Genomic DNA, 72,089 nt, shown 5'->3' with positions numbered 1-72,089 from the left:
TGTTTTTGGTCACTGACCGTTTGATTATAACTATTCATGATTGCATAAATAATTTTCCTCAGTGTGCATTGTGTATGTTGTGCTTGGTTTAAATGGTCCCTAAAGTGCACATAGACTCATGGAGGAGGACTCAAGCTCAACTGCTTTGGCTACCATACAGACATGAACTCCAGCCAAGTTCTTTAAAACATTGTCAACAAGATTCTTCAAAGCAAATCTAATGGAACAACTTCCACCCATATAATTTGAGTAAATTACTTCCAAACAATTACACAAATTGTCCCATTTCAATACAAATACATGGTTTGCAAGGTCTAAAGAACTGATTCATCTCAAACAAGCCCTTAATCGTCTTCTCTTATCATTCCACATCCACCTCGCATAACATCCAGCAATACCTAAATGACATAGTAGCTTAATACCATTTTGTAAATTATTGAGAATGCATGTATATTTTGTTTTTTTTCCTCTTTGTAAACATTTATGAAATAAGTGAGAGAAAAACACTTTAATATTGTAACCTTAAACATACTGTACATATACAATTTATACTCTTTCTATCTTAGTCTAGTCTAGAAAGTGGCTTGAACTTCAGAGCTCATGACCTCCCCTTTAAGAAAACAAGAATCTCTTTTTATTGTGTAAGTAGCTCTATTCCGGGGAAGGAATATGCCACAATAAAACTGAAATTGTTTTTGCCTGGGGAAGGATTGCTTTTCTTGTTGCATCAAATAATACTTTCCTGTTTGTTACAATTCACAAATAAATGTTTGTTGAAAAATGTCTCCGTTTCGATGACAGTTTTTTAAATGAATTTGTTTATTTGACCTTATCTTTTATTACTAGCTTAAATATAGATAGTATATAGTGGGGATAGTTTAAAATTAATTTAAAAATTGTATTAATATTTTATTTATTGCCGGTAATATTCATTATTTAAAAAAAGAGTATTATAAAAGAAGCCAAAGCAAGCACTTCACCACTGGATTGTTAGTTTTATTTCTCAAAATCTTGCAAGCTTGACCTTGAAGCCTATTTTCATAATGGTGTACATTTAGCACCCTTATTTCTCAGTCTCACTTCCAGGCCCAGATGTTGTTCTAGTGGCTGATTTGAGCAGCTGCAAGCAGATATGATGAAATAGCGTGCAACACATGGTGACAGAGGGTGACGGAACTAGGGAAAAGAGGAAGGTAGGATTCATTAAAAAGAAATAAGCAGCCTAGAGCAGCAAGAAGCATGTCTAGAGGTAGTCTCTGTCTTTGGTGCAAGAGGACACAGTATCCAGTGTGGTGTTTCAGTCTGATATCAAGTTACATTTCTCTGTCAATCAAATTGATCACTCGCCAGTATGCTCACGATGAAGCATCAAATTTGTACAGAATAATTAAACCATCATGTATAAGATGGGTCTATGTCACTGTAACACTGGCAATGTGTGTGTGTGTGTGTGTGTGTGTGTGTGTGTGTGTGTGTGTGTGTGTGTGTGTGTGTGTGTGTGTGTGAGAGAGAGAGAGAGAGAGAGATCATGCCAAGTGAGGAGGAGCATGTGCGAGTGTTGGGTTCACTTCCTGGGAACATCCGCGATTCTTCCATGAGACATTTTTTCCTCTGACTCATTTATCCCTTTTTTTCCTCAAATATGAACAAGTTTATATTTAAATCTCAGCATGTGCATCACAGGATGTGACCTAACACTGATTACATTCAAAATGAACTCCACCATAGGACCGGAAAAAGGTGGTTTTCAGCTCTGTATCAGAGAGAAGTTGGGGAAGAAGAGATAAAGAGGAAAAAGAAATTTAATACACATAAAGTCATAAAATCACACTCAACTAAATGAATATACACCAGATAAATGATCAGAAATCTGTGTGTGTGTTTGTGTAATAGTAGCAACCACTTATATACTTCCACTAACCACTTCCGCTTGACTACATGTCCAGTGTCAGCCAAATAAGGATGGGTTCCCTTCTGAGTCTGGTTCCTCTTAAGGTTTCTTCCACATATAATCTCAGGAAGTTTTTCCTTGCCATTGTGGCCTCAGGCTTGCTCATAAGGGATAGATGTTAGAGATGAATAGTAACTAAATTTAAAAAATGTAACTGAACAATTCAATAGAATATTATACTCTGTACACAACAATGGGCTCCAAAGAGATTCTTAATATCCTAATATTTCAAACCTAGGGTCCTAAAAAAAGTCTTTGTATCATTATCCATATACATCCAGTATGTGCATAAATCTAACACTAGGCCAAAAGGACTAATATAAGGGGCAAATATACACAAATGATAACAACAGAATAAACATTAACATAAATCTAATTATAAAGTGAAAAGTCAAGCAAAAGACTTGAAAATGATTCAAGCAGCTCTGATGGTTAGAAGCATTACACTCACTCACTCTCCCTCTCTCACTCATTTTCTACCGCTTATCCGAACTACCTCGGGTCACGGGGAGTCTGTGCCTATCTCAGGCGTCATCGGGCATCAAGGCAGGATACACCCTGGACAGAGTGCCAACCCTACCATGCATGTCTTTGGACCGGGGGAGGAAACCCCCGAGGCACGGGGAGAACATGCAAACTCCGCACACACAAGGCGGAGGAGGGAATTGACCCCCGACCCCGGAGGTGTGAGGTGAACGTGCTACCCACTAAGCTACCGTGCCCCCCAAGAAGCATTACAATAAAATCTAAATTATTTACAGAAATTAAGTTATTCTGTAAAGAAATTGACTCAACAGATTGGTGAAGATGTGTGTGCGAAGGTTGGAATCTGCACATGTGACAGCTATAGATACACTATATGGCTAAAAATTGGTGGACACCTGGCTATCACACCAATATTTGTGACTTCTGCCAAAATGTTGGAAGCATGCAATTGTATGAATTGTATATTTCATTGAAACTAAGGAGCTCAAACAGGTTTCAGCATGATAATGTTCCTGAAGACATTTGAAGAACAAGAGGCCTCTTTGACTGACATCAGTGTCTGACAATGTCCTCTGTTAAGTGCTTTACAAATAAAAAAAATAATACTCTTGTGGCAAAATGGATCATTCCAATATCTAGTGGAAGCCTTATAGAAAAGATATACAATATACTGTATAGTATGTATGTAGTCTAATCATGCAAGCTTGTTGTGTGTGTGTGTGTGTGTGTGTGTGTGTGTGTGTGTGTGTGTGTGTGTGTGTGTGTGTGTGTGTGTGTGTGTGTGTTGTGGGAGTTACAACACTTTTTAATTAATATTTTTAAATTTATTTCAAACTTTTTGTATATATTCATTTTTATCCTTATTTTTTCTTTCTTCTTCTTCTTCTTCTTCTTCTTCTTCTTCTTCTTCTTCTTCTTCTTCTTCTTCTTATTTATTTATTTATTTATTTATTTATTTTTCTCCCTCTCTTCTGTTTCCATACTTCTGTAAAGCTGCTTTAGGACAATGGGAATTGTTAAAAGCACTATACAAATAAATTGAATTTGAATTTAAAATTTAATTACTCTGGCATGCTACATTGTGCTAAAAATCACAACACCAGCATGTGGATGTGCTACAAATGGAGGAAACGGCCTAGCTAGCCAGCAGCAGCAGCAGCACAAATTAAGAATGAAACAGCCTGCATACAGCAAGGCTATATAATTATAATTTCACTTTCAATCTTGTTTCAATTATGCTGCCAAGTTTTAAATGAAAGGAAGGGTGTGCATTTCCTGTGAGTCCCGGTAAAAGCTGAATACCATGGCACAGATAACCAAAGCCTGATTCAAATCCAATCAGACGTCTATCCAAGAGACTTTTTTAAAGTTTAAAGGTCAATAGTTAACATATAGCCTTTTTTGTGAAAGATGAAAAAGAGGTAAGGAGGACAATGGAAAGCACTAGCACTGTACCTTACACACATACGCACACATGGTGCAGGGTGTAGAACATGTGTACATGGTTCAGTAAATTACTGTGTCATTCAGAGGCTCTCTAAGGCCTTATTGATTTAACTACAGCGGTCAGTGACTCTAAAACTGCTGAAACAAATAAAACACATGCACAGATACAGCAAGGCATTTAGCACTGTGTGCACAAATTCCCTACACACAGCCATCACATATACAGTACACCCACTGACCCACCCTGAAGAAGAACCATGATTCATCTAAAGACAGTCAGGTTATAAGAGATAGTAAAATAACCGTAGAATTAACCGTAGATTAAAAAAATAACCCGTAGATTGTTTAGAATCTGAGCTTTAATAGAAACAATCTGACAATGTGATAAAATACATTGTATATTCAATTGTATTATACCACATGAGATGATCATTTGCTTTTAGAGTGTTTCTATATCACCACAGTGTCTACAATGTCCTTTACAATATAGTACAAACGTCCACATGGTTTACTTATATTTTTGCATATAAGCTCATTTTTGCAATTGGCATGAAAACTTTTGGTTTTTTTTCTGCTAATTTGTAAAGTGAAGGCCTCACGTAGTTTATATTTCAACACTGCCGCCCATGGATGGGCCTCTCGAATAACTGAACCAAAGCTCCATCCCTCTAGTCTCCTTTTCCATCCCTCTCTCTGTTTCCATGGAAACTGTTGTCAACGTGGAGAGAGCAACGTGGCCGGATGTGGTAATTGATATTTCCCAGCATACAGTGCTGCTGATGGAGAGACTCCCACTGGGTGGTCCAGCATAACAATGAGTTCAATGAGTTGAGACTCATAATAATTGTCACTGGTTACCACTACAGATGGCTTTATTTATAAACGATTGAGATCATACATTATTTCCTGCTATAATTTTACATTAGTGTACGCTTGACTCTGGATCTACATGGCAGCCATGCAAATAAAATAATATATTCATCCTACATACTATTATTCATAATAGTGAATGCTCATATTATTCATAATATATGAATACTATGAATTTTCAAAAGCTAAACAACCAACTACTAAAATCTAGTATATGATTTTAAAACATTACTCTTACTGTTAATCCTTGCTATTTAACCTAGATCAAAATAAACATCTAAAATCAAATTTTGTTTAAAATTTTACCAACTTTGTTTTTGAACAGTGTATTAAAGAGATACAAAACCTATTAAAGAAGTGTAAGAACTTTTAGAACTTCCTTTACTCTAGAGATTTGACTTAATATATCTTTACATTATATATTTATACGGGGTCTCAAAGAAGCTGTAATGAAAAATTTAGTTGACAAAATCAAGCCCAAATTTATCCAATGTCTTTAAGCAGATTTTCAGATACATGCATATAATGTTGCATATAATGAACAATCTTTTATTGTCCAGCAGAATATTGTTTTTTCACATGGCATTATTCAATACAAATTGTGTATAGTAATTCCATACAAAAAATATGAGAAAACCACTGAATCCTGAATGTTTCTCTTTAATAGCTGTTTTCATTTGCTGTTCTCTGTGATATTGTTGTTTATCTATTGTACTTCTGTGTTTGGGGTTGCACTATTATTTTGAAAGCTGTGTGTTATTTTGTCAGTGTTCAATGCTTCTGTGTTTGATATTATGTCCTGTCTTCTGTTTTGCCTGACTTCCAGGTATGTTAACTGCATAGGTACAATTGTTGGTGGCAGTTGCACAAACCACAAGCTGATCAACACTTACTAAGTGCAGATGGATAGACTGGTGTCTGAAGGACCATACCCCAATCCATCAAGTCTTGGTTCAAGAATTGAGTGCCAGGGAGTTTACATTTACATTTATGGCATTTAGCAGACACCCTTATCCAGAGTGACTTGCAACTGAGCAACTGAGGGTTAAGGGCCTTGCTCAGGGGCCCAGCAGTGGCAGCTTGGTGGACCTGGAGTTTAGTAGCACTAAGGAAGTTGCCGCTAGGCACCTAGCCATGATCAAGACATCAGCGAGGGAAAAGAGTAGCTCAATTGTCCTGGTCCCAAAACAGGATGGGTACCTTAAGACTGTTCATGGATTACAGAAACTTGCCTACCTGATGCCACAAGGATGAGCCCAGCAAATTAGCATACAAGACCTCTTTTAGGGCTACTGGTAGGTATCATCCAGCGCCAATAATCTGAGACTATTATGGCTGTTCTGAAGATGATTTTATTATCCACAGTGGCACATGGAATGGGCACTTTCAGTACCAGTGCTCTACGTAGGGTCTATGAGGCAAGACTTGCCTCATAGACCCTACTTAGAGCACTGGTACTGAAAGCTATAATACTCAAATATGTTGAAATGTAAGTAGGTAAAGCAAGAGACCTTTTTAATGCTGATATAAGAAGGGGAATGGTAAAGTTTGCAACAGCCCAAACTTTTCACAAAAAAAAAGATGCACAGTTTGACTTGAGCAGAATCAAATCTGAGCTCAAAGTCATATAACATGTCAAACTCTCACATATAGTCAGCATAGTAACAGCATAGTCACTTTTCTTAGCAGAACAGGCCTTTCAGACAGTATGACAGAACTTTATGCACTTACATGCCGGATGCTAACAATCCCACTGTCTAGCAGCTTTTTTTGGCTCGTTTTCGGCTACCAACCGTCTTCTTTGGCATCTCTATACATTTGGAAAGAATTGCTCTATAAACAGAAGCAAAAAAGGACAAATGAATGAGGATGTTATGGGCAGTGTAATTGGTGTGCTAAATCATCCTGACTGATTTATCCCTGGTAGACACTGTGTGTACAGTATCAGGTGTATGCTTAATATAGTGCACTACCATAGGGTGGTTCAAGATGAACACATCTTTGTAAGACCAAATTAGAGGGTGGGCTGGCATTCTTGGTTTATGTCTTCATTACTTGATATTTGGTAGTGAATTAATTCAATGTGGTTGGACAACTCTGCTGATCACCCCAAATTAACTACAGCTAGAGTCAGGTGTATTAGTTATACCAAATAGGTGCTAAGGATCTTAAATTTTTATATGTAGGTTGAAACACGGCCATTAACTGAAACAGAAACAGCTGTGTAAAAGGCTTAAAACTTGGAGAACAGGCAAAGTCTGCTACTAAGATGAGGAAATTGTGGAAGACAGTTTCGTGTCACATGTCGTACACCATGGTAAGACTGAGCAAAACAGCATGACAAGTTAGTTATACTGCATCAGCATGGTCTCTCACATGCAAAGATTTCAAATCAGAATGGGGTCTCAAACTATTTTTTAAAAAAACACTACAATACAGGCAATGTTGAGGACCGTAGACATAGTGGTCAGCCATGGAATTAATGCAGTAGGTGAAAGACTGCCTATTGACATCGAAAGATGTCCAGTAGTACCATCAGCAAAGAACTAGTGGAAACCTGTGGGACTCCTATACACTGTAGGAAGAGGTCTGGCCAGAATTGGTGTTCATGGAAGAATTCTGTTCAAAAATCCATACCTCTGACATGAAGACAAGACTAACTGACTCAACTATACATTAAAAAATAGGAACTGCGGTGCAGAAAAATGGCAGCAGGTGCTCTGGTCTAAGGAGTCAAAATTTGAAGTATTTGTCTGTAGCAGAAGGCAGGTTGTTTGCTGATGTGATGGAGAGCAATACAATAATGAGTGTCTGCAGGAAACAGTGAAAATTGTGGAGGTGGAGGTTCGGGGCTGCATTTCTGCAAATTGAGCTGGAAATTTGGCCAAGATTATTGGTGTCCTCAATGCTGGAAAATCTAAGGAAATACTTATCCATCATGCATTACCATCAGGGGGGCTTCTGATTCGCCCAAAATTTATTCTGCAGCAGGATAATGACTGCAAACATACAGCATTAAAAATGTCATCAATGTCTCATGAGGACCTGGAAGTGATTTGATCTCCACAAAGCCCTGATTTCAATATCATCAAGCCTGTCTGAGGTTCTCCAGTTCTCCAACAACTTGGAACAACCTACCTGAGAATAGTTGCATGTAAGTGACGCTAAAAGAATTGATGCTGATTTCATCTAAGTGTGGTCTCACCAAATATTGATTTGATTAGGATTTCTCTTCTGTTTTAGTGATAAAAATAAATAATTAACACTTCTATTTTTGAAAGTATTCTTACTTTACAGCATTTTTCACACCTGCGTGAAAAAGTGCTCTCTCTCTCTCTCTCTCTCTCTCTCTCTCTCTCTCTCTCTCTCTCTCTCTCTCTCTCTCACACACACAACAGTTATATATATATATATATATATATATATATATATATATATATATATATATATATATATATATATATATATATAAATATATAGTATAAATGCTTGTCAAATTCCAAAAGAGTAATTATAGAAGTAGTGGCACCATGCAGGAGAAATAGAAAAGACTGTTGGAAAAAGTAATCACGAAGAATGAAGTCATTAGCCATTAGGACTTTGAGTACCCATACAATGTATGAATGGTGTGTAGGCTGTGCTGCAATTGTCTGTGGTTTGACAGCCTTGGCAATTTGAGCATCCCACACAGGTGCTTTATGCATGATCACAGGGACTGAAGTATGTTTTAATGAACTTTAAGATGCATAGCCTGGGTTTTGATGTTAACATAAATGAAGATTCAGGAAAGCAGCAGGGAAGTATCACTTAATTCCATGTTCAGAAGTAGTATAACTTTGGTATCAGTATACCCATTTTTGTATTGTCGCAATGTTTAACCCCACTTATAGTAAAAAAAAAAAAAAGCTTGATATACACAGTTCCGTATCCTTAAACACCTTCAGCTTCAATATATTAATTAAAAACACATATCCCATTTTCTTTGCAAATAATCTAGAAGCACACAATTGTGTATGAGTGAGTGAGTGAGTGAGTGAGTGAGTGAGTGAGTGAGTGAGTGAGTGAGTGAGTGAGTGAGTGAGTGAGTGACAAAGCATGGCCGTAGTTTACAGGGGATGGAGCACTGTAAACTACGGCCATTCTTTACCTCTGCGTGCATTTACCTCTAAACAGTGTGATTCAATGTGAACTTTCTCAAATCAATGCTTGGCGACTCAAATCCACATGTTTCAGTTTTCTTATTTTACACTTAGTTTCCCCCTTTCCCTCACCATTTACTGTATTATATGCTTGCAAAAAATGTTTTTAGATGTTCCCTTGACTGCACTATAGTGGCATGTTAAAATCTGACAATGAATGGTGTGTATATGTATTATTCATTTACAGCATTTATTTGAACTGCTGTTGTGCTCTGTGTAATTTGTTGTAATGAAACAATCATTTGATCAAAAATGCTTGATAGATAGATAGATAGATAGATAGATAGATAGATAGATAGATAGATAGATAGATAGATAGATAGATAGATAGATGGATAGATAAATAGATAGAAAAATAAAACGGGCTACACTTCATTTCTAGTTTGTCAACACAAAGGTGTGTTCAGCTAAATAAGATGCAAAAAATGATGATGGTTTCAGGCAAGGACAATTTATATAAACAGGACAGACAGTAGAATGAGAGATGACCTTAAAAGGCAACAAAATGCGAAACATCTCCCTTCTATAACTGGAGAGAAAGTAAACAGCATAGTAGCTGGGGTATCTGAACACGTGTGGTCAGTATGTGCAACAGAGTATAGTGTAATAGAATATAAATCTATGTATTAATTATGCAGATTGATGTTTTAAGAAAGAAAAACAGGTGTTTATATTTTTACCCCCATTTGTAGCCTAAATACTTGGAGTTAAAAAAATATCATTCCAAGCACTGACTTTTACTTTTGTCTTAGATATTAATAACTAGCATGGTTCAGAATGACCAGCTTTCCTCAGAGTCTTGCAGCCAGTCTTCAATACATCCAATTTATGTAATCAACATATTGTCATGGGCTATTCAACTGCATGAAGTACTGACGGATCAGTCTTTTAATATATTCAATACAGCATATTCAGTATTTAAATAGGCTGCCAATGTCTATATAGTTATATATATACAAGTCTACTGTAAGTGCTCACTGTAGTTTGGTTCCTGCAAACATTATATTTAGTGAACATGCTAGTAAATTATTAATATAAGTATGTAAGTATGTAAGAAAATAATGTAATTATTAATGTAATGACCAGGACCAGGAAGATTGTAAAGGACCTCAGCCATCCCAACAATAGACTTTTTTCATTGTTGCGTTCAGGGAAACGCTTCCGAGCAAACACAGAGAGAATGAGGAGAACCTTTTCCAGCAGGGCATTCGAAGTTTGAACCAGGAAACACCCAAGATCTAGTACTGGACCTCTCCCACCTTCTTTTTTTTTGCTCTATGACACTTCATCTCTTTACTGTCACTTTAACTCTGGACTTGCACAGCACAGTGCCACTTTATACACTCTGTACACACCATACTACACATGGACACTTTAAGGACAATCACGAAATCATTTTAATTTGTGCTGCGAATATCTACCATACGCATATATGTATAAACATATATTTTCATATATTTTATATAGTTTATACTTTTAATTTATCTACCTCCTTTTGTTTTTTAATTTTATCCTTAATACCATTCCTTTTTTATGCTTGAATACCGGACAGACATAATTTTTATATTGTAAACATTCACTGATCATCCACAACATTAAAACCGCCTGCTTAATATAATATAGGTCCCCACTTTGCCTCCAAAACAACAGTAATCTGTTAAGGCTAGACTCCACAAGGTCTTTTTTTGTAGTGTGGCAGGGTGCATTATCTTGCTGAAAGAGGCTGGTATGTGTCAGCGTAACATGCACATGAAAAGCAGGGCCAAAAGTTTATCAGCAGAACATTACCCAAAGCATCACACTGCCTCTGTCTTCCTCTATCCTCCCAGAGTGTATCCTCCCAGAGTGTATCCTCCCAGAGTGTATCCAGATAAACAGTGCACATACACGTCTGTCCACATGGCATAAAACATTGTTAATCAGATCAGGCACCTTCTTTCAATTTCTCCATGGCCATTGTAGTTATTTTTGTGGAGACCAATTGCAAGCATAAGCTTTTTCAGCAGTTTGTGCTAAAGTAACTCTTGTGGACAAGAAGGGCTCCCAATGGGCAACAGTAAGTCTTGGGTGACCCTGTTTTTAGTCCATATTTGGTAGGGACTTAAACTCCACCTGGTGGCCTTTTTCTGAAAGAAACACGCCACCTGGTGGCCTTTTTCTGAAAGAAACACTCATCTGCCGAATGGGATTACAACAGTAGTTGTAATAGCTACCTTTAGTAAATACTGGTTTGGAAGGATGGGCACCTTTGTTTGGTTTGCAAACACACTTGTCACAAGACAACCAAGCGACTGAGCTCTCACCAGACATAGTGGCCACTATTCTTTGCACGCTTCTAATTCATATGTCAATGTCATATCAGCCAGGTTCAAACCCCATAGGTCTGTCACATAAATACAGCAACATGAATTCAAGATCATCCTACCACCATCATGTTTTGTAAATGCTACTCACATGCAAATGCAACTGAATTCAATTTAAGTATATTTGTATAGCGCTTTTTACAATTGCCATTGTCACAAAGCAGCTTTACAGAACAAAAACATTGAACAAAAGGTTTTTCTAAAGAATAATGTAAAGATTAATATAATACACAATTCAAGATTAATATTAGATATATTTAAATGTGTTTGTATTTATCCCCAATGAGCAAGTCTGAGGTGACTCAGGCAGCAGTGGCAAGGAAAAACTCCCTTGAATGGAAGGAAGAAACCTTGATAGGAACCAGACTTAAAGGGGAACCCATCCTCATATGGGTGACACTGGGGTGTGATTATAAATATACAATTAAATTTATGTAAAATACAACTGTCATGAGATAAACTTATATGTAGAGATAAACTTATAATAACTCTTTTCAAAGCTCTGGTGTCCTAAAATGATCAAGCTGATATGCAATATTTCATTTCATTATGTTCAAATGCTGACATGCATTGGTACTTAGGCACTTCATGCAACTTCATGAAAATGCTTGGAGCCAAGGTCAATCAATACTCAGGCTTTTATACAGAAGACTGCTTATGTAACTGTAATCTTTAATGAATGTAATAATGCATCTGTGTCATTAGTCATATTTGAAAGAGAAATTCAGTTTCTTGTCTGTTTTAAAGTAAGATTGTTATGCAATTCTGTAGTTCTACAGAACATGCTATATACTGTTTTACTTAGGATTATATAAAAGATATTGTATTAAGAGGATTATATGTGAATGTTTTTTATGCATTGTGTGTATATGTAAGCAGTTTCCAAGTAGTATGAAAATCTCTTCCCTAACTCTCTATTAAGCTGCTTGATTCAGAGAGAAAGATTTAGAGATTCACATCAGCTATGTGTAGATATTTTTTATAGCTCTCGCAATAACATAGTATTTAAGTGCCATTTAGGGGCATGCGGCAGTGTAGAACTTTCACCTTGTACGCCATAACGCACTCTAACACATAACACAAGTCTACAGAAATACTCACAATTTATATAATACAGATAAGCAAAATAGGCCTGTGTAAATGTATTCATGTTTCACCATGCTTGTTTCTTGTTGCAAAAAACAGAAGGTGGTTCATAAGAAAGACTTAAATGTAAAAGCTCTCTTAAAAAGAACTCTTATATCATGCTATGAGAAGAGCTACATAGGTATACCATTGTCTATCCTTCTTTTTATCATTCAGTCTTAACTATTAACTATACATTTTTAATCATTCTCCAGAAATCTTGCAACATTTTACGGAAAGCGAGGCTTATGTTTAATTCATAAATCTGCATAAATAGATTGGTGTTTTATGAAGTAATCATTTGTGAAATATTATTTCTCCCTCCATTGTTCAATCAACACAAAACTAGTGACAGTGGCAGAAAAATGTCTGTAGCCAATTCTGCAAGATTAATGATACTTATATAAAAAATGGATTACTTCACACATGAAGGGAATAAATCACCTACAACTACTGTATCTCACCAAAAACCAATTTTATTCTCATGAGACTAAATTTCATCAAATCTGTACCAAATATGTCCTCCTTTATATTTTCTTTCTGAATAACCTATTGGCTGCTGAAGAACTATGCAATACGGGTATGTTAACCAAGCACTCTATTTCTTTAGGATTTATATGATCTATAAGAAATATAGTGTATGTCTATATATAGACACATGTATAGAATCTGTAGAAAAGGCATGTATTTCTGCAGTGTTTGTGAATACCTGACCTATCTGTTTGTGAAAATGCTATTCCAAAATCATAGCTATTATTTTGTAGTTGTCACCTCTTTGCTGCTATAACAGCCTGCACTCTTTTGGGAAAACTTTCCATTGGCATAGGGCCAGAGTAGAACATTGTGTAGTCAGAGTGGAGCCAACAAGTCAATTGGGAAATCCAAAGTGCTATCTAAAGTTCAGGCAAAGGTCAATGAACAAAGAGGCAAAAATAATTCACAAAGAATACTTAAGGTATTAACTTTAATCTACAGGCGATGAACACAAATGAAAGTCTTGTTCAAGGAACAGACAGATGATAAGGAATTAAAAATAGATTGATTAACAACAATTGTGGCTGATTGGTTGGAAGAAGCTGGAAAACATAAGCTAAGTGGCTAATAAATAAAGTCAGGTGCAGTAATGAGACAAATGAAGATGAGAACCACATGGTCAACATAATCAAACGAGCATGTCAGAGGAGTATGTGGATTATCTGATAATAAAATATAAGCATTTAAAGCTTTCAATAAGTGAAATGTGAAATTGTTTTATAGCGAGAAAAGGAATGTAATGGGACTAAGCAAGTGAGGAAAGAAAATGCAGGGGTTTTTTTTGCCTATGCTATTCAGAATCATGGTATATCCTAAGCTTATGATTTTAGGGAAAAAATGCTTTTTACTTCTTCATTTTCATCTATTTATTGTTCAAAATATAAATATGCAATTATTAGTGCATCAGTTAACTAGAAAATTGATGGTGTGCATCAGTATATATTTCTGTAATGTGCCATACATTGCTGTTATTGTAATTCTGTGGTTCAGCTAGTTCCAAATGTACATAACTGCTATAAATACAATGAATGCACTCGAAAAAGGATACTGGATAGGAGTTGGAATATCAACTCACTGATCTCCCTGGTCATTAGGCTGAATAACCACATGTGGTAACAAAGAAAATTTGTTATTGTGAGAAATAAAATCAGAATCTTCAGATTTTAACTCGTAATTGCAAGAAAAATGTCAGAAATTAGAGATGTAAAGTGACAGTTGTGAGAAGTCAGAATTAGCAAATGTGATATGTATTTATTCAATTATTTATTTACTTTCTTGAGTCTTGACTTGACATCTGTTGATATTAGCTTGTAGTTCTCATTTAGATACAATCTGAGAAGGTGTAACTGATCTTTTATTGTATATAGTATACTCTTAACAGTATTTGATGCTGGGAGAAACACGCCACTTTCATAAAAACTATTACTCTACTTATCAACATTAGTTTATTTATTGTTTTTTAAGTTTGTGTCTTATAAATTGATTGCTTTACACTCAGTTACATCTGCATCTTTGCATATGAAATACACAGAAATGTAGGCTAATTATTTTACTGATTTATTTAACTGTATTATTGAATGGTCATGATAAAAAAAAAAAAAGTTAGAGGCACAGAGGAGGATAAAGCCATTTGGGGATTTTCATGACAGCTCGAAAGGTGCTCACACTGGTGATCACAATTTTTTTTGTGATAAAATATGATATTTGTAATTAAAATACATATAATCAAGGTATGGGTGGAATAAATAATGTTTATGTCTTGAATAAGCAAATATAAATGTACAGTAAACAGTTTATTAATGTATGCAATAAATCTAAATCCTTTTTGTTCTAGTACATTGTCTTTGCTTTACCCTAAAAGAGCTCAGATACACTTGTCCTCCCATAATAAACATGTTTGTACCAAGGTACACAACAAAGTCAAAATCTTCATGCCTTAACTCATTCCTATACTATACACACCTTCAGTTTTTATCACTTTGAATCTGCTGCCACTCAGAGGCCAATAATTACATGGCCAAAGAAATGGCTCCAGCAATAAATAAAACAAGGTTTCCATCACTGAAGTTTCAGGGCTATGCTATATATATCTTCTTCTTCTACTTTTGGCTTTTCCTATTGGGGTTATCACAGCAAATCATCAGTTCATCAGTATATATATACTGTATATGTGTGTGTGTGTGTATATGTGTGTGTGTGTGTGTGTGTGTGTGTGTGAGAGAGAGAGAGAGAAAGAGAGAGAAATAATATATAATACTTTAAACACATTACGGAGGTTAAAATTTTTTATTTGCAGTTTCACAAACTAAAAAGAGAATAAAACTATGTTGAATATATATAGAAACAGACTGGTGCTTGAAATGTTGCAACCTTAACAGTTTCTGTAATATCACACACTACAGTGTGTAAACGGTTAGCAGGAAAGGTTTGGTGTGATGTTGAAACCAAGTGAAGTTGGGAGAAGTAAAATATTTCTTTAATTTTGACCATGTTTACGTGATTTCACATATAATGTTCACATATAATGGTACCTCATACATAAAATATGCATGTATAGGTGAATGAAGTTTCTAGACGTTTTTACATGTTCTATACACAGGAGCCAAGGCCAATGATTCTCATGTTGAAAAAACACTTACTTGCATAATTTTTTCTTTTACGAAACAATAATAATGGGTCCCAGAATTCTGTTCACCACAAAAGGGTTGGAAATTTTATAGTGTTCATTGTAACCCCACAAGAGAGAATGATACAGTACACTGATGTGAGATTGTACATGATCGAGCTTAGCAATATGAACGTACTCATATTATTGATCGATTATGTGGACTGTTATCTAGCATTTTATGTCTGCAATCTCTTAAATTTTTTTGATAATGATTAATAATAATGAAGATTTTGTGTATTGTCACAGGGACAGAAGGTGGGAATTGTGATGGATTTATTTTTACTAAGAAGCTGTTTGTGAAGTTCTTATATAGTCTATCTCTTGGAAAAGACCTACACAGTATTAGGCAAGACAGTTTATTGTAATTGATTGTGTATATTACAGCAATACTAAACAAGTACGAGTACACAAAAATGTATTATATATGACTAATGACAGGCATGATGATGTTCAGTACAAGCACATGACTGCAATATTACTTTTATAAACATTCCTGTAGACAAGAAATTAATATTGTTTAAGTGAAGTTTTACACAAAATATGGTCAAATTATCTGGGTATTTTTTACTCTACTACTGGAAACAGACCCTGAACAAGCCACACTTTATTCCACGTTGATTAGCTCACACTTACTTATACATTCAGGGGAAAGTGCTTCTGGTAACATTGGCATCCTTCTTTATTTCATCTTCAACTTTTCATCTTTCATATTTTAAACCAAAAGTTAAATTTCCTATATCCCAGTGTGGTTATAGGAAATATAGGCAGTTGAAATGACTGGAGTTAAGTGTTATATAGCTGCATTTATAGGCTACAAGCTACAGCAGTGTTACACTGGTATACAGATCTCACTATTCTACAACTTCACTTTTTTCATTCAAAACTATTTATTTTGAAACTTTGCTAGGTTTTGTCTCTTCTTCATATCATATAGCAGTGTAGGAGGTTAAAAAAGTGACAAGATGTTGCGATATTGCTGTTAAATGGAAAAGGATCCACGCTTTAAATGCTTCAGACACAGATGGGAGGAGCATTTGGTCTAAAATACACATGCACACAATCCCCAAAGCCTCCCGGTGGAAGCACTAAATTATTTATTTGTCTCGCTAGAAACGTCAATTAGACACTTTGTTGTAGTGCATTTTACTTAATACATAGCAGACAACATGCTTCCCTAATGCACTAGATTTGTGAATATACGCATATCTATATGAGTTTACATCAGAAATGAGGAAATCTTTTGTCTTTTTCTCTTTATAATACACGGTCCGACGACAATCTAATTGTATAGCGTTTAACATGTATTGTGACTTTTCTTCCCGTCTGTAACAAAGAACAGGGGATGTGATCATTCACTAGCAGTCTGAAGGGATTTATGCTACACAGAGTGAAAGCTGAACCACTTTTACCTCAGACTTAAACACACGTCAGGCTGGGAGACGGAAATAGAGAGGAAAATGTACAATACTTAGAAAAACGTGTGATTTTTGTTCATGTACGTGGCTTTGTAGTTTTACTCGGTTTATACTTCATTAGTTTTAAATGTTGATTTAAATGTAAACACTGGCTCATGAGAGTCTTCAAGACTAAAGACAAATCTAGTTTGTTGACGTTTGAACTCTTTGCACTGAGACAACCAGAATGTTTATTTACAAAAAGCAGAAACTTTGCGCGCACTTGATAAAATCGCAGAGCTGGAAATTAGTGTATACTCACTGCTATCTGAATACAAGTCGCCTAACAAGACATTTCTTCAGGTAACACTTTCATCCTGAACAGTAACAGACGGTTCTCTTTCATCATCTTGTGTTCGAGATCCACCTATGGGAAGGGCATCCGTTCCTGACCTCTACAGAAGCATCCAATTGCGCCAAGTCTGGCTTGACAGACAGGAGCGCGTGCCAAAGGCAGGTAAGGTAACGCCCCTTACCCGAGTGCATAATGCACCTGCACGCGCTGCCTTTCCTCGGTTCCTTCTGATCCTACCTCACAGCTCCCTGGTTTTTTGGACTGCACTTTCTGTCTTCAGGAGGACATATCGCTTGATCAGCCTCCGCCGGGTCGCTGGGGCGCCAGTTGAGCCGGGTCAAGCTCTTTTCGACCCGTTGCGCTGATGCAGCAGCTCAGCGTTGATAAGAAGAAGGAGGACGAGGCCTTCAAACTGTGTCTTCCTAGAAAGCCGGCGCCGCACCAGACACCATCTGGGCGGCCGCCTAACGCTCCTGCTGCGGGAAGCCAGTCCCACTACGCTGACAGGTCCAACAAACCCCGTGGGAAGCCTAACGCTCCTGCTGCGGGAAGCCCCCCCCCCCCCCCCCCCCCCCCCCCCCCCCCGATAGGCCCTGGGGTAAGACGTCTTTCGCCACGGCCGCGGCTCGGAGGCCTCCTATCCCCGCTCCTTCTGTTCCGAAACGTAAGCGGCCGACCTGATGTTCGGCCTCTGGGGGTCTTCAGTCCGCGTTCATGGGCGGCCAGCCCTCCGGACACCCGTTCTACCCTCCAGGCTCACTCATCCAAGAGACGGAGGGTCTCCTTCGGCGAGGTCAGGCCCCCCTCGCTGGCGAGGGTCATCCTTTGTTCCGCACAGGCTTCACCGTTCCCCGTGTCGCCCAGAGTGCGTTCCCCGGTCCCAGTAGGGATGGTCGTGGGATCGAGTGCAGAAGCAGTGTCACCAAACACCCCCCCTTCGCACACCTCTCACATGTTCAATAAAGGCTACGGCCCCAGTTTTTCACAAAAAAATGATGAAAACGTCTCTGGTTTGGCCACTGGAGGGCGCCGTTGCGCCATCAATGAACGGTCCGGCAGGACCGGCCCCCGGCGTCCCGCCCTCCCGTGTAGGGAAGCTCGGGAGTCACGTGACAGCCTGGCTGTCTGTCTCGGCCCCCGATTGGGTGCTTCACACAGTCACGAGGGGTTACAGACTTCAGTTTGTCCAATCACCCCCGCGGTTCAACGGAGTGGTCTGGTCCCACACGGACCAGTGCTCCGCCCACATTCTGAAAGACAAGATCTCATCTCTTCTCGAGAAGGGAGCGATTCGAGTTGTAAGTTGTATTTCTCACCCGGCCTGCGGGGGCATTATGTGCTGGTACGCTGCGACAATACGACAGCTGTAGCGTATATCAACCGTCAAGGCGGCATGCGCTCCTCCAGGCTTCACGCTCTGGCTCACAAGCTGTTGGTATGGAGCACGCAGCATTTTCTGTCGTTACGGGCGACTCACGTCCCGGGCCTTTTGAACAGGGGTGCAGACCTTCTGTCGAGGGGGAACCCTCTATACGGAGAGTGGAGGCTCCACCCCCAGATAGTGGGACTGCTCTGGGAGAGGTTCGGCCAGGCTGCCGTCGATCTCTTCGCCTCGTGTGAAAACGCCCACTGTCCTATGTTCTTCTCGCTTCGGGACAAGGACGCCCCCTCGGCGTGGACGCTCTGGCTCATCCATGGCCCAGCGCGCTGCTCTACGCTTTCCCTCCGCTCTGCCTGATATCCCCGACCCTGGCCAGGGTCGCGGTGCAGGGTTTATCTCTGATCCTCATAGCCCCCAGGTGGCCCAAGGCACCTTGGCTAGCGGAGATAATTCCTCTTCTGTATGCAGAGCCGTGGCCCCTCCCGTTGCGTACGGATCTCCTGACCCAGGCGAACGGGGAGATTTTTCATCCTCACCCGGGCAGGGTGGCTCTCTGGGCCTGGCCCGTGAGAGGGCGAATTTGAGCACGCTGGGGCTTCCCCCCCTTGTTATCGCCACGATTCAGAGTGCCAGGGCCCCTTCCACACGCTCTCTCTATGATTGCAAATGGCGTGTATTTGAGGCGTGGTGCGAAGAGCACCAGCTCGTCTCGTATCTGTGCTCAGTCACTGATATTTTGGGTTTTTTTACAGGGCCTTATCGATCGTGGCAGGCCTTTTTCGACAATTAAGGTTTATTTGGCGGCTATCGCTGCATGTCACGCCGGTTTCGGCGACACTATTTAAAGGTTCAACAGTAAAGGAAAAAGAAGCAGGTGATTGTTTAATTTATATATAAACACATACATCAATGTTAATATTTAAGTTTGAAAAGTATTTAAGATAAAGTCAATGATATCCCCCTAGATCTTCCCACTTGCTTGCTGTGATCTGAAGGTAAATATTTCTCAGGAGAAGCTTGTCTATTTGATGTTGTTTCAATTTGTAGCAAGTATTTTTAATTCCAGAAACTCCGAAAGCTAGCATACCCTTTACCATAGTGACAATACATTGGAGGCCATTCCACCACTTCCTGAGAGCCTGCATGTTGTGCATCTCCATGTCTATTCATTACTTAAACAGACATAATCATGCCTAATCAGCACTTGACAGTAATAAATATATATAATAAATATTTAATATTTTTTTTATAAAACAAAATTTCAATACTTATATATATGTTATGGGATAATATGTTTTTTTAAGGATAAACAAAAATGTACAGGCCAAAAATGTACAGGAAATTAAAAAGGGGCCTTTTTTCACCTTACCATTCTCAAACCGACTGCACAATATGGTCTGAGAAATACATTGAAGACCATATTGTGCAGTCGGTTTGAGAATGGTAATTTGAAAAAAGGCCCCTTTTTAATTTCATTAACATCTATTGGGTTCTGAAGCTCTTGCTCAAATATCAAAAAGAATTTGAAATTTGAGCAAGAGCTTCAGAACCCAATAGATGTGCCAGATAACTTCTTGATTGGTAAATATCTCTTTCAATACAATTACAATCCAAATTGTTGGCAAAATTTAAGACTTTCTTTCACTGGAACTAAGGGGCCCAAATCTATTCCCATATTATAATGCACCTGTGCACAAAGATCCATGAACATGGTTTACTCAAAAGCAGGCCTCCCAGAATCCAGATCTCAACTTCACTGAATAGGTAACTTTTAGGATTAATTATAATGACAGCTTCACACTGGGCCTTAACCATCCAGCATTTGTGACCAACTACTTAGCTGTATTGTGGCTGAAATCCCCACAGCCACATCACTCTTCTGGAAGGCTTCCCACTATATTTTGTGAAGCCTGTTATGGCAGCAATGGAGATTTTAGAGTGTGCGTAGCTGGGAAATGATAAAAGACTAAAAATTCACACCGGTTCGTTGTCAAGACCATTTACTCTTAGATATATTTGATGTTATATTTTGACCTATGCCTACATTGTAAGGTATGTGGGATTCCACTTGGGCAGTGGTCAGGTGTGTCCCCAAACTGATTGGGCCTCAGGCAGGCAATCACTTTTATCAAGACCAAAAACGTAGTTTCTGGGGCAGGGTTGGCAATTCTTAAACGTTCTTGCATAGTTTTGCACACATTACCAGCTTGCTGACTAAACTTACTAAAAAGGAAGTGCCAGATCCGGCCCAGAGGATGAAGCAATGCAAGCAGACTTTCTGCCAGGTAAAAGTGGTTTTTTGTGGGGGGACTGCTGTTACATACTCCTGACATTTACTCCTACTCTCTCTTTTTTCCCGCAGATGGCTGCATCAGACAGAGGACTGAGGACTGTTCAGGCCCAGGAGGTGAAGGGGGAAGAGAACTCTATGCCACATCAGACAGAGGGCTGTCAGTAAAGTAGACCAAGCACAGGATAATTGGAGTATATGGTCAAGTGGTTGCCAACGTATGGGATGACCTAAAGAGCTCCACCTCATGAAGGATGCCAATGCACCGATCATTAGTTAGTATCAGGTACTTCAGCCATTCATATGGTGGAGGTAGCATGCAGCAGCTGGGACATGGTCAAGTATCAGCTGTGGAAGGAGGTCAGTCAAACCCGAAATAAATAAACTTCAACCAGATAGAGCAAAAGTTAATCTGGGATATTAGCTGTTTTCTGTTGTATGGACGTGTAGTGAAAAGCACAGAGCAGTCTCATCACTGCTATCATTACTGGCTCTCTAACATCTGGTCATATACCATCTGCCTTCAGGAAAGCAAAGGTTACTCGCATCCTGAAGAAACCTGCTCTGGATTCCTTAATCAACTACAGACAAGTATCACTTCTTTCTTGCCATTCTAAATTCCATGAAAGCACCTCAAAGATCCCAAACCATCTAGCTTCAAAGCACACAGATACTGTTATTTCAGCTATCACTGAGAGCTTCATGTTGCTAGATCAGTCAAACTGTTATCAATCCTCACATTCAAAAGCGCTTCTCTAAGTCACACGGGACAGGGGTGTCTGCCAAATGCAATGGACATTTTTGTGGATGAATGAAACAAAGATGTAAAACCACTTGTATGAGAATGGAGTACAGAGAAGTAAAAGGCTCATGATAAAAGCATACATAATCTGTGAAACATACTGGAGGCAGTGACATCTATGGCAGAAATCAACCCAACTTTTCATAGGTTTCAAATACTGAAGAAAAAACCGACAAAAAAGAACAAGGCAGCTGATGTAAAAACCAATGAATGAAGCTTCATCATTTGGAGATGTCTAGTAGTTCCAGACTTCAGACAGTATCTGGCTGCAAAGGATCTGCATCCAAGTAGTAAAAATAGTTTTGGAAAATACCTTTTAATAAAGCTAGAAGTCTACACTACAATGGTTAGAACAGAACAGAACAGAGGGCATAGAAGCCTTTATTATCACCACATATACATTACAGCACAGTGGAATTCTTTTCTTCACATACCCCAACAGAGGAGGTTGGGGTCAGAGTGCAGGGGCAGCTATGATACAGCGCCCCTGGAGTAGGGAGGGTCGAGGGCCTTGTGGCAGCTTGGCTGTGCTGGGCCTTGCACCTCGATCCTCCGATCAACAACCCAGAGCCTTAACCAGTTGAGCCACCACTGACCCCTGGTTTTCACATATCCCAGGCTATTATGAGCCTGGGGTCAGAGCACAAGGTCAGCCATCGTGCGGCGCCTTTGGAGCAGGTGAGGTTAAGGGCCTTGCTCAAGGACCCAGCATAGATGTCTCAGCAGCTTGTGGCCTTGAACCCCCACCTTCTGATTAGGAGCCCAGCAACTGGACCGCTGGACCATCACGTCCTTACTTAGCTTAGCTTTTGTTTGTAATAAAGTTTGAAGGTGAGAGTAGAGTACCTTATTTACAAATATATACACAACTAAATGCAAGAATAGAAAGACAAAATGGGAAATGGACATTTTATTTTACTCACACCAGTGTATATTTCAGCCACAATTTAATTAAATCTTAAAATGTGTTGATTAAAATATATTGATTAAAACAGAAAAGGGATATAGACAATTACAAGACAAAAGTACATTAATCAGTTTTTTTTCCTGGTAAGAGAACATGAATCAATCATTTACCTAGGACTCTTTGTAACAATATTACTACAAATAGTCACAATAACCGATCCCAATCTAAATAAAGATATGAAATACAGAACAACTATGGCTTGATGAACATACAAATGAAAGCTCATGTTTGAAAACATAATTATGTCAGGAAATATCCTGGAAATGCCTCAAGTTCAGGGTATCTGACAGTTTATAAGCTCAGTGTCAAGACCTGGTAAGTATTTAACATGATGGTAAATTTAACATGATGGTAAATTAGCATCTTATCCGAGTTGCTCCATTGATATCACAGCACCTTCCTCAAGAAAGAAAAGGTAAATATGTAATAGCTGAATGGTCTGTAGAGACCACAGTCCCAAAAATAATCACAACTGGATGATCCAGGAGTTAAAATTATTTACTGCATTACTATCACTGCATTTTTGTACGAAATTTTTTTGTCCTTTTCTCAGTTCAGTTAAAGGAAAACCATGTCCTTCCTCTTTTAAAGACAAAATTACAAGCTAATGGTAGACATTAGATAGAGTTTTACAGTTTTCATGCGATTTAAGTGATTTTAGTACCTGATGATCAAAACTAAAATGATCAAATGTAAATACAATGTGTGTACAGACAGTTTGCTTAGAGAGAGAGAGAGAGAGAGAGAGAGAGAGAGAGACTGACACTTTGCACATGAAAACAATTTCTTATATAAAACCTACTGATGATTGAGTAAATTCAATAAATAGTACTCAATTCCTGTACTGTATGTGCTTAAAATAACAGAAAAATACAATCAGAGATGTACTTAATGGGGGGAAAATCATGTACTGAGGGAAAAAGGTTAGAATTAAATAATCCTGAAGAAATACAAACAGGTCCAGTAAAAACACTATTTTCAATTCTTGGAGATTTAATTCTTAGAAATTGTAGCAAGTCCCTTCTTCTGATGATCTTCAACCAAGATAGCTATACATTTAAATTTTATCTATGTGCCCTGAAATAAAGTGGTTTTAATAGTGTATTCTAATGTTCACACAGTTGTACAGCAGCGGTTCTCAAACAGTTGCTCAATAACGGAACTGTCTGCTAGTGTGGACACGTCTCCTAAATCCTGTTGGTTGGATGCTATTTTCCTTAGCACACGGCGCATGATTTTACCTGTGGACAATACAGAAAAGCTCAATCAACAGAACATTATATACATTTAACACACACACACAGGCACACACAGGCACACACAGGCACACACAGGCACACACAGGCACACACAGGCACACACAGGCACACACAGGCACACACAGGCACACACACGCGCACACACGCGCACAGAGGCACACACAGGCACACACACGCGCACGCACAGGCACACACACGCGCACGCACGCACAGAGGCACACACAGAGTTATTCTGGTACCTGATCTGGTTTTGGGAAGTCCAGGCGCATTCTGTATGTAATCAGGTGTAGCTATGGCACCAATCTTCTCTCTCACTGTAAAAAAAAAAAAGGCATAGCATGTCAATTTAAACAAATTTCAAAAAGTTGGATGTACTGTCTTTAAACTGACTTCAGAGGTTAAGACTAAGAAACAGATATCAGTACTTCACAAAATATAGCTGGTTTTATAATAGAGGTGTATTGTATTTCCTCAGCAAACCTTGTTTTTTGAGTTCAGCCTCCAGTGTGGCAGTAAAGTTAATGCCGTCATTGAGTGTGACAAAGCAATACAGGCTTTCCCCTTTAACAGGGTGTGGTGTTCCTACAACAGCTGCCTCAGCAACTGCCTCATGCTCCACCAAAGCAGATTCCACCTCTGCAGTGCTCAATAAGTGACCTGAAAAAAGTTTAATACAATTTTTACGCTATTATTATACAAAACAACAAAAAAGAAAAACAGCAAAGAAAATGTGATTTTACCGGAAACGTTAAGCATGTCATCAATTCTGCCAGTGATCCAGTAGTACCCATCCTTATCCCTGCGGCAACCTGAATGCATAAAATATGAACGTGAAAAGTGCACAATATAGTTGTGGAATATTTCATGAGTTCAAGTGAGCATTTAGTCATAACAAAATTAAAGTTTTTCATAAAACAAGAGTTTGCTGTATTCGCAAATTCCTATAGACTTAATATTGGAAATAAAGGGACAGCCAGTAATGCCCTAAAACACTCCAAGTAGTCCAGGCATTCTCAGAATGGCATGTCACTTGCAATCACAAGATATATTCACTGATATTCAATTCAGTAGAACTGTTCACAGCCACACTGACCAAACCACCACCTAGTCAGTGCTAGTGCCAATGTCCAATGTGTAATGCTAAGTGCTAATGTTCATTATTACCATCTCCAGTTACATAAAATCCAGGAAACTTCCTAAAGTAGGTAGTCTCAAATCTCGGGTGGTTCCTGTACACAGTCCTCATTATTCCAGGCCAGGGCTGCTTAAATACCTAAAGAGAACAACATATATTTTGCATAGATATATGTGCCCTATAATTACAATAATATGTACTTACACTGCTAGACATGCAAATCCATTTAAAACACTTATAATAATACTTCTTAACAACATTAACAATAAAAATAATTTACAGATATCAGCATTTTGCTTCATTGTTAAATAAAGAATACAGACATTGATACTATTGCTACTGCAAGTTCTAATAAAATTTGAATTGATTTGATAAGGAGTCCTTTTTTGATGAAAAAGCCTCCAATGAAAAAGGTTACCTGAACAATAATTACACACATTGGAGGTCAACAAATGGATTGTATTAATTGTTATCATCTAGGAATTGGCATTTTACAGAAAAACTTAAATTGCATTAAGGAAGCAATTAGATCTTGGATTAACGCAACTGTAGGAAGTAAACCAGACATGAAGTGCATGTTGGGTTGCAAGCAACATTTTTGGTTGATGCTGCTAACCTATGCCACAGGACACAAACTGAATGTCTGGCCTTGAGAAATTGAGACATTTAAATCTAGAATAAAAATCTGGATATCCTACGAAGTGTTTTTAAAATGGTCCGTCCACCCCAAGACACCCCCCAAACCCCCAGCCAGCTGCACTGAAGAATCTTTTAGTTTTTTCCCCATAATTCTGGGATTTTTGGTACATTTAATTGCGCATAAACAAATACAAATAATTCAAACTTTAATTAAAACAGCAGCTGAGAGATATTCAGATGGTAAATTTTACATGCTTCATATTTCATTATTTTTGTATTTTAGTAGCAAACATGATAAAACATTATTAAAAATCTTCAGAGTGTAAACAGAAGCCTCCTACCAGGTAACCTTCACTTGGTCCCTCAAGTTCCTCTCCTGACTCATTCAGTATGGCAGGAATGACTCCAAAAAATGGAAATGTCTGTAGACACAATAAAACAAGTCTTGGCCAAAATCATAAAGTAAATCCAACAGAAATTGGAAATTCAACTGGACATCTCTAAAAGACCACATTCAAAGCCTCAGTGCCACTAGTTTTGGACAACTATGACAGAAGATTAGAAGCTAGAAAGACTCACTGCAGATCCTGGTTTCAGAGGTGTTGCAGCTGGAAGAGGTGTTAGTACGTGTCCTCCCTGAAAAGCACAAACACAGAGTAAATTATTACTGAATTCACTCTAGTACCATGCTATAAGGGGCAGTGTGCAGACGGTGAAGATCAAATAAAACTACTAGTACACAGAAAAAAAATACTCAAGCAAAAGGTTCTCATACAAATGAGAAGGTGAGTAAGGGCAAATTCAGCAAGGCCAAAATAGTTAAAAAAAGACCTGATCCAAAGAAAAGAAAAGAAAATACATGTCCTCCCCTCGCTCTCTGTCTAGCCAAAAACAATAATAAACAGAATAACCAAAACTGCCAGCGACTTCCTACAAACCACCGAACAGGGTGTATTTACAATATCTACATAGAACCATATTGACAAAATAAACTAGACCAGCAATGTTTTGGTGCTACTTAAGAACCACTTTTCCTGGTTCAGAGCCGGTGCTTTGGCGGTCGAAAATTAAAGAATTGATTTTAAATTAGGCTCCGGCTCTGAACCAGCACTCAAACTGCCTCGGTGGAAAAGAATGCATAGGTGAATAAAAGAATGCAGTAAACTTGGCACCACTCAATGAGAGTAAAAACTTCCGACTGTCACAAATATATGTGGTGTCTTAAGGGATCCCAGGCCTAGTGCAAACCTCTGACAAAAGCAAAAAAATTTAAGATGATTCTAGATCTATTTTAATTCTTGAGTTGCTTAATAATACAGGATGAGTATAACCATACGTAATTTCAGTCCTAGACACTAAAAAAGTAGCCACCTACTGTCTCAGTCTGCCAGAAGGTGTCCACTATAGGGCATCGCTTCTCCCCAACTACATTGTAGTACCATTGCCAGGCCTCAGGGTTAATAGGTTCCCCCACTGTACCCAAGATCTTCAGAGAGCTCCGCTTATACCTAAGAACACACAAACACACACATTATACCTCAGTCACCAAAAATAAATATTTTTTTTACTTAAATTACTACCTGACAACATACACACATACATATACACATGCATGCATAAATACATACATTTGCACATCAATCAGCCATTATATTACATAATGATTCAAGTTATTTTGATACAATACATTTAAATAAGAAAATGCACATACCTGCAGGCACAAAAACACATTTAAGGCAAAATGTAGAAACACTATTTAAAATTAATACATGTTAATATACTATTAATAACATTAACTCAACCATTTACAGCTAACATTACCCTGGTCATAACACCTGTGTGTGTGTGTGGGTGTGTGTGTGTGTGTGTGTGTGTGTATGCGTGTGTGTGTGTGTGTGTGTGAGAGAGTGAGAGAGAATGTGTGTGTGTGTGTGAGAGAGTGAGTGAGTGTGTGTGTGTGTGTGTGCGAGACAGAGAGTGTGTGTGTGTGTGTGTGTGTGTGTGTGTGAGAGAGAGAAATAAAGTACATTTATCCTACTCAGACTTCTGAGTAATATCTTTAAAAAAATGACTTTTTTTTTTTTTTTGCTTGTGTCCAAAACTGTAGGATATAGATTGGAATTTCACATTTATTTGACCTTATTTATCCATAAAATTAAATTGACTGATTCTTGAGATAGTGAAATGAAAATAAATACAATGTATATAGTGTTATGATGTGAATCCAAACAACCTACAGTAATCAGATTAGAACATGTGCACAGCTTGTATGGGGATTGTTGCAAAGTTTGGTGATTTTCTGTTACTCCAGTCACAAATCCATTCAATTTGCAATATAGGATTTATGATTCAATAATATTCACAGAATTGCATTCAAAAACAAAATCTGAATGAAGAAAAGTGATGATAGTTAGTTTTTTTCCTGAGGTATAAACAATACAAAGCAATTTGTATTACAAAATTAAATTAAAAAATTAAAAATAATTAAAAAAAAAATGCTACAGAGATTAAATATAACTACAAGTTCACCATATCTGAGGCTCCATATCTAAGGCATAAACTCTTCACAGCAAAAATGCCAGATTCTATGAACTCTTTCTTGAGCAGTTCCAAACAATGTGATAATTAGATGTTCAGTTTACAGACTGCGATGCACATCTTGAAATTTTTACAACCCAATGCATCAATCATTACACCCCACCACAGTTTCCTGCCCGGTTAGAATGCCATTTACATGTCATGGTCATTTATACGTGCTGTGACCGTGTGGATAAACATAGCACCTTGACTGAGAAAACATAATATTCTTAGTATTATGACAGTATCTAAAGAGTAAGAACAACAAAAAACGGTTGTAAAAAAAAGGACTTACTTGTGGACTGGCTCGCTGCCGTACTTCATGAGGAGTCTAATTGCTGTGGGTGCTGTGTAAAACTTGGAGACCTTGTATTTATCCACTATCTCCCACATTCTGCTAACATCAGGATAGGTGGGCAGGCCTTCAAACTGTCAGCACGGACAGCAAAAAATCAGATATTATTATTATTATTATTATAATATGATAGAGATATTACATAATATTAATATTATTAAAAAATATTAAAACTATTAATGCAATGTAAGGAAGAATACAGGTATACAAGTCAGTTATACCTTTCTGCTAACTTTCTGTATAGCAGTTAGATTCTGAATAAAGGTGCTTTTAAAAAATTTGCTTATTTTTTTAAATTTGCTTAAATTTAAATAAAATGACCAAGTATTAGGAACCTACTGCACCGGATATTCTGAATTTGTTGAAATCTACAGTGTATAGGTTGTTTCCTCACCAGAACACTTGTGGCCCCATTAGCCAGTGGACCGTAAGTGATGTAGGAGTGACCTGTAATCCAGCCTATATCTGCTGTACACCAGTAAATATCTTCAGGGTGGTAGTCAAACACCATCTTAAATGTTACAGCAGTATAAAGCATGTAACCACTGACAGTGTGCAAAACACCCTGGAAAAAATACAGTAGAACATTGATCAGGACTTAAAAAAACAGAACAACTGTTAAAACTACTTCAACCTGATGAAGTAATTTCCCCACATTGCAAATTGGACAATGACAAAAGGGAGGCATGTCCACTCTTTCTACTTCTTTTTCGGTTTTGCTCTAGAATCTTTTGTGGTAAGAGTACATGAAATATGTACATCATTGTAACCATGTTTAGGTAGTTGGTACATGTGGTACTTGTCAAAGCAACATTCAAATGGACCCAAGCATTCCCAGAAGAACATTGTCATCACACTGAATCATCAGACTGCCTCATTGCCTTCTACTCATATTCCCTTTTCCACCAAAAAGAACCGGGTGCTGGTTCAGATCTAGTGCTGGTGCTAGTTCAAAGTTGGTTCCACTTGTGAACCTTCTAAGAACTGGTTTGCCTTTCCATGTGCTAGAGAGCCATCACAGTGCCGAGTCTGACGTCACCGTATACGTGTCATGTTTCCCAGGAACGTTAGCGCAGCAGCAGCAAACACAACAACAATGGCGGATGTTGCTTTATTGGCATCCAAACGTGACAAATCCAACATGTACATGCTCCATGTAATTTGTATAAACGGAGGTTGTAATCGAGAACATAACATTATTTTATCATTAACAAAGAAAAAAGTTAGCCGTAGCATGTAGCTACTTACTATCATGTGTGCTGATAATTGATCATATTGCGGTAAAGTAAAAGTGTATTAAACATTAGTAAACTTTAAGTACATTATCAAATGCACTAACAGTAGCCCCGCCCACAGCTCCTGACGCAAGCGTCTAGACCAGCAACATTTTGGTGCTACATAAGAACCACTTTTCCTGTTTCAGAGCCGGTGCTTTGGCGGTCGAAACAGTAAGAACTGGTTCTAAATTAGGCTCTGGCTCTGAACCAGCACTCTAACTGCCTCAGTGGAAAAGTGACAACTGTGACACCTGGTGCCTTTTCTTCCCCCAAGTAAGCGATGTGCACGCACACACACACTTGCACACACTCGCACACACTCGCACACACTCGCACACACTCGCACACACTCGCACGCACTCGCACGCACTCGCACGCACTCGCACGCACTCGCACGCACTCGCACACACTCGCACACACTCGCACACACTCGCACACACTCGCACACACTCGCACGCACTCGCACGCACTCGCACGCACACGCACACACACACGCACACGCACACACACACACACACACACACACACACACACACACACACACACACACACACATGTTCCATGGTCCTATTCTGATGCGCACATGCCTATTATAAGTGCTTTTGGCAGTGGACAAGGGTCAACATGGGCACTCTGACACCTAAACTTCATTTACAGGTGATGAGAAATGAAGTGAACAGATTTAGCAACCGGGCAGCATTTCCTAAAATGCTTAAAGCTTCGCTTAAATTCAGTTTCATTTGTTGTTTATCACTCTTAACAACAGATGTCACAATTCAGCTTTATAGAAATACTTATGGATATTTTAGACATAAGTTTTTAGAAATGTATACAGACCAAAGAGCAAGCCAGAAGCCACAGTGGCAAGAAAAACCTCCATGAGGAAAAACTCATCGTAGACTTTAGGACAGCAATATGTTTAGTGACACAATACCTTTGGTTTGCCAGTGGATCCACTAGTGTACAGGATGAAGAGAGGGTCCTCAGATTCACACCACACTGGCTCACACTCATCTGATGCGGCATCCATCAGATTGTGCCAGCATACATCCACCTCTGGGTTCCAGGGAGTCTGTGCCAACCAGGAACCATGAAACAGAAGAGCACATCATGATTTATTTTTTTCTTGCCTTGAAATTTAAGGAATACGGTTTAAAAAGATTCAACCCAAAACATTTGAGGTGCAATTCTCATACAGGGGTTCCCCACATATCTCTAATCAACTACATGCAATCTGGAATACAGGAGTAAAATTCCAAACAAGAGAAAAATCCAAATAAAAATAGTGTTGTACACTCTCTTAGAGCTACTAATCTAATAGCACTATAACTTGAGCAGAAGCAAGTTGGTTGGATCAATTCCAGCATGCATGGTAGTAGCTGAGAGCAGAACACACAGAACCAGGTAACTACATTTCATTCAAGAAAACAAGAGTGTTGAAATGAAAATAAATAGCGAGCTAGCTTTAAAAAGTGAGAACAGTCAATTCCATGAGAAAGTAGGCAAGGAAAAGAGTAGCAAGATTTTGACATTCACAAACCCATGGGATGTGAATGATTCTGTGCTGAATACTGTGGTTCCAGACACAGTTACCCTCAGTCTTACTGTGGTTCCAGACACATTAACCCTCAGTCTTACTGTGGTTCCAGACACATTAACCCTCAGTCTTACTGTGGTTCCAGACACATTAACCCTCAGTCTTACTGTGGTTCCAGACACATTTACCCTCAGTCTTACTGTGGTTCCAGACACATTAACCCTCAGTCTTACTGTGGTTCCAGACACATTAATCCTCAGTCTTACTGTGGTTCCAGACACATTAACCCTCAGTCTTACTGTGGTTCCAGACACATTAACCCTCAGTCTTACTGTGGTTCCAGACACATTAACCCTCAGTCTTACTGTGGTTCCAGACACAGTTACCCTCAGTCTTACTGTGGTTCCAGACACATTAACCCTCAGTCTTACTATGGTTCCAGACACATTAACCCTCAGTCTTACTATGGTTCCAGACACATTAACCCTGTCTTACTGTGGTTCCAGACACATTAACCCTGTCTTACTGTGGTTCCAGACACATTAACCCTCAGTCTTACTGTGGTTCCAGACACATTAACCCTCAGTCTTACTGTGGTTCCAGACACATTAACCCTCAGTCTTACTGTGGTTCCAGACACATTAACCCTCAGTCTTACTGTGGTTCCAGACACAGTTACCCTCAGTCTTACTGTGGTTCCAGACACATTAACCCTCAGTCTTACTATGGTTCCAGACACATTAACCCTCAGTCTTACTGTGGTTCCAGACACATTAACCCTCAGTCTTACTGTGGTTCCAGACACATTAACCCTCAGTCTTACTGTGGTTCCAGACACATTTACCCTCAGTCTTACTGTGTTTCCAGACACATTAACCCTCAGTCTTACTGTGTTTCCAGACACATTAACCCTCAGTCTTACTGTGGTTCCAGACACATTAACCATCAGTCTTACTGTGGTTCCAGACACATTAACCCTCAGTCTTACTGTGGTTCCAGACACATTAACCATCAGTCTTACTGTGGTTCCAGACACATTAACCATCAGTCTTACTGTGGTTCCAGACACATTAACCCTCAGTCTTACTGTGGTTCCAGACACATTAACCCTCAGTCTTACTATGGTTCCAGACACATTTAACCTCAGTCTTACTGTGTTTCCAGACACATTAACCCTCAGTCTTACTGTGTTTCCAGACACATTAACCCTCAGTCTTACTGTGGTTCCAGACACATTAACCATCAGTCTTACTGTGGTTCCAGACACATTAACCATCAGTCTTACTGTGGTTCCAGACACATTAACCATCAGTCTTACTATGGTTCCAGACACATTTAACCTCAGTCTTACTGTGTTTCCAGACACATTAACCCTCAGTCTTACTGTGGTTCCAGACACATTAACCATCAGTCTTACTGTGGTTCCAGACACATTAACCCTCAGTCTTACTGTGGTTCCAGACACATTAACCATCAGTCTTACTGTGGTTCCAGACACATTAACCATCAGTCTTACTGTGGTTCCAGACACATTAACCCTCAGTCTTACTGTGGTTCCAGACACATTAACCCTCAGTCTTACTATGGTTCCAGACACATTTAACCTCAGTCTTACTGTGGTTCCAGACACATTTACCCTCAGTCTTACTGTGGTTCCAGACACATTTACCCTCAGTCTTACTGTGGTTCCAGACACATTTACCCTCAGTCTTATTGTGGTTCCAGACACATTTACCCTCAGTCTTAAACAGGTTTGACCAAAGTATTGTTTAACTATGATACCAAAAAAAAAAGAAAAATGATTTTGAAACACTAGTAACATCCTCATTAGTGTTAGCCTGGGCCTAGTCGGTCGCTCTGTTGGCCAGCTGTTGCATCGCATTTAGTTTTGTTACGTCTGACAGATGCACTTTTATTAAGTAAGAAAAATGGTCAAAGTGAAATGTTAAGACCTGATCAGTTATGAACAGTGGGGGTAAATCTCACAATATCAGAACAGACATGTTATAGACATATTCCACAATAAATCATATATTTATCCCCTAAAATAACTTTCCACTTTAATATATTGCAATTTCACATAAAAGTTAGAAAAGTCTTTGACATGATTTATCTTGGTTTCATACTTTTTATATCTGCTGTAGAAGTGGATGACTAACAAATGACTAACATGACTAACTTTTTGTTAAAATATATATTCTAAGGTCACATGTTTGGGGTCCACAGTATTGACATTCTAGTAAGAACACAAAACAAATGAAGTGGGACAAATAATATGTGAGACACAGGTTATCTGGGTTTCCCCCCCAGATATAATGTTATTATCACGTTTCAGAATCGGTACCACCAAAAAATAAGCAATTAATCTGAAACTAACAAAACAAATTCGTCAACAGAAACAGCATTTTTTACAGCTTTCTTTTTAAAGCAGCGGAGTTGTACCAAGTCTGAAAAGTGTATGAATGTGCGTGAACAGATGCACACAGACACACAATGTTAGCATTAGAACACTGATGCAGGCATCAGAAACGGTTCAGGAACTGTTAGCGTTATGGTCTCCCAGGAATCGGGTCAACCAAGTGTTAAAGAAAGTGTGGGGAGAAAAGGAGCGTTAAACAGAGGGAGGACATGAAATACCTTGGGGATTTGACGAACCTTCCTTACTTTTTCTTTCTGATTCTTCTGCTAAAAGGGTGGGCAGGAAGTGAAAGTGAAAGGATTTGTATAAATATGGCAACACTTCAATGTAAGTGAAGACATTTAGCTCCACACTGAACAAAAATACAGCGACATCTGATATTACCAAAGACTTAGAAGCAGTAAAAGAATGAAATAATTAAACAGATGATACTGTCTGTACCAACAGCAATAACAGTCAAAATTTCATTTATATTCAAATTTTAATTTATGAAAAAATGTGCAGCTAAAGTGTCTATATAATGGCTATAGTGCCTTTCAAAATTAGGATGCATGTTTAAAAAAACAAAAAAACAAAAACAAAACAAAACAACGGTTCATCAACAACTTGGGATGAACTGAACTCAGCTTGGCTTATATAATAAACTAAAAAGTACTCTTGGATGTTGCCATATTTCTGTTATGAACAAAAAAAATAATAATAAAAATAAATAAATTAGTAAGTCAACATTAATGAATATAACTGCAGCTTTACAATCGCAACCCAAAGTGATTAATAAGCAAAATCTATAGTCACCTGCAGGTCAGGGCATGGGCGTTTTGCTGGGGGTGACATGGAGCTTGGTGAAGGGATCTCTCGTTCATCCTTTGATAAGTGTTTCAAGACAATGCATCGCTCTACAGGGAAAGCCCTAACACACACACAGTGCATTCAACAAACAACTTTCAGACAGTAAGCTAAAGATCTAACCCTTATAAATTTGGTGTATAGCTTACTTGTCTCGACATTTCTGTAGCGCTTCATCTGCAATAACCTTAAGATGTATGAGTTTATCACCTCTGTAAAAGCCATCTAAGAAAGAAACACAGAAAGTAAACAAAATTAGACGACAACCTAAATATAAAGTGGGTACTCGTACTTACTAGGAATAAATAATTCCAATCTAATATTTAGTCCTTGGAAAGTAGTGATTTGTGTGTTCTATATAATGCAGTAAGTACACACACCAAATGTATAAAGTTTATTAGATATACATAAGTAATGTTATATTCTAATAAAGGTTATCATTACCATTCCATTGTCATTATCACTATTATTATTTTCTCTTTAAATAATTATGTAATTCAAGAACAATAATGAAAGATTTAAATGATCTAAATTTACTTGGCTGAGATATGTATACATAGGACACCAAATTACAATTCATTCAATTTACCAGACACATTTGGTCATGTGATGGTCACACACATGCACACACAGTCCACTTTATTAGGAACACCTGTACATTTGTGCAGATATCCAATCACGTCTTGTGGCAGACGCACAATGCATACAGGTCAAGAGCTGCAGTTAATATTCACATGATAGAAGAAAAAATGGACAAAGAAAATCCCTAAAACATCTGCGCACCGGTATCTGTGCCACCAGCAGCAGTTTCTACTCTGAGGCAGTCAGATTACTCAACATCGTTGGCTCCAAATGCTCATCTGTTCTAGTCACCTAACTTGAATACCACCACAAACTGCGATTTACCAAGCTGCATAAGACATGTTTAATTAAGGAACTATTTTTTTTGCTGCCGATATTGTAACTATACTTCTTGCTGCTACAGTTTAGATTTTACAGGCCATGTTCTGTGTGCTTATTGTCCTGTATTATTGTATTGTGTCTACAAGATGTATAAAGGAATGACAATAAAAACCCACTTGACACTTTATTTGAATAAGTGGACTAACCTGACTTTTAAACTCCATTCAAACTCAAAAGTTATTAACAGTGGTGCTTAGAGTGAGTCCAAAAACTACATAGATTCTGACTTCTTTTCTTCCACAGACTGAGGCAAATAACACCCAACGCAGCTTTAGATAATTAATTCCATTTCATTTTCAATACGTAACTTTTACATTGTCCATCACTAGTTAAAGGGCCTTGCTGCAATTGTGTTGGTAAATTTAACTTGTTAATGATAACTAAAATAAAGTTCAACATTACATAATTCTTACCAGATGTAATCAGCAGACAACACTGAGAATCCATAATTCTTTCACAGAGTGATTCAGCTGAAAAGCCTGCAAACTGGAGCATGACACACATCTTTAAAAATAAAGTAATACACATACTATTTATAATGTTACTAGATATATGTGCATACCCCAAGGTCTCCCAAAACAGGGGTTATGATTTCTAACCCATCATAACTTTATTCAACACCCCAGGCCCTGTGAAACTTTCTATCTGTGATCAATGTAATGTTTCAAATCAATGATATCATTCTGAAATCAAGAACATCTATCCACAGAATATTTTATTACATTTATTTTATTGTCATAAGATTTTAAGTCCTACTTCAATTTTTACATTACAGAAAGCCCACTGGACATTCACTTGAACATTATAAAGCTGGGTAGCAATGCTTCAGCAAGTCAAAATGGGGTCCTTAATGCAGCACTTCGTTGTATTGCCTGTAGAAGTTTATTCTAAAAGGATTTCCTTTTAATAATAATATACAACAATAATATAATGCCAATAAACATGCACTATGAACGTAGAAGTGACTATGCACAATTGGGTACTATATTAGGAGTTACATTGAACAATCCACTTATAGGCAGAGATATTGTTTTAATAAGGGATCAGTTTTGAGGATCAAAAACATACATGAACCCTGGCAACCCTACCACAAGCTTTTGTGACCTGTCCTTTAATGAGCTACATTAAAGAAAAATGTAGCCATCTGCCCCTTAGACGCATTATCTGTTCAATTCAAATAATATATTTGTATTTGGTGATGCCCATATTATCCGCATGTTTTAATAAATCTGGAAACATCTGGAATTATTGTGATAAAAACTTTTGTATGGCAATAGCAAATGCTAACACCACAGTAAAAGCAATAATTTGAGGAGAAAAACAAATTACAGGATAAACATACCACAATCGAATGCACAGCTCCAATACGGGCGCAAGCCAACATGGCCACCACCAGTTCAACAACCATCGGCATGTAGATGGAGACACGATCCCCCTTCCTCACTCCTTTGGGACAGAGTACATCATTTGAATTTCCAAATTTCTACCATCTTCTAAAATGTCAGCTGGTTCTCACTTAACATACCTTGGGACTTTAGAACATTGGCAAACTTGCACACTTGCTGTAGTAGTTCTTTGTAAGTCACCACCTTCTCCACTCCTGGCTCATTCCCCTCCCTAAATCCATAAAAAAAAACAGAGATTTATGAATAATAATACATGGTTTATAATCCTCTCTACTTGATTATAATGTAGACTGCAAATTCATTGCCTACCCTAGTTTACATCCATTTATGTATATTATCTGTACAAACACTGAATATTATCTTGGTCACAGTTCTACATACAATGTACATAATACACACATTGATAAACATGCTGTATATACAGCTCACACATATTCACATACTCTTATGCACACACTACCTTCTATACCTTTATTTACTTGTTGTACACATATTAACATATTTATCAGAACTTGTTCCTTTGCAAATTTTCTATTTGCACTTCTGCAAAGATGCTAAACGACATTTTGTTGCTATGTACTTGTACTATCTATCTATCTATCTATCTATCTATCTATCTATCTATCTATCTATCTATCTATCTATCTATCTATCTATCTATCTAGTAAAAGGTTTACTTATATTGTGACATAGCCAACCCTTCTTCCTACAATATGCTGCAAGATGTTCTAATGTAATGTCACAATATAAGGTGTCGCCCACATGAGGATGGCTTCCTTTTTGAGTCTGGTTCCTCTCGAGGTTTCTTCCTCACATCATCTCAGGGAGTTTTTTTAACCACTGTTGCTTCAGGTTTGCTGATTAAGAATACATTTTAATTTAATCATTTGCCAGCAACAATTGTCCATTGTTAAAAGCTCTAGACAAATAAACCTGAATAGATCTTATATATTTTAACAATATTTAAAAGCTCATAATGTAAAATACTAGTGGAACATAACTAGGAAAAAAAAGCATGTGGCTGCAAAAACATCAAACATTAACTGTTTGTTTGCATTTTCTTTTAGGAACTTGGCAAGAACTTGGGAAGAACAGACGGGTACATACAGAAGAACGGGTTTGTTTTCAGTTTCTACCCACATGTCTACATATCACCAAATAAAACTATTCTACTTAAAAAACAGACTCTTGCATGCCACTATGGCAACATGTTTTGTGTTATTATTATTATTACAATTATTAATAGTAGTATAAGCATTATCAATGAGCCTCATTTACTAAGGTTGATGTGAAAGGATTAATTCGCAAATGGTTTGTATAAACATTTACCCAAGAAATGTTGTTATTCCTGAACATACTGTAAATCCAGAAAGTGTGTGTAAATGTACGCATAAGAACACAAACCAATACAAACATCAATATCTTTGACTTAAAATCATACCATTTTCATTTCATATACCATTATTTTTCTCTTCATGTACCATATTTTTGCAATTTCAAACTGTCTTATTATTGTGTCTATTCCAGTGACATATAGTAGGGGCAGATTTAACTTTACAAAGAACAATTCAAAATGTTTTTTATCCAAACTTGAATACGTTTATTTTCCACATATACATAACAGCACAGTGAAATTCGTTCTTCGCACATGCCAACTTTGGAAGTCAGAGTGCAGGGTCAGCCACAATGCAACAAACAGCAAAGAGTCAAGGGCCTTGGTCAAGGGCCCAACAGTGGCAGGTTGGCTGGAACCCTGGTCCTCAAATCAACAACCCAGTGCCTTAAAGGTGGGGTCTCCGTTGTCTGAAAGCCAATGTTGACATTTCAAATCACCAAAACAAACATGCCACTAACCCAAATTGGCCCCACCCCTGTTTTGATAACTCCAAACCACACATACACCCAGACAAGTATTATGGTGGAACTTTTTGGGCCGAGGGTATATTTATAATAATTATATTTATAATAATTATATATTTATATAGTTATACCTGACCGAGGATATATTTTTATCAATAAATAATAATAATAATAATAATAATAATAATAATAATAATAATAATAATAAGTAATAATATGGTAATACAAATGTGTTTTTGTAGTACTGCATGTTGTACCGTGAAAGGTTTATGTCCGCTTCACGCGAAAGACGTTCAGTTCTCTCCAGCGCTGGAAAGCTGATCCTATATTAACACGGGTCCTTCTTCTTGCCTTATCATAAGCCTTTCTTCACTTTCTTTCTTTGTTTTTATCCGCCATGTCAATGATAAAACCGTTTTCTGTTAATGTCACACATGCGCACTGAACACTCTCTCCGCTTATATTGACAAGACCCGCCCCTTTCAGCTCATTGCCTACACATTAGTTTTGTTTTTGTTTTGTTTGGCGGCCCAACGCAGTTTTCTGAAGCATTTCTCAAACAACAGAGACCCCACCTTTAACCTCTTGAGCCATGCTGCCTGTGTGTGGGATATATTTTGACAATGACACCAAACAACAAAAAAGATTAGTAATTGTACCAAATTTTTAACAGTCCATTCCAGCTAAATCAGTAGACCACACTTAAAATGTATGTCAATTTTTTTAATTAATGTTCAAGTTACAGAATAAGTGAATAACACCATCACAATATACAACGCACCTCCAGACCAAACTAACCCAGCTCTCTGTTCCTAGCTCTATTTGTCAGTGGATCACCAGCTTTCTGACAAATAGGCAGCAGCTAGTGACACAAGGGAAATTCATGACAAACAGCAACACTGGCACCCCTCAAGGTTATGTTCTCTCCCCATTTCTCCCTGTACACCAACGACTGCACCTCTATGACCTATCTGTTAAGCTCCTGAAGTTTGCGGACGACACTACAGTCATCGGCCTCATCAAGGATGGAGAGGAGTCTGGCTGTAGACAGGAGCTTAAAAAGCTGGCTGTAAGGTGCAGTCACAACAACTTGGAGCTTAATACGCTCAAAACTGTGGAGATGATAGTGGACTTCATAAGAAACCCCTCTGCACTCCCACCACTCACCATCATGGATAGCACTGTGGCTCTCCCAGGACCTGAAGTGGGACACTCACCTCAACACCACTGTAAATAAGGCCCAACAAAAGATGTACTTCCTTAACCAGTTGTAGAAGTTTAACCTGTGACAGGAACTGCTGAAACAGTTCTACTCAACCGTCATCCAGTCTGTTCTGTGCACATTAATAACTGTCTGGTTTGGCTCAGCTACAAGCTACAGACTACAGAGAACGGTCTGACTGCTGAAAGGATTATTGTTGTTCATCTGCCCTCCGATCAAGAACTGTTTATATCCAAAGTGAGGAAAATGGCTCAGAAAATCACTCTGGATCCCTCACATCCAAGTCATCCGCTTTTTGAACGTTTACCATCTACAGAGCCCAAAATACCAGCACAACCAGGCACAAGAACAGTCAAACTACCTCATGAACAGTTAAATATTCCACTATTATGCAATAACAATGTGCAATAATCTTATATTTATTTGTTACCACCTCCATCCTATTACATCCCTGCATCTCATTCTATTCTAATCCATATCATGACTGTACATACAATTTATTTATTTTTTAAAAAATGTGTCTATTTGTATTTACATATATGAATTTTTTTTAATTCTCATCTTATTTTTATGGCCTATGTGTCGTCGCTGCCTCCGTGTTCTGTAAGCGTATGACACAAACAACTCCTTCTGAATCTGATTCTGATGGGACACAAGGGAGCAGTAAACATATTCTCAACAGACACAAGTCCTGATGGAGATCTGAGTGGTTGTACAATACATGGTTGGAAAAAATAAATCACAGACTTACCAGTAAAAAGCCACTTTGTCTCCCAGCTTCCTCTCATGGACATTGTGGTCCAGGACATTGTAGCAGATATTTGTGGTGGCTCCTTCCATGCACTTGATGTAAATTCCCCCATGAGTCACATCAAAGTTGTAGTCCATGAACTTGCCAGTGTGTTTGGTCTTCCAAAAAAAATCTTTGGCAACATCTCCCCAAAACTCTAAACATAAAGACAAGCCAGTTTCACAAAGCAAATGTAAGCTTACGTTCAAAAGATGTCTCATGTGAGCAACATCCAGGAGACACCAGACATGTTATATATAACACCAGAAAAGAATCATATTAATACCCTCTGGTGAGTCGACTGATTTGTTGTAGAGATAAGTGTATTTCTCCAAGCTGCAGACATGAGCTTGTTTCTTCAGCTCGTCTGGGGCGTGCAGCGTCTCTTCTGACGGAACTTTATATGGTAACATTGTGGCTAATAGGGACCAAACCTGTTATAGTAAAAAAAAAAAACAACAACACTTCGTTCTGTTTACTGATCCTTCAGCACCAAATCACGTAAAACTGAAGTAGCTTAGCAGCTGCTGAACTGAACGTCCTTCAGTCCTGTTTAAAGGCGTCCTGTGACAGTTACTTCCGCGTACAAACACCACACGCAAAGTGACCGAATCTACAGTTCGAATAGGAAAGTGTTAGCAACCATCAAGCTATCAGCTAGCGACATAACAGCTAGCTACATAACAGCCAGGATCCTGTAGCGAACTCGAGCTACTTTACTAAAAGCACCTTGACATGTGGTGACATTTTTCTGTATAAATGACAAACTAGTAAAAATATACCCAGCTCACAGGCTGTATGATGCACCGTATCGGTGTGTTTAGTTACTTTGTAGTAGGTTTTCTGTTGAAGTCAAACATTTTTATTGCACTTTGCTCTTGAAGGCCGTTTTGTATCATTTTCTAGCTCTTTGAAATAAACTTGTCAATTGCGTTCAGTCCTGGTTACTCACACTGAACCCCATCGCTCGAATAACGAGCTTATCGACATTTATAATGCAAAACAGCACGTAGTAAAACCTACTTTCACATCGGTCGCATGTCCAAACAAAATCCTTTCTTACGTCCTTTACACACAATGCAAGACGCTCACTATACTAGCTTTACAACAGGAGAATAGTCAACCAATCAGCATTTAGGATTCCGAAAAGTAGGCGGGGACTTAAGACAAACTCTCAAATTGGACGGCAAGTAGGGGTAAGCTTATAAATATTCATTAAGTAATACAAAGCCCCGAGAACTAATTGGCTGAGACGAAGCAGCGATGTTGTTGCAGTGTCGTTTTGACTGAATAAAACTGGCTCAGATTAAAGGTGCACACATAAATACCACATGGCTCCAAGAAAACACAGTTTTCATAATTATAATAATGAGAACCAGATAAATGACACGACATCACAATCCCACCATTCGCCCGGTTTATTATTAAATAGATGTAACAAACATGTAGTGCAGCACAGCAGTCACTAGGGGGCGCTCAGGCGACTCATGCAAACTTTCACCTTTACGTAATTTCCTGACGCTAGCGAGTTCTTCCTTTTCCGTCAGCCACTCGTAGTCTGCGGTAAGAAGAAAACGTGCTCCATAATAAAATTGTGTTTCTTTGTCCGTTCTCTGGAATATTTCGGTTATTTTAGATATGTATGTATGTAACGCCGGTGTAAGGAGTAATTTGTGTGTATAGGTGGAATAACCTCTTAAATTATGTCGGCTTTTTACATTTAAGGCGGTGCGCAGACGCTCCTGTGCTATGTAGCATTAGCCGACCTGCTACATAATGCTAGTTTTCGTTAGCCGTGCGATAGGATTAATTAGTTTCTCAAGCAATGTCATTACATTTATTAGTGTGTGTGTGTGTGTGTGTGAGAGAGAGAGAGAGAGTATGTGTGAGTGAGTGAGTGTGAGTGTATATGTATGTATGTGTGTATATGTATGCATGTGTGTGTATGTATTTGAGTATGTGTGAGAGTTAGTTAAAGACAATATTAAAAGATTATCTTGCTTGTAGTTGTTAGCTAACGTTTCTACCGCTTGTGATGTGTTCAGGTCTTTAAAGCCTTTTAACGGCCGTTAAAAAACTCTACACCATGCAAAACGACGCTGGAGAATTCGTGGACCTTTACGTGCCTCGTAAATGGTAAATATAAACCTTTTTTGTTGTTGTTGTCATATACTGTGGATGCGTGTTGATTTTGTTCTCTATTGAGCATTTAAACACTGCATTTTTCTGTGCAGTTCTGCCAGCAACAGGATTATCGGTGCAAAGGACCATGCTTCCATCCAGCTCAACATTGCTGAGGTAAACATGCTCATCACTATGTAAATCCATGGGATCCTAAAGCCTTTATGTGCAATAGTGAAGTTCTGCCTTTGTCTTATTTAAACAGGGCTTCAGGGCTTAAACAGATTCACATTTGTTACATAGGCTATAATGTAAAGCAAATCAAAGTACGTGGTGGACTTGTAATGAAATGTGAATTCTACCAAATGTATTGAGAAATATATATATATATTTCATTTATTTATTTCACACTTATCTAGCCTATTATTTCTGTCAGTTTTTTCGTCCTGTTCGTATTATTGTTTCAAATCACCTGCCTCTAAAGTTTCAACATGAATCAGGTTCTTTCGCAGTAATGCTGTTCATGTGTGTTGCTGGTATGTATGGTATGCATGTATGGTGCTGGCTGATAGTTTGTGTGACATTAAATGACCTATCAGTTCTTTTCCATTGTTTTCCAACTTTTTTCAGGTTGACAAGGTCACCGGCAGGTTCAATGGCCAGTTCAAGACCTACGCTATCTGTGGTGCTATTCGTAGAATGGTAAGATGTTCAGTGAATTTGTCATTAAGCATGTAGTTGGAGTATGATCAGGTTTTTGTCTGACATTTTATGTTCTGCATGATTGTCTGCTGGTGATGAGCTAAATGCTTTCAGTACCATAGAATCACAAGAATTTTTCCTTTTCAAAGATGATTACCTTGGTGTTTCCCAAGCTTTTTCCAGGAAAAAAAGGATAAGCTTTCCAGAATTTCTTTTCCATGGTTCTTTTCCTTGAAGCATGACCATATTTTAGGCAATTAGCTGTTTGCTCTGAATCCTCATGTGGTTTTAAATCCCAACAAGGTTCATGAAAAATTCTATAAAACGATTTTAAAGCTGCTTTCTTATTCCTAGGGTGAAGCCGATGACTCTCTCCTGAGGCTGGCAAAGAATGACTCAATTGTGTCAAAGTAAGTACAAATTTAAAATTGTGTAAATGACTGTATTATTAAAACATTTTTTTTGAGCCTGAAAGCAATGGGAAAGAGTTTGGAATTTTATTTTTATTAATAATATAATACATTTAACTCATTTATTGACTGTTTGTGCAATTAAAGTAAACCTGGTCTTGTATCTTTTTTCCCTCTAGTAAAATTAGCATCTTCCTTAGTATGTTTGTCAGTAAACATTTTAGATTTTGAGCATTCTGTTAAACGTGGATTTGAGTTTGCTGTGTCATTAACGCTATAGACGGCTGTTCAATTATTATTTTTTTTAGCAAATTAATTTCTCTTTTGAACAGCTGCAGGTCAGACAAAGTGGGGATAATAGTCCACTGAGTTTGTTGTTTCTAATTTCTTTCTTTTTTGTTGTTGTTGCAGGAACATCTAAGTTTAAAGAAAGTACATCTGGTGTTTCTTTGTAAAATAAAATGTAAACAAAAAGGAGCTGTGTTGTTTTTTTATGCTGTTTGTACAATGTTTACCTACAGATTTTGTAATATCTTAGATGTAGATTAATTAATTTTATTTTATTTTTTAAAGACTTGCCAGATTTGAATTTGTGCATATGGATGCTGTCCTATAGAATGTGTCCACATGCTTGGCAAAAAAGTGAGTACAAGATGCACCAAGAACCCCAGAAACCTGATTAGAGAATGAACTGATTTATTAAGCCAGTGCTTGGTCTTTACCCATTCCTCAGCTTTGTTTTTTTTTTTTTTTTTTTTTTTTTTTTTTTTTTTTTTTTTTTTAAAGTGCTCTCTTGATGTATATCATGATTGTTAAATGCTGATCTCAGATCACGCAAGGTCATTTGCTTTTATATAGTAATGTCTGAGTATTATGATGAAGCTTGAATCTTGGCATCATTTTGTTAATAATAGATCTTTTTCCACCTTTAATGTAATCTAGCAACCAACAAAATTCAAATGGAGAAACTAGTATTTCTTATGCGTGTTATCAAGAAAATCACAGAGAAGCAGTTGGTCTTCATTTGGGGTTCATCTGAATCATTTCCTTGATGATATGATGGTTTAATCTGACTGCTGATGTCATAGTCTGCAGACAGCTTCCAAACCATGTGTAGGTGTGTTAGGTGACCAAAGGCAACAGAATTATAAGTTGTGATACGAAATTCAGTGGTTTCTTGTTAAACATTTAAATATAAACAGCAAAACCCATTCTTTTATTCAGCAGATACAGTTGTGACAACATATGGCCCTCTTTATCTTTATTTTAACAATACCGGAAGATTCAAGTAATATAACTAAACAAATAAAACCTAAGCGGTTTTTTAAACGATCTTTAAAATGTAATAAAAACAAAGTGAAATCCTTGAGAGGAAAGAGTAAGGTCACCCCCACATTTATTTGTATTTATGTATACGTATATGTATCGCATCTGGTGCAAATTATTAGAACACTGTTACAGAGGTTGAAGAAGGCTTGCTGCATTTAAACATAATTATTTTGATTTAATTGTTGAAGTGAGAGTTGAATTTTTTGTTGTTGTTTACAAGCACACAATCACTTTCATCTACAAGTACAAATTATAACAAGATCAGAAATTGACATTTTTTAATGGAGAACTTAATATTTAATGGGGTGTCCTAATTTATTCACATGATTATACCTTGTCATCCGGCATTAAAATTACCCAATAAAATTTTAATGCCGGGGGAGGCAGGACAAGAAAATGGGACACAGATCACACACAACTTAATACAATTCAATTTTATTTGTATAGTGCTTTTAACAATGGACATTGTTGCAAAGCAGCTGTACAAGAATATCAAAAATCAGAATAAAAATGATAGATTTTGGCATTGTAATTTATATATATATATATCACTACTGAGCAAGCAAGAGGGAACGGTGAAAAACTCCCTGAGAACGTATGATGAAGAAACCTGGAGAGGAACCCGACTCGAAAATTTAGCAAAGTGCAATTGTGTAACCAGGAGCTTTTGAGCAACTGCTGTGCTTGCTGGTGGTCCATTGGCAGGATCCCACATTCTCATTTCTGTGGCCTGGGTTTGATTCCTGGGCAGGGATCTAATCCAGCCATTGAAGTGCAAATGCTCAGTGATGAAGCCTGGATTAAATGGGAGGGTTGTGTCAGGAAGGGCATCAGAAGAATTACTGTGGTGACCTCTGAACAGGGAACAGACAACATAAGCATCAGCATTTCTAAATTCATTATAGCTTTAATAAATTAATTACTGCCAAATCTATGAAATGTAAATAATGGAACACAGGCTCAAAACTGACCAAAACCATGGTGTCCAATGGTAGGACTTGTGCCAGTGTGCATGAGAGAGAGCAAGACAAAGAGTGGAATGAGACGTTTCTCCTTAGCTCTGTCATTGTTTTGTGTAGCCACATGGTCCTGGAGAAACGTCGCATTTCACGGCGTACTGCAACAGCTATATATGGTTGAAATGTCAATAAAAGCTTCGAAATGACTTCTTCACTTGAGAGAGCACATTATGTCAGAGTGCAAGCAGGGACTCTATGACAGCATCACTAAAAGAGACAGAAATTGACACAGACATGAAGATGACATATCTCTGGGCATGAAGCATCCAGCCACTCCACTGCAAACTGAGTGAATGTGCGAGAGGTGGGAGTGAAAATAACATCCAAACATCTAAAATGCTTATTATAAAAGACATGACTAAACAAGGCTGGACTAAACTGTTTTAACCTGGACCTGAACAGTGAGACTTAGTCCTGAGCATGAACTGTAAAGTTATCTGCAGGGCTTTGTAAGAAGGAAATGTTGCTCCTTTTATTTGAAGTAGTCGAGGTAGAACATAAATCAAAAGTTTGATCAGATACTGTGATGCAAGACCATTCAGTGCTTTAAGTCAGTAGAAGCATTTTATAATTAATGCAATATTTTACAGTAATTGGTTTTAATGAAACAATCAATTAATCATACATGCTTTGTAGATTAGATTGCGAGTTTGTTCAAGGGTTCATCCTTGCAATACAATGGTCTACATGCCCCTGTTAAAATAGCAGCCAGGGAGCTGCAGAGAGACCTATGGCATCAATAGCAGAAATATCTGACAAGAACTGATTACTCGCTGCATGTAAACAGCAATCTCACATATTCTCAGGTTGGCTGCCAGATTACCAAACCATGTGACAAAATGTATTATGCTCTGATAAGGCCGGTTCCAAAAGTTCATTATTATTAAGTTACAATAATAATTCGAGAAAAAATGAATGCACATTAAAGCAAACCTGAATTTGACCTTAGAGCATGACAATGACCCAATTCATACATCCAAACCAACAATGTGCAAGATTAAACAATATCACTGAAAAATATGGTTTTAATTGTAACAGGAAATTATTGGTTTATATAATGAAAGTGTGGTGTTATTAAAAATAACTACAGTATATGTGGACCATTTCTTAACAGATAATGACAAGATAAATCTCTGCAGGATGTGTGTATAGATGGGTAAGTAGCTAACTAGTCTCTCTCTAAAGTCAGAATGATAACCTTCAAGATAGTATTGTAAAATAGATTTAGTGGTTGTTTATTTATTTGAAAATAATAGAAGTCAATTTAGGGCTACAGATCTGATTTCATTTTATGACTGCCTGACCATCCAATAGAATCTCAGAAATTAATAAATTAAGGACTTAGTGATGGAGAATCCAGCCTCTCTGTACCTTAGTTGAGTTTATTTTTTAATTATTTTTAAAATGACTGTATATAAATTATGTATACAAGTTAGATGTATACAATGTATGACTGTATACAAGTTAAATGTATGCTGAATTAAAAACAAATATCATATAGACATATGCTGCAGTGTATTTATGTGAGAGTAAAGAGCATAAAATACAGCATACATCTGAATGGCTGCAGATTTTCAGTTATTTATTTGATGACATCAATTTTTGATTTCATTCATTTAAATCCTAGATACATCAATATTTTGAAATATTTAGTAATATTTTGACAAAATGTCATTCTCAGGTCTTCTACATTAAAATATTTTTTCTTTAAATAAAAAACAGTGATTTCCCAAACTTGAAAATTTGCAGTGAGAGCATCCTAATGCTCTGAAATGGCAACCACTGCCAATAGCAGAGAGTTGACATAGAGCTAATGAAATTAGTAAAAGGCTTTTTTTTTAGAAAAGGATCATTTTAGATAATAGTTGTAAAGAAATCTATTTATGGAAAACAGTAGTTCAGTTGATGAGCACCATCTTCATCCAGGGAATGTATAACTTAAGCACAGGCCTCAATGAATCAAGTGTATTTTCTCCTGCTAATAGTGGAATGAACATAAGATAATATATATCTATATATTATATCAGCATACAGTTCTACTCCTGATATGCTCAGATTTAAATCAGTAGTGGATTGTCAAGCAGCGCGACTCCTGCAGCAACACCTCCATCAGCATGTTCCACACTCTTTGTCCTGAGCAGGTGGCCCACACACTCGTTCATCAGAACCTCTTTTCCTCTCCTGTATGACAGTGAAATAGGTTAGTGGGTTTTCTTGTCTGACAATAAAGAATAGTCGGTTTGATTGTATTTTTTGCTTTTTTCCCCCAAACCATGAGATATTAACTAACAATGTATCTTTTTAACAGAAAATAGTTTGACTGTTTAGAGTGAAAGCAGCGTTTTCTTTTCCACAGAGTACCTAACGTAGGCTCCAAAAACACCTAATTCACTGATGCACAACTTGAGCTCCATTGGTTCCCCACTTCGGCAAAGATAGTTGTGTATTGACTGGGGTTGGATTTTGTCCATCAGGATGTAGCTGGTTCTCTCTGTGCTGTTCAAGCTCTCCAGCACACGGCGGATATCCTCCCCATAAATGTTGTTCCCTGTGAGAAGAGATGTGGAGTGCAATTTTTGTGCAGCATCAACAGGCTGTGCATCTAGATAAATGTAACATGAACGTTATACTTTGTGTAGCCGAATAATTGTGTGCTGTGTGTTTTTACTGTCATTAGACAATGTGTGCTACAGTAACCAACCTTTTCTTTATTCTACAAACACAGTTTAGGGCAAAAATTCTAAGAGTAAATATTCCACTTTGTTCACACTCAAGCTAAAATATATTAGCACAAATGGAACTTGAATTTAGGGGGTGTGTCCTTACCACAAGCTCAGTGGGTAAAATCTTTGTCTTGCAATGTTTACACTAGGTTGCACACTATGCACTTTATGTGGCTACTGTAGGTTAACTTACTTTTTAGTCCTTTGCTTTATGCTGTTTTACTGTATGTAGCTCTGTGTTTTATGTAGCACCAAAGACATGGAGGAACATTGTTTTATTTCACTTTGTACTGCGTTTTGTCTATTTATGGTCGAATTGACAAGCTTCTTGACTTGAGTAATGTTCAGGAATTACACAGCCAGGCTGTCAGAGGCAAAACTGAAAGCCCCCCTTAGTAACTTATTCAGCAGTGTTGTGCCAGGGACGCAAGACTTGGATACATGGCTCACAATGTAAACTGGGTCTACTACCTAAGGTGTAGTATAGGGCTGGTTTGAGTGAATCCCAGGGAAGCTTTGAGTCAATGTGATGCCATTTAGTCTAGAGGGGTTAAGCTTGAAGTGAAGACTCCCTTTGCGAGAAGCATCCAAAATGAGTGGCCAAAGAGATATGGCTTGCAATGACAACAACAATATAGGAGCCCATGTGTTGTATTTTTGCACCAAAAGACACCTAGGTAAGCTATTTTTCCTACATTTAAACATGCTTTTGTTGTATTTTGAAACTGCATAACCATAACAGCAGTGCATTGTATGATGCCCAAGTTTCTACATTCAAATGCGTAAATCAGAGAGCCATAGCACACTCATTTAGAATTTATCAGGGTTGATGTTTCACTGAATTTCCCAATTTATTTATGAAAAAACTGAAGGAAGAAAAGAACAGAAGAAATGATAGAAATGATCTCATCTGTCATTGTCCTGTCAGTATTAAAGAAGACTTCATAATTTTGTGGTTCATTGTCCGACTGAACTAAATTTGTTCTAGAGATGTCTTTTTCACACTAGGCTACTTGAAGAACTGGAACAAATTACCTTGCGGGCTGGGTTTAACCTGCAAGCTACCAACTGAATAGCCCAGATCTAAAGGCTGTTTCTCAATGAATGTTCACAGCCCATTGAATAGAATATCATTCTTGCTCCTTGGATTAACTGGCTATGGAGTAGATTTTTGTCATGTTCTGGCACCCTTAAATACTTACTGGCTGTGTGGCAGCATCACTTATACTTATATGGTTCTTTGGATTTCAATTTTCAATTTAAATTTATTTGCATATGTTTTTAACAGTTCACATTGTCTCAAAGCAGAAGTTTAAAAAAAAAACCCACAACAACAAATAAATAAATTAATGAAATTTAAGGTTTAAAATTAAGTTCATCAAATAATTGGGTGATTGATCGATCTCCTTCCTGGCATGAGACCCTGATCTTATCATAGGCCACAAGTAAGAGGGAAAGCCGATATAGCCCCTCAGATCTCATTCTAGTTAATCAGTCTGCCAATGATAAGTCACACATTAGGTGTTCCCTCCTTTTGTGGACCGGTGAACTCTGATAACTTCAAGTATATAATTTACATTATTGTACAATATTTGCTAAATTTCAAACTGAAAAGCAAATTCTAATTGCAAGTGCATTTCAAAGTCTAATATTATTTACATAAAACTTAGTATACTCCCAGCCCCCAGCACTTAGAAACAGGATTCTGTCATTAGTAAAATTTCGATCACAGCCTCATAACTGTACATTATGAAATGCAATTGCAAATTCCTGTAATAAGTTATAAGTTTAGGTTAATTTTAAGAGCTATTTCTATATTCTATCACTACAGATAAGATAAAATTTTATAAAATAATAACAGCAAGTCAAGGCATCAGTATATCTAACAGATGTTCTCTTTAAAAAATCGTTCTCTTTAAAATTACATGTATTCTGGACAGGTGTTTTCGGCATTATGTCCTCCATATTTGAAGTGCAATTGACGCCATGCCCACTGATCGCTATATTTGGTATTACCAATGAGTCAGTATCACTGAGCTCTGCACACAAAGATGTTTTAGCCTTCTCATCGTTGTTGGCCAGATGTTGTATACTTCTACACTGGAAAGCAATAAGATTTCGCACCATCTCTCAGTGGCTTAAGGATTTGTTGTTTTTTCTTAAGTTGGAGAAAATAAAATATTCACTGAGGGGTTCTACTGACACCTTTTTTGCAAGTGGCAACCTGTTATTTCTTATTTTAGGAGACTACGGGTGTTACCTGATTAAAGTTGTAATTCGGTCAAAAATTGGACTGTATGTATAACCTTTCTTCCGTTTCTTCAGTTGTTTAACAGTTGGATGTGAGGTGTTTGTGCGTGGGCATGTGTCTTTGTCTGGGGTTTTTTTTGTTTGTTTTGGGTGACAGGGTGGAGGTGTTTGCTCTTTGTTATTTAAGAAGGGAAAATGGAGAATTCCTGTATACATTCTTGTATTTGTGATTGTTGATATTTCAATTAAAAATAAATAAATTGTTCTCTTGACTGCCTGCTTTTAATGTGAATGTATAAGGCATCAGTGAATATATTACAATGTATTAATATATAGTTTTCACTATAGCTGTCTTTAGAGAACAGCGGAAAATGGTGGAAAATGTACAGTTAAAGCTCACCTCCACCTTCTCTCTGTGGTTTCAACACATACTGGTCTGGTTTGGCCAAAGCCATAGCCACGCTCCTGTCCCCTTCCTCTCCCTCATAAGATGAAAAAAGTTGTGTCAATTGGCATATTTCAGAACTCACAGAAATTGACTATAGTTGTGCATAGTAGTGCTATACCATGTCTAATGTGTAAAGGCCGGCAAAAGTGGCACGTATCTGCATCACTGTTTCAGGCTCATCAGGAAAGAATGTCTCAAGGACACCTGGCCGAGCCAATTCCTGTTGGACCTTTTTAGTGCCAGCAAGGTGGGTGCTGATGTCTGGACATTTCACAGCACACGAGCGTTCCATCATCAGCCGAGCCTCCCAGCTCTGTAGTTACAATGCATAAGCCGCAAAAAACTGTTTTTAGAGACCATATGGAAACATTATTGAAGTGAAATTAAAGTCTCAGCTGTTAAAAATAAGCACTGTACTTGTTCTGATTTGTAATTTTGAGGCATGTATCCATCACGGAAATAAACAACAGCGATCTCTTGTCCATCTCTGAAAACAGAAACAATTTTCCCATCAGATTTGTTAAATCAGTTTGTAAAAGTTAAAAGTTATCTTCTATTTAAGGGAAGTAATTGAAACACTCACACAAACAGTCTCTTGTTCTGGTCCAGATATCCACTTCTACTCACGTCTTCAAACTTCCTTCTTATTACACGAATGTTTCTGTGAATACATAACATGCAAATAATTTGTTTATTTTTATGCAAATGCAAATCAATCCCAAAGAAGCAACAGCTAACAGTATATTGCCTAATTGGCTAACTAGCATACAATGATTCTCTCCCCATCTTCCATTTCACTGCCATATGAAGAGCTCATATTTTAAGTTACAAGTAATATTTATGAAAATGGTATTGTTTGCCATGTTTGTTGATGATGTTGCTAACTTGACTGTTGTAATGATTTAAATAAGATTGTTGCTAGATTTGTATTTTATCAAATAAACACAAATAAATGTTTCCTTTACATCAATTCGCTTTTCCAACATGTACAGTATGGATGAAATCTGATATTTCTGTTATAAATGTGAATGTTGTTTATAATATAATGTAATGTATATCATGTGATAACAGAATCTTGTTTTGCCAATGTTCCAAACATTAAAGGTATCTTATTAATAAAACTAAACATCGATTAACTGTCAAATTGCTGTGGTATATGGGGAATAAATCTCAGTTAGTTAGAACCTTCTACTTCCAGTGTTGTAAGTTTCTGGCAAAGTCTAACATGCTTGCTTCGGCATCAGCAATCTCATCTGCCCTGCATTCAGCACTCACTCATGTGGACATAAAGGACTCGTACGTTAGAATGCTGCTCATAGACTTTAGTTCAGCATTCAACACTATCATCCCTCAACAGCTCAGTAATAAACTGCTTCAGCTAGGGCTCAGCACTTCTAGATGAGACAAACTACAGGACCGAGGTGAGACGCCTGGCCGGGTGGTGCACTGACAACAATCTCTCTCTGAACGTGGAGAAGATGAAGGAGATTGTTGTTGACTTCAGGAGAACGCACACTCAGCATGCTCCTCTGACCATCAACGGTGCCACTGTGGAGAGAGTGAGTAGCACCAAGTTCTTTGGTGTGGTCATCACAGAGGACCTCGCCTGGACTGAAAACACAGCAGCACTGGCCAAGAAATCACAGCAGCGTCTCTACTTCCTCAGCAAACTGAGAAGAGCCAGCGCACCACCATCATGCACACCTTCTACAGAGGCACCATCGAGAGCATACTATCGAGCTGCATCACTGTGTGGTACGGTGCTTGCAACGCATCCTGCCGGAAGACGCTACAGCGCATAGTGAGAGCAGCTGAGAGGCTTATTGGTGTCTCTCTCCCCTCCCTCCAGGCCATTTACAAGACCCGTCTCACCCGCAAAGCCCTCTGCATTGCAGGTGATCCCACCCACCCATTACACAGCTTCTTCAGTCTACTGCCATCAGGGAGGAGACTGCAGAGTATCTGGGCCAGGACCAACAGATTGAAGGACAGCTTCAGTCATCAGGCTGTCAGGAAGCTGAACTCGATCTCAAACTTGCCTCCACTTCTCTTTTCTGCCCCAGGCACCACAGATCTATGAACCCAACATACCCCTCCAGATCCCACATCCCCAGGTCCTTCCACTCCCTCCTCCCACTAACATATGAAAACATGCACCAGTCACTTTGTGCGGCATTGGTCTGCTCATTTTTCACTTTATCTGCATATGCCTTGCACTGCCTTATTTAAATTACATTGTTAATATTTTGCACCTTGGGACTGAGAGAAATACATTTTCAATTCTCTATGTATGTACTGTACATGTGAAAGAGTTGACAATAAAGAAGAACTTGAACTTGAATCAGTGTTCATCTCTGTTCACCTCTCACCAAGTGAGCTCCAGACCAAAGTCGACACATTAAATAATATTAAACATTAAATAATAATTTATCATGTAATGACAATGCATCTTACCTTGCCCAAAGCTCATTCTCTACAAATCGGTGGTCATATATGTTCCTCTGAACTTCCTCAACTAGGAACATAACAACTGCCCTGTGATAAGGATACATCAATTTACTATTAAAGGAGAAAAGTGAAAGCTCAATCTTTTATGATTCCTAAAACAGTTAACAATGCTTTGCTGTATCAAATGTTTCTAATTCATAATGTAGATTTGTCATTCATAAATTAACAGTCAGTACACATAAAGCTTTTTTTTTTGTTAAACTAACCTCTCAGAGCCATAAAGCTCCCAGGCCATTGCCAAGCCTTTTGCCAGTCCTGCTGCTGGATTATTATCTAAGATCAGTTTGCTTTCCTCCAACAGGTCTGCAACCTTCAGAATGTGCCTGGGATAAGAACACGTGAACTTCTAAACGGCAAAATGCAGCTTTTTCCACCCCACAGTTAGCCATAGTTAGCATTCTGGCTAATGCACTGATTGCATGCTACTAAACGTTCAAGAACATACACTCACCGATGAACATTTGGTGTTTGTGAGGAAAGTCCCCCAAAACTGGCTGCAATAGTATTAATTTCAATCTGTTTTATGGCCTCTTTTCCATCAGCATGGTCAATCATGTAATCTGAACGATTCAAGCCCAGCACTATTGCCTAAAATAAGAAACAGTATGAAATCCAATTCAATCCAATAGTTTGCATACCCTTTGGCCACAAAGACATTTAGTATGTTAGGTTTCACAGATACTCCCCTGTTATAACAAGCAAAATAAAGTCAAATATAAAGCAGATTAATTCTCTTTCTTTGCCATTGTAAGTGACTCCAAACTGTTTCATGTCCTGTGAAATGGTCATGTTAAACCTTTAAAAAATATATAGATTTTTCCTGTTATTTTATTTCAGCATTATTATTATTATTATTATTATTATTATTGATTCTGAATTGTGTAAAACTATCTTTTGTGGATTCATTTTTTCATGTAGAAACATGTAAAATGTCATGTAGATATAAAGTAAAATAAATTTACCACACACAAACATTATATTACCATGTCCTGAGGTTCCTGCTGAACTTGTCGGTAAATATTGAAGAGTTTTGCTGTAAAACCGTCAACCTTCATGGTGCTGTTAAGATACATATAACAATTAATAACCTTCTGAGCATGAGCATGCACACAAAACAGCCATTTCCCAAAAGTACATTTTACTAAACTAATAGCAAAACTGAAATAAAAAAAGGCATTTTATTTCTATAAAAGACAGTCATAAAAAAGCATAGCACCAAAAAAGCTTGTTTGCCACGTGAGCAGTACCTTGCAAGAGCCTCCTCAAGGAAACACGGACTCTGACTGACTTTGTCTATCAGCCGATTAAAATGAGTTGCAACATCTAGAGCCTGATTAAAGAGCGTTGTAGGCACCGGGGAAGGGAAGAGTGTGAATGGTGCATAACTCACCACCTAGAAGACACAAACACACGCTCACACTTCCCATAAGTCTAGTTTTATGTATTTTAACAAGTGTGACTGACAGCAAAAATGGTTTACTTCTGAAGAGTTTGGTGATTCTTTTGTGCGCATTAATACACCATGCATCAGTAAAGAATCTTTAGCAATTTTTTCCAGATCTTTGATTAACTCCTCATTTCTTAAGAGCTCATCTGGAATCCTTTGAGTAGCCATTGACATCTACCTGGAATGAAATGAAAGAATATAATGTAAAGAACAAAACATAATAAAGTTAATTGTTGCAACTTATAGCATCTTTAAGCAGTACAATATGAGCAGGAATGCTGTTTTACTGAATATCAAGCTGTATCAAGATGTTATTCAAGCTGCATTCATAACTAAGTGGAAACTGAAAAGTTTCCAACAACATTGATTTATATAGCTCAAATCATATTTCCTACTTGGAAAGTCAGGTTTTTCTCAGAGCTCAGGCTTCGTAATCTGAGTCGTAATTCTGGGACCTCACTTTAACATACTGGTGCTCAAAAAAATCAAATCAATAAATAAATAAAAATTAGTAGAGAAGAGTAAGAAATAGCAGCATGATTTACAGTCAACTCTGAAAGTATTGGAACAGTAAGGTCGATTATTTTACTTTTGCTAAACACTGAAGACAACTTCAGTTGTCAGAACAGAGGTGAAGATCACAGAGGTGACAGTATCACAGTTTCATAATCCACAATTTAAAGACAACTTCAGTAGCAGGAATATAGAGACCATAAGGTGTAAACCATTCATCATAGTTTTGATCTCTTTATCAGGGGTCGTGTCATGCATTGAGCATGATAGTCACTCATTTGGGTCTTTTGTCATGCTCTCTTGCCACACATTGTATTTGTCATGCAGAAAAACTTACTATTCATCATATATTTAATATGTACCTGTCAAAATGTATCTGTCACTCTCTCTATGGAACCGGGGAGGAATCAAGCGCGTTTCCCCTGGAGTTCTTAGTCGAGCCAGCCAATCAAAAAAGAGCCTACACAATAGCCAATCAGAAAATAGCACTATTGTACAGTACCTGCATAAGATTTAACGCAACAACCAATGAAAAAAAGCATATCCTGGAATTGTTCACCATCATCCTCGTTCACCCACAGGGAAAACCACTGGAGCTGCAAGCATCACTTTGAGCACAGAGTAAGTCATGGTCTCCTGTTGTAATTTTACAACAAACAATGATGTCACTCTTGCCTGTCTTCAAACTTGAGAGCCCTGCTTTATCTATAACATCACTGCAAAGGAATAATCTAAATCCCTTTTTTTCATTTTCAAACCTTTTTTGTAAAAAAAAAAAAAAAAAAGTAAAAAGAATTTACTTTAAATAATTTTTGAGTCTGTGCCATTTTATAAGTCCCACTTAAGCTTCTGTTTACCAAGAAACTTTAGGGCACTTCATGCTTCTTTCTGCTGACCAGCATTTAAAAGATGCTGATTTCATTTTCCAGCAGGATTCGGCACCTTCCTACAATGCCAAAAGCACCAAAAGTTGTATAAATCACCATGGTGTTGGTGTGCATGACTGGCCAGTAAACTCACCAGACCTGAACCCCATAGAGAATCTATGGGGTAGTCTAGAGGAAAATGAGAAAGGCCACTGTCAAAGAGAACTGGGCATACCACCTCAGCAGTGTCACAGACATATACAGAGTATATATACAGTAAATGAACATACTTTCCAGAAGTTCAACAATTCACTAAAATATTTTTTTCCTGGTCTTATGAAGTATTCAATTTTTTTACATAAATGATTTAGTGGGGTTTTGTTCAATGTGAGCTAAAATCACCACGATTAAAAGAACCAAAGACTTAAACAGTCTGTGTGTACTGAATTTATATAATACACAAGTTTCACTATTTGAGTTGAATTACTGAAATAAATGAATTTTTCTAGTGACATTATAATTTATTGAGAAGGTGGACAAAATCCAATTTATTTTTAGATTAGAAAAATCTCTGACTAAAAATAACACTGAAGCAACATTGATCAGTTGAAACTGGACTATCTGTCGCTGACGACCCAAAAGAAATTGCGAAATATTGTTCAGAATTCTATAAGAATCTGTATAGCAGCCAGTTCTGCTGTGACAACAATACTTCTTGTATGGATACTGTAGGTAATATTAATTGTAATATTGTTCCTTTTATGATAGTTAATTATGTTACCTGAAGTTCTCGGAGTACCCGGAGGAAACCCCCGAGGCACGGGGAGAACATGCAAACTCCACACACACAAGGTGGAGGCGGGAATCAAACCTCCAACCCTGGAGGTGTGAGGCGAATGTGCTAACCACTAAGCCACTGTGACACCCCCCCCCCCATATAATATTGAATATTATACTGGTCTTTTCTCAGTTGGAAATTTTTAAGTTTATATCTTTCTGCAACAGTGGTGTAAGATCCCCATTGTGCTCTCTAATTTCCACAAGTGTTAATAGCTTGGTCTATGATTTTTTGTATGCAGACAAATTGCTTTCATCTATTTCTCACTTGGAATACAAGGCCAATTGTCATAAACAAAAGTCCTTATTTTAAAAAAACTGGTTTAAAAACAGGATCGATCAAGTTAGTAAACTATTTAACAAGGACAGTTACTTATTTACATAACAAGAACTTTGTAAATAATTATTCATCACTACTATCCTGTTAAAAACCTTCCTTGTGTCAAGATTTAAACTGAGTATTGATGTGAATTGCACTTTTTTGTGATTCACAAACAAAGACTGGTTGTGCATCTGTCTTTCTTTCTTTCTCTCTCTCTTTTTCTTTTGCCCTTGTGAACATACTAGAAAACGCTAGGAATTATTAAATGCCAATTGCATTCATGAAGAAGTTTCTTTTATGTGAGATTTCTCACGTTTGAGAAGCAATATGAAAATTGATGCTCTGAACTATTTTATCCACAAATGTAAGGTACTGAAAGTTTTTCTCACCACCAAGGATTTATTAGAATTTATATTAGCTCATTGTTCTTCTCCTGTAACCAAAAAAGCTTCCAAAAAAGCAGGAATACATGCTTGCACTTGTGTTCGATGTGTTTTGATATGTATTTTGGAAGAATGATCATAATCGGATGTTCTATACATCTACTCTTTGTATACACATACAAAACCTCTAAGTTATCAGGCAGCAAAGTGATATACAACAATGCTGAACCTTTATTTTACAATATTTTAAAATAAAAACCTCAGGAACAAAAGTTCAAAGTACAACAGCAATAAACTGAAAATAGCAAAATTACTATTTCTATATAAGACTTGAGGGCTCTAATTCTGTAATCACTGAAATGACTTGCATACAGTACGTGTCAAAATAAAAGACAAGTAACGAGAGAATTGTTGATCCGTTAAACAGTATATTTAATGTCATTAAACTAGTCATAGAAACCTTACCCAATGAAGTGAAGATCGTTTGAAGGTTGCTTATGTTTCTCTGATTTTACTGAATCTTAAGAACGTTGCAATGAGGGGACCTTAGAAGTGCTCCAAATGTATTAAGTCCGTCTGACTAAACCACTAAACGTACAAGCAAACAGAAATGACGCAGCATCGTTCACGCCACGGGATTTTCAAAATAAGAGCCCCGACTTATTGCTGCTGCTGCTACCTCTACTAGTGAAACTCTTGAACAGAACTGTGGTTTTCTAAGTTTTGGGATGCATCTGCCCATAGGCCAAGTGTAAGTCCAGATATTGTACTTCCACTCATCTTTATAAATTTCCTGCTCATCTCATAGGTCTCAGCACAGCTCTCAGTTGTTATAAATGCTGCTGCCAATAATGAAGATAAATCGTCTTTGATGGATGATTTAGACATGCAGTGCTTTCCTGCTCAATCAGGGTGAGGCCTTTCGCAGGTCAAGGAGTTATTCTTGCCACCACTTCTTGTGGTTTGCTTATCAGAATCAGATACATTGGCCAAGTATGTTGACACACACAAGGAATTTGGTTCCAGCTGTTTGTGACTCTCAAAAGTACAGACATAAACAACACTATATTATACAAGACAATGCAGATGTGATACAATAGACAGTATAAGTATTAAATATGAATACAGAATATAAGACTTCTTCTTTTGATTTTTATTGGCGGATGGCAAACCAACTTAAGGTGCATTTACCGCCACCTACTGGACTGGAGTGTGGAGCGCATAATGGTTTAGAAGTTTGAGGGGAAAAAACGCTATGTTAAATTCTATTGATCAGTTTTGTTTGTTTTAAGAAAATAACTAATTCCTGGAATATCCTAAACTGCTTTGATTCGTTTCCTAATAGAACCCGAAGGGAGAAATCATTTATACCAAACGATCGTAGTGCTTGAATTAATTTATTTCTTGCTCCTGCATATGCATCACACTCTATAAGTACATGCTCTACTGATTCTGCTTGACCACATTTATCACAATTTCCATTTTCATGTTTACCCATTTTATATAGACAATGTCCGAGACGCATTCTTGACATTAAAACATCTTCTTTCATGTTGCCAATGTTATCAATTTGTGCATGCTTTAAGGGCAGTTTAGCCAGATGGTCTACCTCCTCATTTCCTTCCACACCCATATGTTATGGTATCCACAGGAATTTTACCATAATTCCATATTGTCTTATTCTAAATAGACTCTGCATCACTTCAATGATCATATCTTGTCTGGCTGTTGATGTTCCACTTAGCAAGCTATTCAAAACTGAAAGGGAATCTGTACAAATGACTGTTTTTGTTGGCTGTACTTCCTCTATCCACTGGAGTGCTAGAAATATTGCTGTTATCTCTGCAGTAAAAACCGATACATGGTCTGAAATGCGTTTGTATATTTTGACTTTGAATTGAGGAATATATACTGCTGATGCTGTTCTTCCAGATTCAGGATCTTTGGAGCCATCTGTGTATACTTGAAATATGACTGTTCGATGTATTGTTGCACTGCTATATTTGTTAACATATTTCTTTCTTTATGTTTGTCTTTGTATAGCTTAGTGTCGACTACTGGCAAAGGGAAAAGCCAAGGAGGAATTGCTGAAGTTGCTACAGAAGGAGCAATATTGATGTCACTAATTCCCATATTCTGTGCTTCCACATTTGCAGTCCATCCAAAGCTTGATAGTCTTTTATACTCATATTCCCAGCAATTCTTTAAAACATTTTTAACTGGATGACTATCCAAGTGTCCCTTTACAGTGATCCAATATCTCATCTTTAATTTGAGCCTTCGGATTTCCAGAGGCATTTCACCCATCTCTACTTGTACTGCTGTTATTGGAGATGTTCTTATTGCTCCACAACATATTCGCATAGCTTGTGATTGGATTGCCTCAATCTTTAACAGGTGTGTTTTAGATGCAGAACTATACACCATACTGCCATAGTCAATAGCTGCTCTTATCAGTGCACAATAAATCATTTTAAGAGACTGACGACATGCCCCCCATTCAACTCCTGATAAACACCTCATTACATTTATCGCCTTTTTACCTTTGTCGATCATTTTCTGAATATGAGCTCTAAAATTCAATTTTGAGTCCATCCACATTCCCAGAAATCTAATTACTGACACTTGCTCCAATTGCTGGTCATACATTTTAATATTCATTATTGGATTGATATTCCTTTTTGTAAAACAGATCACCTGAGTTTTTGCTACAGAGAAACGGAAACCCCATTCATTAGCCCAATTTTCTACTTTCTTAACAGTATTCTGCATACACTTTTCCAACATGCCCCACATTGCGGCCCCTTTTCCACAGCGTGCCGTCATCTGCAGACATAGATCTTCCTATCCCTGTGTCTATCTGATTAAAAATATCATTAATCATTAGATTAAACAGAATGGGACTGCTAACACTTCCTTGAGGTGTTCCATTCTCTATTTGATATATCTGAGACAATTCAGACCCCACCCTAACTTGTATAGTTCTTTCAAACAGGAAGTTCTTGATCCAATTATACATTCTACCTTGTATTTCCATTTTATCTAATTTTATTAATAGTCCTTCCTTCCACATCATGTCGTAAGCTTTTTCAATATCAAAAAATACTCCTATTAACACTTCTTTGTTTACTTGTGCCTTTCTTATTTCAGCTTCCAAACACAGCACAGAGTCCATTGTGTTTCGCCCTTTCCGAAAACCACTTTGATATGGTGATAAAATGTTATTCTTCTCGATGATATACACCAATCTGCTCATTACCATACGTTCCATTAGTTTGCAAAGGTTTGAAGTTAATGCAATGGGCCTGTAATTATTTGGTTGTGTATGCTCTTTGCCTGGCTTTGCTATTGGCACTATAACACCATGCTTCCAGTCAGCTGGTAACTTCCCTGACTCCCACACCTTATTAAAAAGACTTAAGATTATACTTAATGATGACTCTGATAGATGTTTTACCATCTCATAACGGATATCATCTCTTCCTGGTGAAGTTTGTTTAACTCCTGCAAGTGCTTTCTTCAGCTCATATACAGTAAACTCTGAGTCTAAAGTGCATCCAGATGGTCCTTTTTCTTTCAGTAGTTGAGGGTACTTATTCAGGATATGTTCCCTATACCTCCTCATTTCATCTGTCAAATTTGAACTATTGTGCACTTTAGTAAATGTTTCAGCTAGTACCTCTGCTTTTTCGCTGTCTGATATGACTAGTTTAACTTTATATACTAAAACAGGAATTCTGCTATTTCTTTGTTTTTCTCCCATTTTCCTTATCATACTCCAAACTTCCTTTATTTCAACATCTTCCCCAATATTGCTGCAAAATTCCCCCCAATAATTTCTCTTAGATGTCCGTATTACTCTTCTCACTATGGCCTGTGTTTTTTTATACTGAATAAATTCATTATAATTGAATGATTTTCTAACTTTCTTAAACGCTTTATTCCTTTTCCTAATTGCCTCACTACACTCCTCATTCCACCATGGGACGGCTTTCTTCCTGATACCAGCCTTCTTCTTACTGTACCTATTACCTCTATAGCAGTACTTTGAAGAACTTAATATATCTTATGATTAAAATACTCTACATCGTCCATAGACTTACTAATTTCTGACATTCTATTATGACACAACTCTTGTCCCAGTTGGCTGATTTAAATTTCCACCTTGGCATTCTTTTCGTCACAATTTGTGCTATATCGAAACCGTACTGCTGATAGGGAAATGATCACTTCCAACTGTACTTTGATTTAATACTTTCCAATCGCATTTTCTTGCTAAACATTCAGAGACTAGAGTTAAGAGTAATATTGAATATTTTCCTTGTGACAAATCCACTCTTGTATAGCTACCATCATTGATGCACACTAATCCTCCCCAATCTAGCATGTCTTCTACAATCAGTCCATTACTATCTGTGTTTGTACTCCCCCATAATGTGCTGTGAGCATTAAAATCACCACACCACACCACTTTATTACTTCCTTGTCCTCCAATATTTTCTAGTTTATCCTTGCTTAACCTGTCACATGGGTTGTAAAAGTTAATTATTCTAATACTGTGTACACCTTCCCATTTTTCCACCACTACAACCTATTGCTCCCCATTTACCTCAACTTTTCTATATTCAATATCTTGTTTAATAAATGTTGCTACCACACCACCATTTCTTTTATTTCTATCTCTTCTGATTGTAATGTATCCATGAATTAAAAAAATTTAATTGAGCTTTCAGCCACGTTTCTTGAACACATATAATGTCCGGACTATTTCCTTGATTTGTAATACATTTTTTTGAATTCTTGACCATTGGCAATTAAACTTCTAGCATTCCATTGCATTATTGTTAACACCATTATGTACAACCACATGTTTGACTGTTTTCTGTCGGACTGATTACTGTTTGTGACTTAAGCCTTTCATTTATCATATCCACTGTAACATCTTCTAACTCCAAGTACTTTTCTGCAGCTCTAATTATGATTTTAATTCTCTCTGTTCCGCTTTCAGTTTGGGCGGAACAATTCACTTCTTCTATGAATGCTACGAATGATACTTTATCAACAATCATTTCACTCTCTTTACTTTGCTCTTTCAACAATATCTTTTGTTGTGGTGCTGTTGTCCTTGTTTCAATTACTTGAATTACGTCAATTGCTTCTTTTACTTTCTTTATAGGCTCAGCGTACGATCTTCCTTCTGCCACTCTGACATTTTGTACTTTCACTGCATTCGTCCCTACTAAACAACCTCCGTATCCTGTACTGTGCTCTCCTCCACAATTACAGCATTTTGGTTTAATACCTTGCCCACATTTACCATATTCATGCTCACCTCCACACCGTGCACATCTCTGTTTTCCTTTACGATACGTGGCCGAATTTTTGGCATTTGTAACATTTTAACGGCGGGGGAACATATGGCCTGACATTGTAGCTCATAAAGCCTAAATATACTCTCTCAGGCAATTTGTTCTCATCAAAGTTTATCATTACTGAGAGGCTGTCAGTCTTTTCATTATTTCTAATGCACTTGAACCACCTGACATCCTTTACTGTTGCCCCAGATATATTTCTTAAGATTTTCTCAGCTGAAACATCAGTTGGGATCCCTGTTATCACACCTCTAACCCATCTTCTCTTCTGGGATTGAGCATACTACTTTGTGTCCAAGCAGTGATTTTATTCCCAGGGCCGTTTTTTTGTTGTCTATCATCTTTACAGAACAATATAAGTTTGCCATCCCTCAATGTCTTAATACTTTCAATTGTTCCTAATTTTTCTTTAAGTGTTTTTGTTCATTTCAATGGGTTTATGACATTTATGGACTCTGTAGCAAACTTCAGCAATACTTTATACTCCTCTTTCCTCCTTCTTGTCTGGTGATTTCCCTTTTCACTGTCTGTTTCTGAGATTTGTCCCCAATTTTTCTTTCTTTTCCGAGTTTCTACCAATTTCCATTTGTTAATTGTACTGAACTGAAACTCTGTCCCCGAATATAAGACTTATCAGTTATGTACATAAAGTGTGAGAAGTGCATGGTAATGCAAATAATAATATTATGCATTATTGTGCTTTTGTGCAATATGCAGCAGCAGTAGTGTGTGTAACATATACGGATGATGTGATTGACAGTTCTGAAAATTATTTTTTCTGCTGTTTTAACTGTGCGTTCCTGTCTTGTTTTGTTGCTGCACCAAACCAGATGGTGATGGATGTGCACAGGACAGATTCAATGACTACAGTGTAGGACAGCATCAGCAGCTCCTGTGGCAGACCGTACTTCCCTAATTAATGTAGAAAGTACATCCTCTGCTGGGCCTTTTTGATGATGGAGTTTATTTTGCACTCCCATTTCAGGTCTTGGGAAATGGTAGATCCCAGAAACTTGAAGGACTACACAGGGCTGTTGGATATTGTGAGGAGGAGTAGTGTTGAGGGGTCTTTCCTAAAGTATACAGTTTTGAGGGTGTTTAGCTTTAGGCTGTTCTGACTGCACCATAGCACCAGCCTCTTCACCACCTGCCGGTATGCAGAATGTCTCATCGCCATCTTGGATAAGACACTGAGCATAGTATCATCTGCAAATTTTAGGAGTTTATCAGTTGGGTCATTTGAAGTGCAGTCATTAGTATAGAAGGAGTATAGACAAATCCCTGAGGAGCGCCATTACTGATTGTCAAAATACTGGAGGTGACACCTCCCAGTCTCATCTGTTGTTTCCTGCCTGTCAGGAAGCTGGTGATCCACTGACAGATGGAAGAGGGTATAGTGAGCCTTAGGAGTTTTGAGTGGAGAATTTCCGGAATTATTGTATTAAAAGCCAAACTGAAGTCGACAAAGAGAGTCCGGGCGTATTTCCCTGGGCATTCCAGGTGTTGCAAAATGTAGTGTAGTCCAATGTTGACTGCATCTCCACTGATCTGTTTGCTCGGTAGGCAAACAGCTGATCTCTTGTAGTTTGTGATGTCTTGCAGGCCTTTCCAAACTGATGCAGGGTTGTTAGCTAAAAAAATGGTTTTCAGCTTTACAGAGTAGCTTCCTTTGGCTATTCTGATCTCTTTTGTCAAAATAAGATCAGAAAATAATGTAAATAAGATGTAAAAATAGATGTAAAAATAAGTCATGCCGAGGCTGCCATCCATGGTGCCATATTGGATCTTATTAAGGCTAAATTCAAAGATTTATATACAGAAGTTTTATAAAGTTTTGTAAAGTTTTATATATAGAAAATTTGGAACATTTATGATGATAATGTACTGTTATAGGATTAATGTAGATTGACCTTGTGATTCTTGCTGTAATCTATACAATATTTCATCAAAGACCATTAGCTCTTTATATTCCTATTATATACCTATTCACATTTCAACCCCACCACTGTTCAAACCAAATCTACACCCATATAAAAACCCGATTCCAAAAAAGTTGGGACACTGTACAAATTGTGAATAAAAAAACGAATGCAGTAATTCAAACCTATATTTTATTCACAATAGAATATAGACAACATACCAAATGTTGAAAGTGAGACATTTTGAAATGTCATGCCAAATATTGGCTCATTTTTGATTTCATGAGAGCTACACATTTCAAAAAAGTTGGGACAGGTAGCAATAAGAGGCCAGAAAAATAGTGGAGCAATATCAGAAGGTTTCTCAGAAAAAAATTGCGTTTGAAAAAAAAAGAGTTTGAAGTTATCATCATCTACAGTGCACAATATCATCCAAAGATTCAGAGAATCTGGAACAATCTCTGTGCATAAAGGTCAAGGCCGGAAAACCATACTGGATGCCCGTGATCTTCGGGCCCTTAGACGGCACTGCATCACATACAGGAATGCTACTGTAATGGAAATCACAACATGGGCTCAGGAATACTTCTAGAAAACAATGTTGGTGAACGCAATCCACCATGCCATTCGCCGTTGCTGGCTAAAAGGAAGACCTTACATGTTCCAACATGACAATGGCAGACCACATACTGCATCAATTACAACATCATGGCTGTGTAGAAGAAGTATCCGGGTACTGAAATGGCCAGCCTGCAGTCCAGATCTTTCACCCATAGAAAACATTTGAAACAGTTGAGCAACTAGAAGCCTGTATTAGACAAGAATGGGACAACATTCCTATTCCCAAACTTGAGCAACTTGTCTCTTCAGTCCCCAGACATTTGCAGACTGTTATAAAAAGAACAGTGTATGCCACACAGTGGTAAATTGTGGCCTTGTCCCAACTTTTTTGAGATGTGTTGATGCCATGAAATTAAATTATTTAAACTATTACTTATTTTCCCTTAAAATGATACATTTTTTCAGTTGAAACATTTGATATGTCATCTATGTTGTATTCTGAATAAAATATTGAAATTAGAAACTTCCAGATCATTGCATTCTGTTTATATTCACAATGTGTACAGTGTCCCAACTTTTTTGGAATCGGGTTTGTATATACTTCATTGACTTTACAACTGCTGCACCATTGGGCCGTTCTGGAAAATGAGTTACTCTCATAATAATAATAATAATAATAATAATAATAATAATAAGAATAAGAATAAGAATAAGAATAAGAATAAGAATAAGAATAAAAAATAAATAATAATGTGTGGAATAGCTTTTATACCAAATGAAGGGTACCATCTGATCCTCTGCGACCCGGATGGTTGATAAATGGTTCTTTAATAAACACTCTTTTTCCCTTGGTTTTCAGAGTGCACACATGGCTCAGCTCTCTCTACCATGACTCTTGTCTCCACTCTCTTTATCCTTGCCATTGCTTAATGAAACACAAAACACTTGTTGTCAGATCCTTACCACTCACTTTTCCAGGGTCCACACTGAGGCACAAACCAGCACTTGACTCATACCCCACTGCTTAAATCAGGTCTCCTTTACTGAGAGAGGAAATCTTCTAAAGCCATCTGCCCTCCTGGGCTGTGGGGAACCTTGAACTTAAAAGTCCCAAGTGATCTGTGTGCTGGCATCCTCCATGCAGTGGAGCCACTGGAGTGGTACTGTAGCATGGTCAGAACAGAAGTTGAAGGCTCAGCAGAACAGATTGGAGGGTGAGGCTAAATGGCTGGATGCTTCTTCTAGATTATTAGCTGTACTTTTATCTATCCTATCTTATCCATGCTGCATTGGCTCTGAGTCAAATATTGTATTTATTATAAAATACTATTACTGATCTATAAAGCACTAAATGGTCTTGATGGTGAACTGGGATGTTTGGATGTTGTTGCTTTACCACCCTTGCAAGTCGCTCAGGTTTGCTGACTGTGGAGTGGTTGGATGCTTTATATCCTAGGAAGATCTCAAGTCTGTGTCACCTTCTGGCTCTTGTGTTTATTTATGATTTCATTTCATTTCCTTTAACCATTACACGATTACAATAAACCTGCCCCCACCACCACCCACCCACCCACTACCGTGCTCCGAGTCTTCTAAGATCCGAGTCTGATTGATTCTTCTTCTGAACTTACTTCATCAATCCTGATTCCCTACCCCGGGTAAAGTCTTGTTGCCTTTTGGTGCACTCTGTTGGGCATAGGTCTGCATGGACAGCCTGTGACTCATAGGATTGCTGTGTATAGAACCGCTTAGAAACTATCACACCATCTTTAAACTACTGTTGCATTAGCCAGCTTTATGGTTGGGTCTTCATCAGTGAACATTTGAAGACTTTGGCAGAAATCGCCCTTGACCTTTAGTTCCTTAGGAGCTCTTGCTTGCTTAATTCCACTCAGCTACAAACTGTTGTAGAAAGGACATTTTTACATTTACATTATTTACTGTCCTTTATCACCCAAATGAGGATGGGTTCCCTTCTGAGCCTGGTTCTTCTCAAGCTTTCCTCTTGATTTTATCTTAGGGAGTTTTCCCTTGCTACCAACGCCCTCGGCTTGCTCATTATAGGACAGATACTTATGCAAAGCTGCTTTGACACAATGTGAACTGTTGAAATGCTATACAAATAAATTGAATTGAATTTAATACTCTCTTGTACCAAGAGCTTCCATTTCCATATCCATTTCCATTTACAGCATTTGGGAGACACCCTTATCCAGAGTGACGTACAAGACAGCTTTTGGCTAATTTATGCATGGGGAGCGCCTTTCACGACCTGTGAAAACACAGTTCCCAGCCCTCTATTCAGATTTTTCACTTTAAAATAAGACTTGCTTTTCACATCAACATTGTTACAAAATTATATAACAGTATGCTGTACAACTGCCAACTCTTTTCTCCATGAGGTACACTCCAAAAAGAGGAAACTGAATGAACAAAATATTTAACTTAATATTAAAACTGAAACTTCAAACAATGTTTTGTTTGTATTTATATTATTTATTATTTTCTAATCTTCTAAAGAATACCATTAAAAAAATACATTGCATGCTATATATTGTAAGATATTGTGACACCACAATGGAGTATACAATGTGATGAATGTACAACCAAAACCTACATGTATTGTGTTAATGGTGATGTTGAGATAATATGCAAATAACTGCTGGCTATTTGCAGACTGTTTTGTTTATTGTTTCTCAATAGGTAAAGCCATGATGAACAGAGTAATAGGTATGACTCATCATTGGGATTCCCTGATGCTGGGAGATCCTAGCAATTAAATACAGAGGATTTTCTCTTTACTCATCCAAATGTAATGGAACCTTTCTGTCAGAGATGATTACATTTCCTTAGTAACAGAGATGATACCAGTTCTGATATAGTAACCTTTAAAAGTATCACAATGATTATGCAGTTTCATATAGTTTGATTTGCTGGTGTGCTATGAATCCTTGTACAATTCAATTTAATTCAATTCAATTTATTCATATAGGGCAATTCACATTTTCTGAAATCAGCTTTACATAAATATAGAATTATAGCCAATGGTTCACAACTATTTTGGTGGCACAAGGGGATCTACTGTACATAATATTAGGTAGTGCAGGATGTTTTTATGGCTGATTGATGTAAGTGTGCATGTATTATATATATATATAAATATATATATTTAAAATAAATTATGGGCATAAATTAAAGATGGTACCCTTTACAGTGTAGTGCAGGTGTAGGTGCAGATGATAGTTTTACCTCTGTCGATAGGATAGATGTGGTCCTTTTCTCATTCATCACTGATGTATATTTTTGCGACAAGTACGACAAGTTTAATTAAGCATAAACTGAATAAGCAGGTCGGAGGAAGCGGTAGAAAATGAGTGAGAGAGATGAGTGAGAGTGAGTGAATAAGCAGGACATTGGGGCAATGGTAAAGAAATTATTTTAGTAGAATTTCACACTTTGTGTTAGTGAGTTGCAACTGTACACAATGTTTGCATTTTTTTTTATTTTGTTGCTGATACTGTGCAAAGGTCACCCTGTAGTAGAGGAGGGGCTTAATGAAGACAGTCAACAGCCATTGAATATTCATTTGTTCAGCTTGGGTTCCATTATGGAAATAAACAGAGCAGGGATTCTCCTCAACGCACTATGCTGTATGCAAATTTGTTTAGGAAATATGCTGGTAGCTTTTATATATATATATGTGAAGGGTAGCGAATGTCTCCATATCTGAGCCTGGTTTTGAAAGAACTACTATAGCAATCTACATAAAGCAACAGAAAGAGCTACATGCAGCAAAACATGCAGGCATTCATAAAGATTTCTCCTCTATTGGTAAGTCCAAAATATGGATCTTTTAAAATGAATTTATTTTTGTATTATTATAATTTTTTTTATGTATATATATATATATATAACATATATTTTATTCTTCTATGAAAATAATCTAATTTTGAAAATACTGGAACCATTATTTATATTACAGGTATCTGTTTATATTGTCTTAATGGGGACTACACCATTTTTAGATTTTGCAAAAGTACAGAGAAGTAGCAAAGTACAGTTTACTACAGTTTTTGTCCTGATTTCTATATATATATTTTTTTATAATTTAGGTGATGATTTTGATTCTGGCTTCCAATACCTTTTCTTGTCACATCAAAGTTGAAAACATATCCAAAATGAAGCGAATCTTGTACAGATACGAAAGATTAAACAAAGCTGTGAACAGTTTATCTCTCTCTCCCTGGACATACGAGTAAGTAGAATTCACCCACTAACCATGTGGCTTTGTTAGATTATCTTCAAGAAATCCAGGAATTTATATTTTATTGATTTATCTGTTTTTCCATTCCAGAGATAATACAGAAACCATCCATGGGGCCAAGTGTGATAATTTGGGATGCTCGGGACTTGTGAATGCCAGACCTGTACCAATATTTATTGAAACCTGTGTTTACCAACAGGATAAACACTACAACTACACTCTAGTAAAGTACAATATTAGTGTAGGCTGCACTTGTATTAAGGAAATGAGCTCTTAAAGCCATTTTTAGGAGACCATTAATCTTCCAAGTTATCTAAATCCTTGTAAAACAACCTTCATCACAACAAGGGAATGTTTGTTATTCAGTATAAATTAAATGAATAGCAGGTCATTTTGATGTTTCATAAATCTTTTAGATAATTGTTTTCTCTTATAGAGTATATTTATCCCATTTTCTTAATATGTGTCTTAATTAATAAACAATTAGGTCATTTTGTTTGGCTTATCATGTAGTGTGTATTCTGGATATTTAGACATTTTCACAAATGAAAAATAAAGTCAGAAATAAAATAGACATATGCCTGTGATTTTTTTCTATTTACCTTTAAAATGCTTCCTTCTGTTGAATAAGAAAACCAGAATATCTGAGGCAGCTGGATCTTACAGATATTTTATTATTAATATAAGTATCAGGTTTGAGACATCTGTAAATGTGTTTTTACAACAAAACACTTTGCAAAATTTGATGTCTCCTATGTTTCCGCCCAACTGGCCTTTTACACATAAAATTGTGTGTATGGTGATGCCTTCCTTAAAATGTTTGAATTAGTTTTAGTCTAATGTGAAAGAAATCTACCTGTCAGCTGTTTTTATACAATACTTTTGTTTCTATATCATAATATAATTGTGTTCCAAAGTGTCCTCAAATATGCAAAATAGAGAGAGTAACGAGACCACAAAATTTAATTGGGCAGCTGAC

At 37.5% G+C, this 72,089-nt stretch overlaps 4 protein-coding genes and 2 long non-coding RNA genes across 19 annotated transcripts in view; 4 read left to right on the top strand and 2 right to left on the bottom strand.

The window, feature by feature from the left end:
• The window catches only part of soga1 (suppressor of glucose, autophagy associated 1), a 45,190-nt gene extending 44,407 nt beyond the window's left edge, over positions 1-783 (top strand). For all 7 annotated transcript variants that reach the window (XM_047806982.1, XM_047806981.1, XM_047806980.1 and 4 more), the window contains one exon: positions 1-783. This exon is cut by the window's left edge and continues 1,835 nt beyond it. The gene's annotated coding sequence lies outside the window, so the exon portion shown is untranslated.
• A 19,501-nt stretch (positions 784-20,284) lies between these two features.
• On the top strand, positions 20,285-22,926 carry LOC125140033. The gene is made up of 2 exons (XR_007139241.1): positions 20,285-21,057; positions 21,135-22,926. It is a non-coding gene; the product is annotated as an uncharacterized LOC125140033 (long non-coding RNA).
• Positions 22,760-42,284, bottom strand: acss2 (acyl-CoA synthetase short chain family member 2). Of its 4 annotated transcripts, none has more exons than XM_027145215.2 (20): positions 42,140-42,284; positions 41,403-41,550; positions 41,078-41,273; positions 37,364-37,455; positions 37,181-37,284; positions 36,252-36,324; positions 35,025-35,100; positions 34,825-34,939; positions 34,248-34,295; positions 31,008-31,145; positions 29,191-29,361; positions 28,737-28,870; positions 27,240-27,372; positions 26,444-26,500; positions 26,206-26,286; positions 25,255-25,363; positions 24,831-24,899; positions 24,571-24,747; positions 24,330-24,404; positions 22,760-24,072 (listed from the first exon to the last, which is right to left on the bottom strand). In XM_027145215.2, exons 2-20 carry the CDS (start codon positions 41,527-41,529, stop codon positions 23,945-23,947), a joined length of 2,103 nt encoding a protein of 700 aa, XP_027001016.1. In that variant the 5' UTR covers positions 41,530-41,550; positions 42,140-42,284; the 3' UTR covers positions 22,760-23,944. The 4 variants fall into 4 exon arrangements, with proteins under 4 accessions (XP_027001016.1, XP_027001018.1, XP_027001019.1 ...); XM_027145217.2 differs by having other exon boundaries at positions 34,248-34,292; XM_027145218.2 differs by lacking the exon at positions 34,248-34,295.
• A 256-nt stretch (positions 42,285-42,540) lies between these two features.
• rps21 (ribosomal protein S21) lies at positions 42,541-44,826 on the top strand. Of its 2 annotated transcripts, XM_027145222.2 has the most exons (6): positions 42,542-42,679; positions 43,162-43,252; positions 43,351-43,414; positions 43,868-43,939; positions 44,294-44,349; positions 44,761-44,826. In XM_027145222.2, the coding sequence occupies exons 2-6, from the start codon at positions 43,203-43,205 to the stop codon at positions 44,768-44,770; spliced, it is 252 nt and encodes an 83-aa protein (XP_027001023.1). In that variant the 5' UTR covers positions 42,542-42,679; positions 43,162-43,202; the 3' UTR covers positions 44,771-44,826. The 2 variants fall into 2 exon arrangements, with proteins under 2 accessions (XP_027001024.1, XP_027001023.1); XM_027145223.2 differs by lacking the exon at positions 44,761-44,826 and having other exon boundaries at positions 42,541-42,679; positions 44,294-44,353.
• A 3,428-nt stretch (positions 44,827-48,254) lies between these two features.
• gss (glutathione synthetase) lies at positions 48,255-59,592 on the bottom strand. 3 transcript variants are annotated; one of them, XM_047807257.1, is made up of 14 exons: positions 59,460-59,592; positions 56,949-57,046; positions 56,107-56,251; positions 55,874-56,019; positions 55,610-55,685; positions 55,078-55,214; positions 54,833-54,949; positions 54,573-54,653; positions 52,702-52,779; positions 52,536-52,605; positions 52,237-52,431; positions 52,071-52,152; positions 49,059-49,245; positions 48,255-48,878 (listed from the first exon to the last, which is right to left on the bottom strand). In XM_047807257.1, exons 3-14 carry the CDS (start codon positions 56,245-56,247, stop codon positions 48,755-48,757), a joined length of 1,434 nt encoding a protein of 477 aa, XP_047663213.1. In that variant the 5' UTR covers positions 56,248-56,251; positions 56,949-57,046; positions 59,460-59,592; the 3' UTR covers positions 48,255-48,754. The 3 variants fall into 3 exon arrangements, with proteins under 3 accessions (XP_047663213.1, XP_027001020.2, XP_047663214.1); XM_027145219.2 differs by lacking the exon at positions 56,949-57,046 and having other exon boundaries at positions 59,460-59,591; XM_047807258.1 differs by lacking the exon at positions 56,949-57,046 and having other exon boundaries at positions 56,107-56,247; positions 59,460-59,591.
• Positions 59,593-59,647: 55 nt separating this feature from the next.
• LOC113641982 lies at positions 59,648-71,655 on the top strand. 2 transcript variants are annotated; one of them, XR_007139294.1, is made up of 3 exons: positions 59,648-59,745; positions 70,959-71,101; positions 71,201-71,655. It is a non-coding gene; the product is annotated as an uncharacterized LOC113641982 (long non-coding RNA). The 2 variants fall into 2 exon arrangements; XR_003440444.2 differs by lacking the exon at positions 59,648-59,745 and adding an exon at positions 65,394-70,677.
• Positions 71,656-72,089: the final 434 nt, after the last annotated feature.

Source organism: Tachysurus fulvidraco, chromosome 23, assembly GCF_022655615.1.
Source record: "Tachysurus fulvidraco isolate hzauxx_2018 chromosome 23, HZAU_PFXX_2.0, whole genome shotgun sequence".
NCBI lineage: Eukaryota > Metazoa > Chordata > Actinopteri > Siluriformes > Bagridae > Tachysurus > Tachysurus fulvidraco.
The sequence above is the reverse complement of the archived record's forward strand: the minus strand, read 5'-3'. Positions and strand labels throughout refer to the sequence as shown.

Bases quoted from the DNA above. Each gene is read 5' to 3' on its own strand.
- acss2 (XM_027145215.2), bottom strand. From the start codon at position 41,529: ATGTTACCATATAAAGTTCCGTCAGAAGAGACGCTGCACGCCCCAGAC. The intron at 28,871-29,190 runs GTGAGGAAACAA...CCGTGCTGACAG, and splicing joins ATGGGGCCACAAGTGTTCTG to TTTGAAGGCCTGCCCACCTA. The intron at 26,287-26,443 runs GTGAGTCTTTCT...TTGTGTCTACAG, and splicing joins CTCTGAAACCAGGATCTGCA to ACATTTCCATTTTTTGGAGT.
- rps21 (XM_027145222.2), top strand. From the start codon at position 43,203: ATGCAAAACGACGCTGGAGAATTCGTGGACCTTTACGTGCCTCGTAAA. The intron at 43,253-43,350 runs GTAAATATAAAC...TTTTCTGTGCAG, and splicing joins CTTTACGTGCCTCGTAAATG to TTCTGCCAGCAACAGGATTA. The intron at 43,415-43,867 runs GTAAACATGCTC...AACTTTTTTCAG, and splicing joins TCCAGCTCAACATTGCTGAG to GTTGACAAGGTCACCGGCAG.
- gss (XM_047807257.1), bottom strand. From the start codon at position 56,247: ATGTCAATGGCTACTCAAAGGATTCCAGATGAGCTCTTAAGAAATGAG. The intron at 54,950-55,077 runs GTGAGTGTATGT...TTCTTATCCCAG, and splicing joins CAAACACCAAATGTTCATCG to GCACATTCTGAAGGTTGCAG. The intron at 54,654-54,832 runs GTTAGTTTAACA...TCCTTATCACAG, and splicing joins GAGCTTTATGGCTCTGAGAG to GGCAGTTGTTATGTTCCTAG.